At 39.4% G+C, this 72089-nt stretch overlaps 1 protein-coding gene across 3 annotated transcripts; it reads right to left on the reverse strand.

Moving 5' to 3' along the window:
• Positions 1-33480: 33480 nt before the first annotated feature.
• On the reverse strand, positions 33481-39661 carry CTLA4 (cytotoxic T-lymphocyte associated protein 4). Of its 3 annotated transcripts, none has more exons than XM_032859994.1 (4): positions 39404-39661; positions 36535-36882; positions 35955-36064; positions 33481-34673 (listed from the first exon to the last, which is right to left on the reverse strand). In XM_032859994.1, the coding sequence occupies exons 1-4, from the start codon at positions 39510-39512 to the stop codon at positions 34569-34571; spliced, it is 672 nt and encodes a 223-aa protein (XP_032715885.1). In that variant the 5' UTR covers positions 39513-39661; the 3' UTR covers positions 33481-34568. The 3 variants fall into 3 exon arrangements, with proteins under 3 accessions (XP_032715885.1, XP_032715886.1, XP_032715887.1); XM_032859995.1 differs by lacking the exon at positions 39404-39661 and adding an exon at positions 38541-38827; XM_032859996.1 differs by lacking the exon at positions 35955-36064 and having other exon boundaries at positions 34606-34673.
• Positions 39662-72089: the final 32428 nt, after the last annotated feature.

Raw genomic sequence — 72089 nt, forward strand, 5'->3', positions numbered from 1 at the left:
CCTGCTGGGATAGGTGATGAACCACTTGAAGAGTATGGACAGTCGGGACCCAGACATGCTTCACCTCACTGAAAGCATGCACTTTGGTAGCTCATTGGCAGGTCCATGTCTGGAATTGTGAAAACTGTGAAGGGTGGTTAGAGCTGTTGGATAGCCAAAGCCACTCGTAGCCTGGACCATATGCAGCAAGGGCGGCGGGAGGCAGCCTGCACTGAGCACACGGTGCCCATTCTGCCCCCATTGACCATTCCTTACCTTCATTACTCTCAAGCAACACTTGAAGGTGGGTATTAGAATCCCCGTTTTCCACATGAAGATGGGGATTAAACAGCTCATGGTAACCGCCAAAGTCACACAGTGGGTAAATGGCAAAGATAAGCTGAATGGCTTCGAGACCCATATCCTTTCACGTTACTTGCTTGTCCCCATTTCGGTGTGCCTGTCCCTCTTCCAAGTTTGCCACGTGCATCATGCCGTTTACACCCATGACAAGTGTAACAGATAAGTACGGTTGTTTGCATTTTGAAGATGAGGCACGTGGAACACAGAGAAACTAAGCAGTTTGTCCACAGTAATGAACATAACTGCAAAGAGATGGACATGGATTCAAAACCAGACCGTGAGGATCCCAACTGTTGCTCTGAACCCAAGTGCCAGACAGGGCACCCTCATGGCCCCGCAGCAGGTGCTCAGGTAACTCAGGCATTTGCTGAGTTACAAATCCCTGGGCCAAAGGCCATGACTGCCAAAAGGGGGTGGCTCTCCCACTGCTGGACTTGAGATCAAGTAGCCCTGGTTTGGAACCTAGTATTTTCCAGGTTTCATGTTAGTGCTATATGTGTGATACCATTTGGTTCTCACAGTAGTCCTCAGAGAAAGGAGTAATTATCCTCATGTTTAGGTGGGAAAACCTGTGCCAGAAAAGTTACTTAACCTACCCAAGGACATGCAATTAATAAATACCAGAGGCAAGACTAAAATGTAACATCTGTTTAACTTGGAGGCATTTCCATGAAATATTGTTGAATAAGAGAAGTCAAAACCAAAAGAGTGCATGCAATGAACATGTGTAATGAATTATATCATTTTGGGGAAAAAATAGAAGGATACATCTTAAACTGTTCATCTAGGTTATAGGAGAAAGTGTAGTAAGAATGTAAAAAGTACAGACATTACACACGTATGCATCTATGAAAATTATGCATGTATGTAAGCATGTACATATGTATAGTTAAGAAATTTATGCAAAAGTTATAATAAATAAAAATAAAATAGTTTAATATTTGACAAAATTCAAAAGCCATTTCTAAAAAGTTCTTGGTATACTTTACTGTTATGTATGTATTTTTCTAATCTTGGATTATTAACAGAAATCAAAAGCAAACATTATATTTAAGATTAAAATCCTGGGTATATTCAAGTTAAAGTCAGGAACAAGACTCAGGAATTCAGCTATCATACTCTGGTTACTCAACATTATTCCAGAAGTTCTGGTTAATGCAATAAAACTAGAAAAGGAATTAAGGAGTGAAACCCTTGAAAAGGAAAACACAAAATTACACATGCAAATAATTGAGTTATAAAAGAAAAATAAACCTGTGTATATCAATGCAACAATGACTTCATATAACATAGAACCAAACCTAGACAGCATTTTAAGCTGAAAAAAAATGGACACTGGTGCATTTTAATTCCTCTACTACCTACTGATTTCTACCCATCCATGTTATTATCTTTCTCTAAGCCCTTATCATTTTCTTCCTTTCCCTACTCATAATCAAAGCTCACTTTTCCCCTTGATAGAAGAAAAAAGACATCCTCCCTAACTAATGCACACTAAACTATGAATAACCACTAAATTCTCATATTATCCCAAATATATTTCTTCATACATATTTTTATTATTAATATACCTTATGTTTTAGAGAAGTTCTTAAGTTCACAACAGAAATGACTGGAAAGTACAGAAAGTTCTCATAGACCCCATGTCCCCACGAACGTACAACCTCCCCTACCATCAAAATCTCACAACAGAGTACATACAACCTCCCCTACCATCAAAATCTCACAACAGAGTATGTACAACCTCCCCTACCATCAAAATCTCACAACAGAGTGATACATTTGTTACAATCAATGAACCTACATTGATACATCATTATTACCCAAATTTCATAGTTTATAATAGGATTCATTCTTGGTGTTTTACTTTCTATGCATTAAACATTTTGACAGATGTTTAATGACATGTATCCATCATCATAGTATCATAGAATAGTTTCAATACCCTATAAATCCTCTGTGCTATAACCATTCACAACTCCCTCTCTCTTAACCCTGGGAGGGTTTTTCATTGTCTCCACAGTTTTCCGTTTTCATGCATTATGTAGCCCTTTCAGATGGGATTTTTTTACTTTGTAATATTCATTTAAGTTTCCTTCATGTCTTTTTTTTTTTTTGAAGATGTTATTTATTTATTTGACAGAGAGATATCACAAGCTGGCAGAGAGGCAGGCAGAGAGAGAGAGGAGGAAGCAGGCTCCCTGCTGAGCAGAGAGCCCAATGCAGGGCTCAATCCCAGGACCTGAGATCATGACCTGAGCCGAAGGCAGAGACTTTAACCCACTGAGCCACCCAGGCGCCCCATCCTTCATGTCTTTTCATGGCTTGATAATTCATTTCTTTTTAACACTGAATAATATTCCATTATTTGGATGTACTAGTTTATCCATTCATCTACTGAATGACATCTTGGTTGCTTTCATGTTCTGGCAAGCATAAATAAAACTGCTATAAATATCTATGGGAAGGTTTTTGTGTGGACCTAAGTTTTCAGTTCATTTGGGTAAATACCAAGGAGCCCAGTTGCTGGTCTATATGGTAGGAGTATGTTTAGTTTTGTAAGAAAATGTCAAACTATCTTCCAAAGTGGCTGTACCATTCTGCATTCCCATCAGCAATGAGTGAGAGTTGCCTCACATCTTTGCCAGCATTTCGTGTTGTCAGTGTTCCAGTTTGGGCCATTCTAATAGGTGTGTAGGGGGATCTCATTGTTGTCTTAGTCTGCAATTCCCTGATGACCCATGGTGTGGAGTATCTTTTCATATGTTGCCATCTGTGTGTTTTCTTTGGTAAGGTTGCTGTCCAGGTCTTTTCCCACTTTTTAAATCAGGTTGCTTTTCTTATTGTTGAGTTTTAAGAATTATTTGCATATTTTGGATAACAGTTCTTTATCTGATGTGTCTTTTGCAAATATTCTCTCCCAGTTTGTGACTTGTCTTCTCAATTCCTTGATTTTCTCTTTCACAGAGCAGACATTTTACATTTTAATGAAGTCTATATTATTAGTTATTTCTTTCAGGGATCATGCCTTTGATGTATATCTAAAAAGTTATTGTCACACCCAAAATCATGTAGGTTTTTCTCCTATGTTATCTTTTGGGAGTCTTACAGTTTTAAGTTTAACATTTAGGTCTGTTTTCCATTTTGAGTTGATCTGTTTCAAGATTTACTATTTTTCATATGGATGCCCAGTTGTTTCAACATAATTTGTAGAAGAAATTATCTCTGTTCCACTGTATTGCCTTTGCTCCTTTGCCCAAAACCATTTGACTATATTTATGTGGGTCTACTTCTGGGCTCTCTATTTTGTTTCCATGATCTGTTTCTTTATTCTTTTCTTTATTATTATTATTAACATATAATGTATTATTTGCTTCAGGGGTACAGGTCTGTGAATCATCAGTGTTACACAATTCACAGACTTCATCGTAACACATACCCTCCCCAATGTCCATCACCCAGCAACGCTATCCTCCCCAACCCCCCAGCAACCTTCAGTTTGTTTCCTGAGATTAAGAGTCTCTTATAGTTTGTCCCCCACCAAAACCATCTTGCTTCATTCTTTCCCTCCCTATGATCCATTTCTTTATTCTTTCAGCAATCATTATTGTACCTTTATAATAAGTCCTAAAACAGGTATTGTCAGTCCTCCAACTTTATTCTTCTCCTTCAATATTGAGTTGGCTATTTTAGATCTTTTCTCTCCATGTAAACTCTAAAACCAGTTTGTCCATATTCACAAAATAATTTTTTGAGCTATTAATTGGGATATCATTGAATCTATAGATCAAGTTAGGAGGAACTGGTATCTTGACAATATCGTGTCCTCCTAGCAATGAGTATGGAATTAACTCTTCATTTATTTAGTACTTCTTTGACTTTGTTCATCAGAACTCTAGTATTTTTTTCACATAGATCTTAAATGTATTTTATGAGATTTATACCTAAGTATTTCATTTCAGGAGCTGTTAATGTAAATGGTAATGTGTTCTTTTGCACTATGAACTTCTCCAATGCTTTTCACTTCTTTTCTCCTTCTTTCCTTCCTCCCTGTGCCAGCAATAAGAGAAGATTTTTCTCCAGGACTCACTGTGAGACCTGGTAGAATTCCTGGAGGTGAAACTCAAAAAAGTGTACGGGACCCTCCCCACCCATGACTGGATCTCCCTGGAGTTTTTAACTCTCACAGTTGTCCGCACCGAACCGCCAGCAATTCATCAACTGTAGTTCAGGTTTTCCTACCCTAGCACTGGTTCCCACAGAGGTTTCCGGTTGGGTGCTTCTGTTCTGGTTAGTCATGATTATCTGTATCTGCCTGCGTCTCCAACGTTAGGCACAGCAGTTGACCCTCTGACCTCAACTCTTTGAAAGATATAAGAAGGGTTTTTGACTTTTTAGTTTGTTCAGCTTTTTGCTTGCTGTTATAATGCAATGGCAACTTCTATGTTCCTTATTTGCCAGACCAGAAACTGGAACTTTCTTTCTTTACTTTTTAAAGAAAAGTGCTTGATAAACTACATGAGGCACTAATTAATAGAAATCTGGTCAATGAGACAAAATAAATGTTAAAACATACAGATAAGTGTCAATTTGGACATCAGTGTGTTGGCCAGTGTTCTCCAAAAAAACCAGAACCAACAAGGTGTGTGTGTGTGTGTGTGTGTGTGTGTGTGTGTGTGTGTATAATATATGTACATATATATTATGTGAGATTAGCTCATTCAACTATAAAGGTTGACAGGCCCCAAGATATAGAGCCAACAAGCTGGAGACCCAGGAGAGCTGATGGTGCAGCTTTAGCCAAGTCTGAAGACCTGAGAACCTGGAGGGCTGATGATGTAAAGCTCCTCTGCAGGCCAGCAGGTCTTCTTCACTCAGGAAGAGCTGATGCTTCCGTTCAAGTCTGAAGTTAGGAAGAAGCAGATGTCCTAGTTCAAAAGCACTCAGGCAGGAGGAATTCTCTCTTACCCAGGGAAAGGTCAGCCCTTTTGTTCTACTCAAGTCAACTGACTAAATAAGTCTCACGTCAGGGAGGGCAATCTGCTTTACCTAGTTTAATAATTTAAATGTTAACTCACCCCAAACACCTTCACAGACACACTCGGAATAATGTTTGTCCAAATGGCCACACCCTGTGCTCCAGTAGAATTGGCACATAAAATTAATCATCATAACCACATGGGAATACAAAGAATTGTCCTTGGTAAGAATCTAGTTTCAGAATCAGCTCTATATAGTTCCTGTTTTCATAGTATCTGCCCTTCCTATACCTCTGGACATATTGATTATTTAAAACTCCAGGTGGCTTTTTTCTTTAAATTTCTTTTCAGGGTAACAGATTCCATTGTTTATGCATCACACCCAGTGCTCCATGCAATACTGCCCTCCATAATACCCACCACCAGGCTCCCCCAACCTCCCACCCTCCTCCCCTTCAAAACCCCCAGATTGTTTTTCAGAGTCCATAGTCTCTCATGGTTCATCTCCCCCTCGAATTTCCCTCAACTCCCTTCTCCTCTCCATCTCCCCATGCCCTCCATGTTACTTCTTATGCTCCACAAATAAGTGAAACCATATGATAATTGACTCTCTCTGTTTGATTTATATCCATGTGGCTTTTTTTTTAAGATTTTATTTATTTATTTGACAGATAGAGATCACAAGTAGGCAGAGAGGCAGGCAGAGAGAGAGAGGAAGGGAAGCAGGCTCCCTGCCGAGCAGAGAGCCCGACGTGGGGCTCGATCCCAGGACCCCGGGATCACGACCTGAGCCGAAGGCAGCGGCTTTAACCCACTGAGCCACCCAGGCGCCCCTCCATGTGGCTTTTTAAAGTGAGTTCTAGGACAGCAACAGCAGGGATCTCTCATCTCTAGATGTAAGGGAGGGATTAACAACACCGGCTATTATGGAAGTGAATCATTTCTCTGCAGAAACATCTAGGTGAACTAAGATCCAAGAAGTAAGGACTAATGGAACATTAACATGTTAAGGGTGATAAAGAATGCATATATTCTCTCACGTGTGTGTGCTACACATAATACAAATAATTATAAGTATAGTGAAAGAAAATTTAAAAATTAAAATCAGATTCTAATTATTTAGAGAGAGGGAACAAATATATTCCCCACATAAGAAATGAGAAAATCAGAGGGCATCAGACTCCTGTGCCAATGAAGACATACCTTTAAAGTTCTGAAGCAAAATTATTTTCAACTTTCAATATATCCTTAATCAAATGTGAAGGCAAAATAAAAACATTTTCAGACTTGAAAGGGATCAAATTTTTACTTTTCATAACACTTTCTTTAGATTTTACTTGAGGAGGGGCACCTGGATAGCTCAGTTAGTTAAGCATCTACTTTCAGCACATGTCATGATCTCAGGGTCCTGGCGTCCAGCCAGGCTTCCATATTCTCTGCTCAGCAGGGCCTCTTCTCCCTCTCCCTCTGCCTACCCCCCTTCTGCTTGCACACATGCACACTCTTTCTCCCTACTAAATAAAATCTTTCAAAAAAAAAAAAAAAGGAGTTTACTTGAGGATAAAGGCGCCTACGTGGCTCAGTCAGTTAAGCATCCAACTCTTGATTTTGGCTCAGGTCATGATCTCAGGATCATGAGATTGAGCTCTGTGTCAGGCCCCATGTTCAGCAGAGAGTCTGCTTGGGCTTTTTGCCCCTTTCTCTCCTTCTGCCCCTCCCCCACCTCTCTCCTTCAAATAAATAAATAAATCTTTTTTTTAAAAAAAGAATTTACTTGAGGATATAACTTAAGAGAGCAAAGGCAGGTCTTCAAGTTCCTCAGAGGCAACACAAGGGCCCAAAATGGGACTTTGGTCTTGAAACTGCTCGCCACAGACCACATGCTGTAAGGGCTACCAGGAGACAGATTCCAACTCCTGCTCCTACCTCAGTGAGAGGAGATTCAGTTGGAACTGCTTCTTATGGTGTGTTTTTATGGATGGCCTTATTTGAAGAAAGAATTCTACAGCTTTGAATCATTTGGAAGCTCCTACACTGGATAACTTCAGAAGTCCCCCAGGCTCCAACACTCCACAGATCTGTGAACACAGGCAAGTTTGATCAAATAACACCATTTGCTGAAATGTACAGTGCCAGAGCTCCCTTTCTGCAAACTAAATCATAGCATCTGTCAAAAATGAAAAGCCTGTCAGAGGTGGGCCATAATTTCTCTCACCCTGCTCAAATCTTCCTCTTTACAGTCTACTTTTCCAAAATAAAGTCCTGAGGAAGACCATTTGATGTTATAGAAAAAAACAATAAGCTAGGAATCGGGAAATCTGGCTTCTAAACTTAATTTGCCTTACTTTAACAAGATGATTAACCTCTGTGGGCCTTCATTCCTTTCTTTGCGTGAATAGAGAGTTGAAGAACAGGTTTTTAGCTACAAAAAAATGCAAAACAGAGAGGCATTCAGAGCAAGAGAAACAGTGTTGTGATTCTAAGTCCAATGTTGAACATACACATAATTTTTCAGGGGCATCTGGGTGGCTCAAGCAGTTAAGGGTCTGCCTTCTTTGGCTGATCTGCAGGTTCTGGGATCAAGCCTCACATCTTCTGGCTTTCTATTCAGCAGGGAGTCTGCTTCTCTCCTTTCTCCCTCTGTTCCTCCCCACTGTTCATTCTCTCGCTCTCTCTCAAATAAATAAATAAAATCTTTAAAAAAAATTTTTTTAGATAGCAGTAATTACTTCACTACACTGAAGACAAGGAAAAAGAACACTCCAGGCTCTCTAAAAATTTGTTGGCTTGCTTGCTGGTTCATGAACAAGATAATCATGAAATAACGGAAGTCAGTAGAACATTAAAAACGAGGTAGTTCAAACTATGAGTGCTTCTTTGTTTTGGTTTGGTTTTTTGTCACTTCATTGGTCAAAGCATATTTCTTTTTTTTATGATTATGTTCAATTAGCCAAATATAGTACATCATTAGTTTTTGATATTGTGTTCGATAATTGCCCATGGATCAGTCCTGATTTGTAGATCTTTCTTAAAGAACTTGAAAATTCTTTATGATGGAAAGTCATACATTTTATAATGTAAAAATCATACGGAATTCTATGTAGGTCATCAGAATATTTTGTAATCAAATAGCTGGAATGATTCTCTATGGGTTACCAGGCCTGATTTCAGTGTCTGAGACTTGGACAGATCTGAACTCATATGGTCAGTGTTCCAGAGGGACAAAGAAAACTCCAAGCTGAATCTTGGTAGGCTGTTCCAAGGTTAATAATGACCCTATTTCATGAATTCCTTCATATTGCTCAACCATGTGATCAACAATTTTAACCCAATTCTTCCTATTTTGATGCCATAAATATTTAAGGTCCATGCCCTCTGCATTACAACTTTTCTATCTCTGAGGAATGATATTAAGACTCCGAGTTAAGCAATCTCAGATCCTTCAAGCTATTATAGCAGCCAAATTAGTACCCTAACTTAATACAGTCCTTGCCTAAAATTCCAAGTTAAAAAACAAACTTTGAGAATTGTTGGAGCCTAATATTTTTATCTAACAGCTGACCGCTTTCAATTACAGTAATGAGTTTGATATCAGAAAAAAAAAGAATAAAAAGACTAGATAAATAATATCCTTTCTAGAACATTGCTTTTATACGGCTTTCCCCCTACACCCTCACCCTGGCCATTTATTTCTCTTTTCAACTCTTTCTTAAACACACTTCTCCCCACCATTCCACCAAAATTGCTTTTACCAAGATCAACAATGACCTCCATGTAATGAAATGCTATGGTTAATTCTCAACCCTCATTGTACTGAACCTGTCAGCATCTGATGCATCTGTATCTTTTCTCCTCTTTGAAACATTCCACTTTGTTCACATAATAGCTCACTCTCTGGGATTTTCTAAATCCCACAAGCTTCTCTCTCTGGGATTTTCTCTGTCCCACAAACTGCTCTTTCTCAGTGCCTTATTTATCTGTCCTATCATGTGTTCTTAGTGGGCCCCAGTCACTGAAAATCTCTTTTCTGTCTATTTTCACTCCTTAGTGATCATATCCAGTCTCGTGTTTTAAATACCATATAGATACTGGAACTCCCAAATTTTACTTCAAGACTGCTAAAGTATAAACCCTATGAGGATAGGAATCCTTCCGTGTTTCTTTCCTGCTGCATCAACAGAGCCTAGAACTGGATCTGCCATATATCAGTGCCATTGTGGAATGAATGAATAAATAACTGGAAGGTGCTTTGCTTTATAAATAATCCCTTTACAGTGCTTTACTATTTACTTTCCCCTTGAAAGTCTTAGTAGAGGGCAAGGAAAACCATGTCCTTGCTCAGCATACAGAGCATATGCAGAATAAATTTCAGCTATGAATTTCTGGTGGTACAGCCAGGCTGTGTTTCATTCTCACTATTCTTGGCCAGCTATGCAGAGGCTGTGATGACAGTGTCCTCAGTTGGTTTTAAGAATTTATAGAACTGCAGAATATGGAATAATATGCCAAAGTCATAACAGGCTTAAAGAAAATGAATGCTTATTAGTATTCAGCTCTTCATGTCTGTAAATTCTAATCCCCAATACAAGCTCTGTTAGGATCATAAACAATGCTCAAAGACCAGCAATCTCAAAGGGTGTTTACAGGGTCTTCTTTGCTTCTGGGGATATTTAACAACCATTACACTCAGTGCGATACTGGGGCACTCAGAAAAGAGCACATGGGTCTAATTAAAAATATTATCAGTTAGAGGCACCTGTGTGACTCAGTCAGCTGAGCTTCTGACTCTTGGTTTTGGATGGGGACATGAAATCGAGCCCAGTGTCAGTCTTTGAGCTCACTGGAGACTCTGTTTGAGATTCTCTCTCTCCTCTCCTTCAGCTAGCCAACACTGCCCCCCCCCCCCCGCCCTCATCCTCACTCTCTCTAATATATAAATAAATCTCTTAGAAAAAAAGAAAAGAAATAGTATCACTTAATTGCAGGTGCAGTTAGTCCTAATACAACCTGCACTTACCCAAAACCGAGCCAGGAACTGTAGCTAACCTTTCCCTTTAAAAGCCCTGAGAATTCTGCCCAAGTTTAATTTCTTAAATGTTCGTTGAATGTCCTCTGAGTAACTCAGGGTGGGTATCTTTTTGTATATCCATGTGTCAGTGTGTTTATAGGTGTGAGCCAGTGCGTGCCTGAGAGGATGCGTCTGTGTCTATGCTCTGAAAATAATCTGTTCAAGATCTCCACCAGGAAAAGCAAGAGCTGACCATTACATGAAAATCTGTTTAAAAACAGAGAAAGCAGAACATTCAGGACAGAAAATACTTCCCATCTGGGAAGAAAGGGTATCTTCAGACTTTCTGTTTGACAGATCATTGCCAGTGTTTCGGTTTGGCAATGTAGACCAAACTCCCACATCTGAGAGAAGTGGAGAGGCTGAGAAGAGGTAGTGTTTGCAGACCCAGTTGGCTGCCCACACAACCAACATCCATTTCTCCCTTCTTCTAACGGGACTCAATTTTGTTTAGATATCCCACCTCCCTCTCATGCAACTTAGAGAACAGTTGACCCCATTCTCAGCTCTAGAGGTAGATCCTAATTCATCTAAGCTAGGGGTTAGGAAACTTTCACTTTAAAGGGCTGGATAGTAAATATTTTAGGGTTTTTCAGCTATATAAGTCCCTGTCACATGTTCTTCTTTGCTTTTGTCTTTTTTTTTTTTTTTTGTAACCCTTTAAAAATGTACAAAACCTTTTTTAGATCTTGGGCTGTATAAAAATAGGTCACAGGCTGGATGTAACCCACAAGCTATAGTTTGCCAACCTCTTGTCTAGCCTAACATAATAACTTCATTCCCCATGTCAGTAGCTGATTCAGAAGAGGACATGGCAAATTCAAGCCAATGAGATACAAGGGAAAATCTGTTGAGGGCTCTTGAGAGAAGTTGCCTCATGTCTACGGCCCCCAAAAAACTACTGTAGCCATCTTGCCACATAAATCAACACAGAGAAGGAAGAACCAGGACGCCACAAGGAAGTGAAACCAGAGCCTTACCTGCACTGTGTCTGGAGCCCATCCTGCCTCTGAACTTACTGCTGTGAAGGATAATAACTTTTGTAGGTGTTTAAGCCAATCTGTATTAGCATTTCCAGTTACCTGACGCTTCAAGCCCAAATTCTAATTGATCCAGATGGTAATGAATTCAGAGTAGATGAGAGGAGCAATAAAGAGAATACTTGAAAAGATAAGATAGCAGATGTCTCCCCAGATTCCTAGATACCCTGTCCTTCCCTTTACCCTCTTCAAACTCCTCTTAGTTTTCAATTTATAAAGATCATCTGAATTAGTATTAATTACCTTAGTTTCAAAAACCACAGAATTTTAGAGGTGAAAGAGACAGTAGGAATAATATGCTGTAATTCCTTCATACAGGGGTTGAGAAAATGGAACCCAGAGAGATGTCACTTGTCCCTAATCACACAACTCCTTGGTGGCAGAGATGAGACTAGAAACTGGTCTTGAATCCAAGTCTATACATGAAAACACACGATTTAAATTCTACACACTAAGAGACAAGGTCTCCTAACAGTACTTACCATGAAAATCTAGAAATCAAGATTTTCCCTTTGAAAATCAAGAAATTTTGTTATATCCAGGCATAAAATCACTACATCTGTGTACTGGTCAGTGCTCTTCAAACAAATATAACCAACAGGATGAGAGCGAAATGGGGGGCAGGAGATTGAGAGAGAGATTGGGAGAGAAAGAGATTATAAAGAATTGGCTTACCTTATTATGGAGGCTGAGAAGTAGTCAGGTAACTATACACTGGAATGTATAATTCTAGTTTGAATACTGGCAGGCTTGAAACCAAGGGAGTCAGTGTTACAGTTCAAACACCGGCAGAGAAAAACCAATGTCCCAGGTTGAAGGCAATCAGGTAGGAAAAGTTCCTTCTTACTGGAAAGAGGGTCAGCCTTTTTGCTCTATTTAGGTCTTCAACTGATTGAAAAGATCTCACATTAGGGAGGGCAATCATCTTGTCTCAGTTTACCAATTTAAACGTTAGTCTCATCTATAAACCTTCACAGGCACACCTGAATATTTGACCAAATACCTGGGAACCCCACAGCCCAATCAATGTGATACAAAATAAACCATCACGATCTTTCATCACTGGCTTTCTGAGATTTTTGGGTCTGGGTGAAAGGGAGTTAGAGGTACCCAGATAGCCCCAACACATCTATATTTGACATTTGCCCCTGGCCTACAAGCTATGGAGGACTGTGGTAGCAGGGAAAGAAGAGGTACCAAGACCTACTTTCTGAGCCTATTCTTTTGGAGGTGGGTAAGAAGGTAAATAAACTAGAACTAAAATAATAACCTCATTTACAGTAGAATTTGAAATGTAAATCCTGACATTTAAGAATGGAATGGAGAAAAGAAGAAAAAGGTAAGATATGGCTTGGAGAAATTTACTCTTAATCATAAGGAGGATTTGGGAAAGGCAGAGAGTTTTATGAGAATAACACTACGTTTTTCTGGTCTTTCTTGAAAGCAAGAGCCCCCAAGTTTTGAAGCAAAAGAGTCATCTTTCATTCCCCAAAGGCTTGTGCTCCCATCTGTAGTAGAGCAAGAAGGAGAAAAGCCATAATAGAAAATAGAGTGGAAAAGAACCTATTAATTACTGACTGGAATTTTGACAAACCACAGAGCTCTCTGTTCATGGCTGTAAAGATCTTGGAGCCCCCCATGAGAAGACTAAAGGCCTATAGTTGGCATTAATTGGTGTTGACACCTAACACCTTGTAAATGCTCAAAAATCAAAATAACAGGAAGAAAAAATAAGGAGCTCTACAGAAGTCACGTAGAGTAGTAAGTTTGCAAAAGATTAGAAGTAATGTCAGCACTTTCTAATGGGAAGTGAAAGACCGCTGAGGAACTGACTATTTAAAGAAATCAAGAGAGGCCCCATGAAAATGAAGGTTCTATGCACAGCCTTAAATACAATTTCCTCTGAAACTTTTGTGTGATGAACAGGGATTATTTTTAGGAAAAGTACATTTTGCAATTCCATTGCCTGGACTGCATCTTTAGTGAATTTTTAGGCCATCGAATGGCTTACGTAGCCTACAGTCCAACCAGAGACAGGAAGGAGGCTTGACCATTATTTCTATGGCTTGTGCCAATACTGATGTTAGGAAGAACACCCAATAAGACCACAAATGTAACACACCTGAGCAACAATATCCTGTTTTTAAAAAATTAAAGAGAGGTTGGTTAATTACCACACTTTGGAGATGAAATCTGGTTACACCCTTCTAGGCTGACAACCTTCTTCCTACCAAATAATGTACCTGAAAACCTCCACAAAGGGTGCATGTGACCGCCCTCTCCTACCTAAGAATTCATCTCTCTACCTTCTGATTGACCAAAAAAAAAAAAAGAGAGAGACAGGGCATTGGATTCTCAAGGCCCCAGAAATGACATCTTGTCTGCCTGAACTCCTTCAGAATTATGGCAAGGAATGAAAGACTGAAAGCAATATATTTGGAACTGGGCTATAAATTCAGTGAAAGAGACAAGAGGTGGAAATGCCCAGTATCTGCTTACTGTCTAGGCTGTTGTCCAGGAACTGAATTCATCTCAGCTTAGCGAGTTGGCCTCTCTGGATGTACCCTCTGGAGCAGGCTCACTATCCCCATAACTGGCACACAGCTTCAGGGACCAGTAGGAGCAAACTGCAAGGCCCCATATAAAGGAAAGAGAATAGTAAGGGGATGGGCATGAGGTTAGGAATATTAGCTAACAGTGTTTCAGGCAATATTATTACATTAAAATAGATATACTACATATTTTAATCTCAGGGAATAAGCGTTTTGTGGGGTTTTTAAGTAAGAATTAAATGCTCTGGTATTTGGAGACATGATTGCATAAACTATATATGAGAAAAAAAAATCGTTTGTGTTGTGACAAGGCCAAAGACATTACTGCCTTGAATCCTCACAATAACATTGGGTGGTAGGTACAATTATCTTCTCTGTCCTTTATGTAAGAAAGGAAAGTGGGACTCAGAATTAAATCAGAATGTCATTAATTTATAAGCCTGGCTGCAAGGTAAGGCTGTCTTGATTTTAAAGAGTTTGTCCCTTCTAGTTACCATCATACATTTCTTCAAAATTGAGAAAGGGGAGAGGAAAGGAAGAAAAAATACAGGAAACGTAAAAAGGCATTTGTTTCATTTTTTTTCCTGTACTTTTCTAAATCTACTGGACACTAGGAAAGTATCAGACACTAGGAAAGTATTATAAGTATTAACAGTCAATATGCACATATGTAAGTAATCTAGTGCTAATGATATTTTACGTTTTAAAACAAAACTCAATATAGCTACCTGTCAATTTTGTTTTCTTTTTTCCTATGTAAAAGGAACAGAGAAAAATTAAGCTAAAAATTAAGCTATAGTTCTTTTTTTTTGCTTTATTAATAAATGTGCTCCACTGAAGATGACTTTAAAAGAAATGTTTCTCTCAAATCCCATTGGTTTAAAGATAGCCAGGGACAGATACTACCATAAGAAAATATCTGTGGGAAAGACTGAATTAATAACACTTAGCAGGAAGGGATGTTTGTGCTACTTCCACTTTAGGTGGTCTAAGTCCAGTGTGTTTGGTGTCATGAGCCAGCACTAATTGTAAAAAGGACAAGACAAAGTATCTGATTCTTGACCAGCAAGGTTCAGATGATGGGTGAAGGGATGAAGTCCTCTACCAGAAAGACAAGCTAATGATAATTGACAAAGGATGGCCAAGTAGATCTTGGGCTCAATGGGTATTTAGAGGGCTAGGCAATGGCTGTTCAGGAAAAGGAAACTGAATGAAGCATATCTCCATTTATGTACACATGAGACAGGGCATGGCACTCCACATAGCCAATGTCACTATGTCTCGTGTTTCAGAAGACAAAGAAGTTTAGGTGGTAGAGAGCATCTAACCATTATACTCCAGTTCCTCCTTTGTCATACCACCTCCATGTTAAGGAACTGGCTTATACTAAAAAGATAGAGGCTTTCTGGCCACATTCCTTGGGAATAGTGTGAGAGAGGCCAATCACGTCCTCAGCTAACCTAAGCTCTAGTCAGAAAAGAGGTGGTTCCTAGAGTTAAAATACCAGAACCCTGTATGTGTGTCTATGTCCTCAGTTCTATGACCCAGAGCAGAAACAAAAGGCCTCAGAAAGCTTGCCTGGCTCCAAAGTAACTTGGTGTAGCCATCCCAAACAATGCAGGGTAATCTTCAAGCGAGTCTTCTTTCCTGGTTTGTATTCCTCAGCCTTTTCCTGACCACATTTTCTTTTTTGCTGGGCTTCCTCTGGGCCAAGTGCCCATTCCTTAGTTCTCAGCCACCCTCTTTTGACTGGTCTCACTGAGAAAGCCTAATAAACTGGAACTGTGATGCCCCACTTGACCACATCACATCATAGCAGACAAACCAAAGAACCTCTTAACTTTAGCGTTGCTGGTGCTATAAAATGAGATCATTCGCTTCTTTCTCAGTTCTCTAAGTTCACATTTTAAAATTAATTCCTTTAAGAGGGGTTCTGGAAACATGAGGAAGAAATACAGAACTTTTTTCCCTGTCCTGGTTTTATTCCACAGTCGGCCATGACAAGAAATGTTCAATTGCACAGAGCAGCTTGTTCTAATGAGCACTTCATCTGTGGCTCTGAACCCTGGCTACACTTTAGAATCACCTGGAGAGCTTTTAAAATATAATGCCTGCATCCCAGCTCTGGTAGTTCTAACTCAGTTGTTCTGAGTTGGAACCCAAACAACAATAGTTTTTAAAGATCCCCCAGGTGGTTGTAATGAACAGCTTGAGCCCAAGAACCATTGCTAACTTCATAAACAGTGCACTAACTGTATTCATTTTTATGAGTCAGAATTCTATATTCATCTGAAGAACATGGCTCAGAGATGTTTCCTTGATTCATGGGTTGCTCTTGTTGGTCACGTATGTTTTCATCATAATTGACTTAAACGTGCTATGACTCATTTTAAAAGTCAAAAAAGTCCAAATTCCATTTTAGATATATATGAACACGTACAACAGTTTTCATCCTTTTGCATTTGAGAAGTACATTCTACTTTACAGTTCATTTTCTTGTGCAGTATCTCATTTCATCCTTACCACAATCCTTAGGTAAATACATCTTCCATTTTAAAGAAGAGGAAATCAATGCCTAAGTAAAGAAAGTGATTTCCTCTGGGATCACACCGAGGGAAAGTGTCATAATTGAGTCTAGAAACAGATCTCATCTCTCAGTCTGGTTTTCCTTGCATCCCTCAGTGTGTCCACAACAAAGTTTGCTACCCAATCCTATTGGCCCAGTACTACAACCTGACTTTGTTTGCCTCCAATATTTCTCAGTCCTAAGGTGCATGCTCATCTCCAGGAGATCCTGTTGAAAATGCAGAATCTGCATTACTGGTTTGGGGTGGAACATAACATTCTGCATTTCTAACACCAAGTGACACCAATGCTGCTGGTCCATGACCCATACTTTGAGTAGTAAAGTCAACAAAATCACAAAATACATCCCTTTGAATAATACTGAAGAAAATAATTCAACTAAGCTTCACTTGTCTTCTGGATACTCGTGACACAACACATTTACTGAAGCAAATCATCAGATTCTTGGCATTTCTCCTTCTGGCCAGAATATGTGTTATTCTTTTGGCAGCCAGATCATCATTGTGTTCATTTCTGGAATCATATCAACAGCTGGAGTTGTAGCAGCCACTGGCTATAATTTCTCTCCTTCTCTCTCTCTCTCTCTCTCTCTCTGTTCTGCTTCTAGTTCTCAGGCCAACAGTATAGGCCCACTGGGACCAGTGAGCCATCTGGCCATGCAGCTGGCCTGGACTTCTGAGCCTGAGAACATAATGGTGATTCACTGTGTGTAATCCAAGTCCTTAGATGACATCTTCAGTTCCTGGAAATAAACTGCCAGGAACAGTTAGTTATATTGGCAAAGGGTTTTGTCTTGAAACCCACAAAAATAGTGTTGTATTGGCATTGAGGATGATGTGCCTTTTCAGCTTGTTCTTCTCCTTAGAATAAGCTAATTTTTGCAAGAGTGTTCTGGAGAACACAAAAGACAAAGACCCCAAAGGCTTGGGTTTAGTTCCATTCTCAACATGGAACTAAATATGAACTAGATAATTTGGGTCAAATGTCATAAGCTTTCCATCCTTTAGAAAATTAAATGATAAAACCATATGATCTCCAACCATCTTTCCTAGAACCACTGACTCAGAGTATTAGTGCTTTCTTCATGAAGTAGAGGGAGAAATGACTTTAGAGAAATGTTCTCTTCTTTCTAGTTATCTATTTCTCCTCAAAAAGTATCCTGCATTCCAGTTGTCCCACAAGTTATTTGATCACTGCCTACTATGCTATTGGAGCCATCCGATCCTAAAAGATTGGAATGCATCAGAGAAAAAGGCAGAAATACTCCCATTAGTTTTTCTGCCTTTTTCTAACAAAAGCCCTCAGGGGAAAAGTGCCTTAAAAAGGAGCCTAAACAGAGGATTTCCCTTACCCCTAAAGAGACTCCCCTAGGGATCAGGGGGAGAAAGATGAGGTCAAGGGGCAGAGGGTACCTATACTTCTTTCCCTGGTGCCATCACCTGGAAAGCAGCAAGACCTCAGAGAAGGAAGGGAATGGCTGTAGGGTGCACACAGGCCAAAGGAACAAGAGACAGCCTTACCAAAGATACACCTCCCCAAGCTGAGCATGGGGGTAGCTGAAAACCGCTATTCCTAAAGGGTGAAGAAGACAGAAACAATGGAATTGGGCAGGTGTGGGAAGACCTGATGACAGCTTACCCCAGTATCTTAACATTATAAGGTCCAAAAGTGTGACACAATCCTGGGGAGAGATGGGGAAACCCCAGGAAGGACTGAGGTTAATATTTCTTTCCACTAGCCTAGCAGAATGAAGCTTGCAGTCAGAAATCAAAATCTGAAATTGAGTTACTAAAATGAAGAAAATGAAATATACATTATCCCTCCCTAAGATTCATAGAGGCTCTACATCCATAGGTTGTTGTGTTGTATTCCTGTGTATAAACACCTCCAATAGGACTTTACCAAAATACTGGGGAATTCAACGATTATTCATGAAGTATTTCTTGCAAACTAGGCATCCTTGAAGCACCTAGAGCAATGCATGGTATACAGGAACCCCTATGAATATTTCCTGCTGGTTAGCCGGTTGTCTAAATGACCAGCATACTTAATGAAGCACAGACACAACTCCCTTCTTTTATTTTATTGTGCTAGTTTGAATACAGAAAAAGAGAAAACTATTCAAATCAGTAAAGTGTGACCTAAGAGGAGGCCCTTAACAATAGCTTTTTCCAGGTCCATTGCCTCAGATTACTGCCAAAGATCTAGCCTGAGAGAATTCAATCATTTTCACCAGAGAGCTGACCTGGAAGGCAGACAGTTACTATCTGTGGTTTTTACAAGAACTAAAGGCATTGACAGTTCTGAAGCTCTGGAACCACTGCGAAATCTGGGATGCTGTGTTTTGAAGTGAGAAGTTCACCCTTGGCAGCTGTGCTATAACCAGGCATGCCCAGGTGTTAACTGAAATTGAAAATAGCCTTTCAAGAGCCCTAGGTCTTCATTATTCTTAACATTGTAGTTCAAAGTGCTGAAACTATTCCTAAACTTCTCCCTCCTGATAGTTTGTAAGGGGAGGTATGTGTTTTGAACAGTAGTGAATAATAACCACCTCTCTACCGGAAGTTCAGGACAAACCCTAGCAAAGGCATCAGACGCCTTCTGAATAGCAGCCATATTGGATTCAGTCTGTTGCTGCAGAGGACTCTTTCCTCCCTGCGAAGGCACGCTTTCAAACAACAGCTTCTACATATCTTCTGATCTAAAATTAACATGATTTCCCATTTCAAACCTTTAACAGTCACTGCTTAAAAGTACCAGCTGACTACCCACAAATTCTTTCTTGTTGCTTTCTTTGTTTTAAATAAGATGTTTTTAATGGGGCTTGGAATCTGAAGTATAAAGCAAGAATCTGAAGTATAAAGCAAGAGAGTATAAAGCAAGAGATATGATTTTAATAATCACAAATAGCAGGGTTGTGATGCTGAATCTTACTTCAATATCAATCCTGATGATGATGCCTTTCTAACTGAAGTTTTAAATCCTAGCTATACTTAGCTCCCTGCACAGATGATTTTACTGGTTTCTGTATGCATTAAACCCAAAGCAAAAAGAATGAAGGAGTGAGATCGATTTTGACTATCCACTCCACTCCTAGTAGAATGCAAAGAAAGGATTGTGCAGAAACTAAATGATTAACAAGAACCTCCTGTCTCTAAGTCTCAAAGGCAGCAACTAGAAAAGGGGAAGTCACGGACCCAGAGTGTTCTAAGAAGTCAGAAATCCTTTCTGGCTATGGGGCAAAGATAGGAATGCTCTCAGACTACCTAGTTTAGATCCTCTTCCACAAGCTTAGGTCATTCTCAATTAGTTGCCCTGTCTCTGAAATATTCCCTTGTCCCTTAATGCCCACACAATCACACAGATCTTAGGAGTCTCTGTGTTGCCACCTCTCCAATTCTGATCTTATAAGTGAAGGTAATAATAGTTCCTATCTCATCCTATAAAAAACAAGCTAAATAATTCAATATTAAGGATTTAAAACCATTTTGGTACATAGCCAGCACTAAATATTTGTAACTCTTATCCCTGAAAACTCTCATGGGTTTTTCGTAAACACACACAAACATAAAAAATACCACTTGCCAATATCACAGAAATGCCATTTTCAATGGGTATCATCATGATATTCTAGAACCTATAGGTTAATTACGTGTTCTTTGTCCGAGTTTTCTCTTAGTGTTGCGAGTTCACCATCATTTTCCCTGAAGTTTCCTGGACAGGGCAGCCTTTGTGATCATCTACCTCACTCAGAGTCTCTTCATCAGTCAGTGGGAAACTCATAGGCATAACAATGGAATGTAAGCTTACCCCATTGACCCAGAAGCCATCCCTTCATTCTCAGTCTAAAAAAGTCCTATCTGCCAACCTACCAGCAACAGGAGAAAATGCTGACTCTCCAGCTGGACAGAAACAGTTTGGGGCTCTTCAACTAGATGCATAATCAATGAGAAGATGGCTGAAGATTTTTTTAAGTATTGCTACACTGGTAGAAGCTGTTCCAGGGCATCTCAAAACATGCCTAACCTCAGGAAAACTGACCAGTTCTCATCTCCTGTCTTTTCTCTCTGCCCTCTTCTCTTACACTAGAACTTGAAGACAAACAGACTACCAAGGGTCATGACAGCAATAGATTTCTACAGCAAAGAAGTGGTTAATTCCCAGTTAGAAATGATTGTTAGGACAAACAGACTCCCATTCTACTATGCTGTAAGAAAATGACTAGTAAATTCTATATGTGAAGAATGATATTACGGCATAATATGGTGACAATAAGTGGTAAGAAAGAAATTCCTCATTTTCCCAACCCTAGCCTAGCAAAAGCATTAAGTATCCTCAATTGTATGTGGATGTTTGAATGAGAAAAGCCAACAAATAATACAACAAATAATACAATACAAATAATACAATACAATTTGAATCATCAAATGCACGTGTATACACAAATGAATCCATGGCTTTTCTCTGAATCGTGAATCTGAAGTCCTTTTGATAATTCTTGACAAATGGGCCAAGTTCAGGGTATGTATCCCCTAAAAAAAAAACCCAACACCAAAAACTCACATCTGTTTCTTGTAATTCATTAAGTGGCAAAGTGCCACTCTACTGGTTCTATGCACCTATTGTTTAGCTTGGGCTCTGTTTTCAGCAGTCTGAATGGAGTTCTCTTAGATGGACAATGTGTTTATTCATGTAGCTATAGCTGTTCTATTATTAGAAATGTGTCTTTGAAACAGACTTATAATGTCTGGAAGGAAGGAAAACACACAGACAAAAAAACTTAAGCATATAACCTTTTTTTTTTTCTCAATGCTCTTTACTCCCTACACAACTATTAAAAAATATCATATTCCTCAGAACATCTTTATGAAAGGTGTAGTTCCCAAAAGAGTAGAAGACTACCCCAAAACTGAGTCTAAGCGGATGAGCTCCTATTCTTCATTGCTCAAATATCAATAGAACTTTACATAATGCCTCACCTCTATGGGAGACAGAATGTTGCTTCTGTTCATCTCCATAATCCTAATAATGACAAGACAAATCCTGCTCAAAGGAAATGAGTATCTTTGTTATCAAAGTTTCTACTACCTCTTCTCATTCAAGGCATCATTTTGTAGTACAGGAAGCCTAAGATTTTGAACGGCCTTAAGAGAACGTCCTGATAGATTATTTCAACAGAAATGAAGAAGATTGGTGGGTTCACCTGATAAGGGTTCAACATGGGGAAACAGAATGAGAGAAGGGACTTTAGCTAAATGACTTGAGTCTCTTCAGGCACTGGTGTTGAATGATTCCATAATAGTAATGTGACTGTGTTTTTAAAAGTACTGCGGTGACCAGATTTGCTAAGGAGATAACATGAAGGAAAATCTGAGTAATGAGTAAAGCTGCCTGTCAATCATAAAGGAATTCAATAGGGTGAAACAAAAAGAGGTCTCTTGAGAAATGGTTGGCCACAGGGTGCAACACCTCATCAAATTTCTTGCTGGCGAAACCCTCTTGCTTTGCTGAGAAGGGCTCATTTGCTGAGCTTTCACAGATGAAGAAATATGGACTCAGCAGGTTGCAAAGCCAATTGGCAGTTTCAATCGTGTCACTTACAAGAAGAATTTGATAACCAATTCAGAAATGAATTGTGCTCCTTTCCTCTCTTGATGAGCACACCTCACCAAACCCAATCTTACTGTTCCAACTATGCGGTCTAATTGGTTGAGAGTCTAATGTGTTGTGGAGCTTATGTATTGAGTTCTTTCCAGAAAGCAAAACTCTGAGGTTTAGGGGCGGGGAGGAGAGGAGAAAGAAGGGCATTATTTAAAAAATCATGTGACTTTCCTTTCATTCAATAATAAAAATTAACATTCTAGCAAGAAGGTACTAGGTATACAGCCTGTGTTGAACACATTTTACATGTTTTAAATCTTATCAGACCACATATTAGCATTTATGCTCTTTTGCAAATATGTCACAGAAATAGTCCCGTCATAAAATAAAGCTGAAAATAGATTGAACAGTAAAAACATTCTGTAAGGTGGTCTGGGCCTAATAGAACTCTATTACTAAACTAAGTTAATTAACATCCCTAAACCTTCTTGTCTAAGTAAGTTATGACTGGCCTGACACTACCTACTTCTTAGGGCAGTTATGATGGTCAAAGAAACTACCACTTCTTTTCACTACTACACTGCAGCCATGTACATAAAAATACTTTTAGAATTGAAATGTATTCCTCAAATGGATGATATTGAGAAAATTCACACCCAGAGAAGTTAAATGTCTTGCTTGAAACTGGCAGCTAATTAATGTTGGGTCTGGACTCAGAACTAGTCATCTTTATTATCTAGCAGTATTTCCTCCCTAGACCCTGTTACCTTTGCAATTTCTCCTTGTGAACCAATCGTGAAACCAAGATAGCAATTTTAAAAGACATGCTATGGAAATAAGCACTATACTCAGGCCTTTACCACCCAAAAGGAATTGAAAGTCTTTAACATCAAAATGTAGAGCAGGCCTATTCAAAGGATCTTCTTCTTTTTTAAAAAACTATTTTATTTATTTATTTTTGAGAGAAAGAGAGAGAGAGAGCATGTGCACACAAGGGGGCGGGGAGGGGGAGAGGGAAAAGCAGGCTCCCCACTGAGCAAGAAGCCCTATGTGAGGACTTGATCCCAGGACCCTGAGATCATAACTGAAGCCCAAGGCAGACATATAACCCAACTGAGGCACCCAGGCACCCTCAAAGGGTCCTCTTCTAACTAAAACAACTGAATATTCTGCTTTGAAACTACCATTTGGAAAATGCCTAGGCACCACCCCAGATTGTCCCTCTATGAGTGACACATTCCTCCTTCCCAGGTCATCCATCAAGGAAGCATGTAGGTTTCTGCCCACTTCCTTCTTGGTGAAACCCTTCCTCTGGCATGTGCCACAAGACAGGTCTGCTTGCAGTCACTTGAGGAACCTGTTAACGTAATTTTGCACTTGAGGTTTGTTCTTAAAAGATATAGAATTCCAGAATACAGTTTATTCTTATATCGTTTCCTGGGAATTAGGTTGCAGGTTCTTAGCTAGTATATAAATGATGTCCAGCATTTTGAAGGTTTCTCTTTATGTTGATCATAGATTCATTCAATGGCTTAGCCCCCTTTTTATAGTCTGTCAGGTACTCATTCCATTAGAGATATTCACTGAAAACCTACTCTTTGCCAGTGACTATTAGTGTGTCCAGGGTGTTACAGTTGAAAAAAGGGGCACAATGAAAAGAAAATGTTGCAAGACCCTAATACCACCACTGACAAATACATTAATGGCATATAAATCCCTGACTATTATTCTTTGTATAAGCCATTTTCCATTTCCAGTCTAACTTTGGGTCTCTATTCTCTTAAGTTCCTATCTTTTAAGTTACTGAGCCAAATCAAATCACAGCACCCAGGTCTAATTTGTTCAGTGGCAGGCTACTCTGGGGGATTGCCTTGTACTTCCTACAGACCATGCTCTGTGTATATCCCCCAGATTTACTCAATTTGAGCAACATCATGTACTGCTTTCTCATCCCTGAGTCTTTTTTGCTGATATACTTGCACACAGCCAGATATTTATCACCTGGCATTTTTACCATTTATTTTTCCTCCCAGGCGTGCTTCTCTATACTTGTTCTTAATTGAAATTCATCTTGTTTGTATCTGAAAATGTCTGCAGTTTATCAAGGTTACCCTGAATTCTAGTGCGAGCTCTGTAGGCTCTCACACCAAAGTGACCCTGGAGATAGTGAATCCAACCAACTCCCATGTAGATCTACGTGCACAAGGACAATTTCAAGGATACGTGAGGTATCGATAAGGATCTCGGTGTTAAACAAAATTTGCTTCTGATGTTTCACCAAAAGAAACTGGAATAAAGGGATTGCTTACAGAGTTGTGGACAGGGTTAAGGGAAAGTAGCAGATGCTGAGATCCCCAACAACCAGCAATAACAAAAATTCTTTATTTTCCCTGGGGCTTAAGGAAAAAGGGCAAAAATAGTCACCAGAGCTCAGTGAGAGTAGGAAACAAGGAAGAGCTGCCCAACCAGAGCTGTAGTCCAGGAAGGACACACTAATTATTCTAGATGCTCTGTCAAAGCAGGGATCACTGGGAGAAATACCCCAGTCACTCCAATCACCGGCTGATGCCTTCCCTCATTCAAAAACCAGAGAGCAAGGAAGGCAGGTGATGTGGTCCATTCAGGTCAGCTTCTCTCCACATAGATCTGGAGAATAACCAGTGGATATAGTGAATTCAACCACCCAACATCTCCATTAAAGATGAGCATCTCCATTTGAACCAGTATATACCTTATTATGAAGTTCCATTGGCTGAACAAATATTTGTTGAAGGGGAAATGAAGGAAAGGTGAAAGAAGACAAACAGGAAAAATGTAGAACTTTCCAGTGCCAGGTACTGTACCAAGTATTATGAGGTCATGAAGAGATCATAAAAGCAATCTATAGAAATATACTATGTATATCACTACGTAATATAGTGGGAATTCATTCTATATTTGGGGAGATAGGAATACTAATGTATGAAAACTTAATTACAGGAGTTAAGCAACAATTACATCAAAAATTACATCAGTACAAACAGCACAAAAATGAGCACCAGGGATGGGACTGGAACAACCTGGTGACTATCAAACAGTGTCTAACCCAGAAATGGCTTTAGGTGACCTCAAACCTGCTGGGCAGAGCCAAGAGCAGAACCCATGCCTCCCAACCCTCTAAATAAGAACAACTCGTCCCCTTGCCCTTGACAGTTCATTTTTTAGGGCTCCATAGACATTTCCTTGGGAACAGGGTTCCGAAGTACAGATGTGGTTCTTCACCCCACAGGACCCCAGGGGCTCACCTTAGCCAGCCTCCCCGCTTTAGGCCAGGAAATACTGATATTCTCTTTTCTCGAACAAAGTGATTTTTTCTGCACTCATCTTCATGATTCTGTGGAAAAGCCAGAGACCAGTATTTTTAAGGGACACAGACGTATAAATCTAGGCACAGAAATACCTTCAAACAATAGAATATAAGCAAAGTAAGGCTAACCTTACACCTTCCACTTTCGTCTCTCTTATCACTTTTGAATATAAGTTAAGACACACTGTGGGTGATTATATTTAGTTTCTTAACTATCTGCCTCTTAGAAACATGTAGTATTTAATAGAAGTATTAACAGAGAGTTATTTTTGTTCAAGGACAAAGCAAATGATTTTCTTAACGTTGCGCATGCTTTTGACCTTGAAGGGAATAGACATCAAGTTTGGTTTTATGTTGCTGTGTGGTTTTCAATAAGGTTTCTGTTATGTTCTGCAAACAGAAAAACTGTGTGTATCTCATTTAATAACTATAAATTTCCACAGATGTTCACAAAACACTGTATAGTCTAGTGAATAAAAATTTTGCCACATGTTTTCCAACTCATGACTTAAAATTGTGTTTCTATCACATTCTTTTTTATTAAAAATTTCCATTGACTTTTTTTTCCAGAGAGTATGATTATAAAATAATTTTCTCAGTTTCACTAGGCATAAATACATCTAATTTGCAAAAATTTGTAGGTTAGGCAGCCAAGTCAGAGATAGTTCAGCTGTGACTGAATAAAGGTGTTAGGATGGTTGTCAAAAGTCAAAATCATGCAGACTGCTTTGATCCCAGTGTATATAATGCACCAAAGAAGACTCATTTATGAAGGTAGAGCTGGGGACTCCACTTCCAAAGCAGCCATGAAATTCTTCATATGTCTGTCTATGCCCACAAACGCAGGCTTGTTCTCCTACCCAAGTCAGTGCCAAGATGCTGAAAGGCACACCCCGAACTGACTTGAACTCAAATCCATCTCTGCCACTTATTGTGATGAAACCTTGAGCAAGTTATTTAACAAAAGTAGAAATCCTATCTATCTAAAGTTGAGGTAGACAGATATAAGAAGGACTCTCTCCCATTGCCCACAGCAAGCTCAATTTAGAAAAGACACAAGTGTTGATACTGTAGAGGAGTGAGAACTAAAAGGGGAACATCTAGTATGGTGAGGGAAACCAATGTGAGGAAGGCTTTACAGAGGAAGGAACATTGGAGCTGGGTTTTGGAAAAGGGAGAAGAGGCTACAAACCCTGTAGTTACCAGTGACATCTTGAATGCCATGTGTCATGACTGCGATTCCCTGGGGAAATGTGCTGAAAAGGATTCTGCGGTTGTATGTGGGATCAGCAATGTAGGGTTAATCCCAGACCTAGGTTATGGCCATGCCTCTAGGCAAGATATCCACAAGAATGTGGTCCTCCTTGACTTATGAAGTTCAACTGCATTCTGGCCTCAGCTTACTTGCCCAGCATGCCAGTTCTCCCTGACACTCTTCCTAGCCCTCCACCCCCAAGCATGGGATCTTGATTTCTGTACCCTCAAATGTCTGTAGGAGTCTTAATGTAGATCAACTGACCCTCCAGAACAACAATGCCCATCTGGCTTTGAGTATTTCCTACCATATCACTTTGTGCATTGGCACTCATCTGCCAAGTTAGCTTTCATGGCAGTGACACCTACCTGAATGGAGCCTGAACCCATCAGAAGTCTCAGATGTAGTCCATATGTGAGTTGCCTGCCCAGCCAGGAGCTAGTTCCTCAACCAGGTCTATTTCCCCAACCCCATGCCCCACCCAAGCCTCCTAGCCTTTCCTTTCCCCAATAGCTGATGTTGATGAGGACCCAGCCGGCCTGACTGGACCCAATCTGCAATATGACCCAATAAAATGTACTTCTCCTGGCTCTGAACCCAAGTCTACATATAGGAAGAAAAATTATGCTAATCCCCCTTCCTATCATGTGCCCCTGTAGAACACCAGTGCGGATTGCTCTGGGAAGCCCATAAAGCAAATCTAATTCCTTTTTTCATATGATAGCCCTTCACATCTTGAACACATCTCTCATGCCTCCTTGAACCATCTCCTCAGCACAGATTACAAATGCTATAAACACTCAAATTGGCACAAGTATGGTCCATGCTACTTAGCTTTGTATAGGCTTAAAGCATTCAGTAGTTCCTTTGCGAAGTTCCCTGACACTGCTCTCCCATAAGGAGTTTTCACCCCTGTGCAGTGCCTCCTCCCACACTACACACATCTGCCGGCATGACCATCCATCCAGAGTAGAACCATTGCTTTTAATACCCATTCCTGGCAGAGAAAATCTCTTTCTGTTTCTGGGTCCAGGTGTTCCCACACATTGACTTCTGGTAGAAATTATGTAACTACCTCCATCACAACCTTGGCTGGATAGTGCCCTTGTTTTAACATGAGCTTCTTTCTCTCAGTCTTCCACGTGGCTGGTGGCTTTGGGCCCTGCCCTATAATTTTAATCCCACAATATTGGTCCACTTTATTTGCTATCTGGGGTGATGGGGGGTAGATCCTTAGGTCTCTGTCTTCTGTTTCTTTTTTTTTTTTAATTAACATATAATGTATTATTTGTTTCAAGGGTACAGGTATTCTGCTTTTGTTCTCTATTTATTTTCCTCAAGGGATTTGTTGCTATTTTCCAGCATCCCTCAACCTCAATTCAGAAATACTCCCTTTTCTTTACTTCTACTGTGCAACCTCCCCTTCTGCTCCAGACTGCTTATTGTTCTTTCAGAAACCAGCCCCATTCCAAGAGTCCTAGAGATACTGACAAAGTAGGTCCTGCTGACTTATACTGGTCATTACTTTCTATGACCAGCCTGTTTCGAAGGCAGAATGACCCCATTTGCGGGGAGCACACTACAGGTTACATGAGGATCATCTCTTCCCAATGGATATATGAATAGTTTCCACTTTTCCCCATCTCCAAGCGAGAAGCTATAACCCCTGAGACCAGCCAGCAATATGGCTGCACTTAACTTCAGCACGAGTGAATGGGATATCAGCTACTGCTACAACTGTGGATTGAAACCAGAAGTCCACTGAGAAACATCTTCAACTTCCTGTTTTCCTCTTGTTCTGGTTACAACCCAACTGCTACAGCTAATCTCACACTGACCACCTTCAAAAAACCTTTAAAAACATTTGTCCAAAGAGTATTTACTTATTCTGACACATATTTGTAGCCCCCATGATACATGCTTTACTTGTCAAGCACTCCAATCCCCCATTCACTTGTCATATTGCCTTCTTCCTTTTGCAGGTAACCCCCAGAATTAAGGTATGGTCATTTGAAAAGAAAGTGCACTTTGGAATCCAACATCATTTCTAATCCTGACTCTTACTAGATGTGGGGCTTTAGGCAAATAATACAACCTTTTCGAACCTCAGTTTTCTCATCTGTAAAATGAGGATGATGGCAATCCCTCTTCTGCAGGGATATTGTAAGAATTACTTTAGCTAACGTATTCCCATGCAGTGTAAAAGGCTTCACAGGTTGGTTTCTCTTCCCTCTTCACTCAGAATAAGGATCTCATGAACCATATCCACCATGGCAGCTTTCTCCACAGGAGAGCAGTACTAGAGAATGCTGTTCTTCATTCACAAATCCAAACTTCCTGTCTTCGAAGTCCAGTCATAGTTAGTGGTAACTTTGATGTGTCAGGGGAAAAAAAAAATATTTAGAGGAAACTAGAGATCTTGTCTGCGTTGCAAGTTAACTACAAAGAAGGAAAGCAAGGTTCATTTTCAACAAGTTGAAAAAAATATATAAGCTAACAGCGGGATGACTACAGCACAGACAAAGATATGGTCAAGATAAAGCAAGAAGAAAAAGGAAACGTCCTTGGAAAAATGCTGTTCATGAGAAATCATTTGTGATGCTTTCTAAAATTTGAAATGTCTTCCTGAAACACTTCCTACAATCCCTCCCGGAGAGAGGCTCCTCTTTTTGTTTGAATAGATAATATTCTTTTGTGGAATTAGTATCATGTTTTTAAAACACTGTTGGTTGCTATGGCGACCTGATTGTGTGTGATAAAAAGAGCACATATCATTTCAGAGTAGTTACATGACTTCCCGCATAATTTAGAAGCTTTCTCAGCATATTGCTGGCATTGCTGCCTGACTCTTAGCAGTGGTTTATTTTCTGTTTTCCTCTGCAGCATTCTTCTGTAGTTTTGCTGAGGACAGGCTGCCTCACCTGAGAATTTCTTGTTAGTGCCTCAGAAAGTTAAGGGAGAGCTAGAGAAGATACAGCTGACATAGGCCAGGAACAATGGTACTATCACCCAGAGCATCTGGGGTGAAGGTGGGAAGAAAAGCAGGTCTTCTAGGGTAGCCTAGAATGGTGACAGTGACATTCCAGAAGCAACCTGAAAAGGAGCCCCTGGGCAGAAAGCTTCATAGGGTCATCCACTGCACACAATCCTGATGTAAAAATTTAAGGACCTGATTCTCAGCCTAGTTCAAACCCTGTCTTCCTCTGAGAACTTGGACAAGTTTCCTAATGTCACTGAGCCTCATTTTCTTATAAAATGTAAAAATAATTTCCAAGTCCCTTCTTCAGTCTTAATCATTTGATGGTAGGATTGTGAGTTAGATCAGGGCTTCTGTAAGTATGATCCAAAGACTTACAGGACAATTTAAATCCCCAGGTCTTGCCTCCAATCTTATAAATGAGAAGCTGTGGGTCTGAGGCTCCTCAATCTGCATTTTTTCCAAATTCTCCAAATAATGACTGGACATAATAAATGCAAGAATAGCTATAATGGAGTACACCTGGGACAGCAAAGATTTCGCAGAAGGGTCTGAACGTCGGACTTCTGACCATATAGACCAGAGGCAGTTGAATTCTTCAGACAAGTTGTTTAGAAAATTAATGGCTGCCTCCTTTGTGAGACGCATTAGCCCCAGCAACACTGAGTGTCAGCCCCACACACACCCACAAATGCAGACAGGAGAATGAGAGTGTGTGCTAGAATGGAAACAGCAGCCATTCTCTGGCTGTTCCTGCCCAGACACTTCTAGGGAGGGTCTCCAGAACATGTTTTATTCACACCACATTAGATATATTAACTTTCTTGCTGATAGGGTTGTCAGGTCAAATATAAGGCATCCTGTTTTTTGGGTTTTGTGGTTTTTTTGTTTAGGGGGTTGGCAGGCTGAATCTGGCAAACCTACCTACAGATTGCTATCCCAGCCTGCAGGCAACATTACATAAAGGAGAAAGGGGAAAAAAACCTTGCCTCTGTCTATCAAGAGGGTGTGTCATCTTTCTGGTCTGATCAGAAAAATTGACCTAAAATAAGAAAAAAATAAACAAAACAAGGCCCCCTCTCAAGGTGCCCCAGTCACATATCTAACCAGGTGCAAAAGAGAAGTGAGGTGATCGGAATTAACTTTCCAAAAAAAACATTTTCTCTTCTGCTTTGAGATCTCCCAAAACAACAACTTAAGTTTATAAACTCTTAAACTTCTTAGCTGGCTTTGCTCCAATTAACAACCCAGTGACATCAACGTTTTGCAAGTAAATTCAGTATCCACTGTGAAGGTGGAAGAAACCTCAGCCTCTGTATAAAAATATAGTCAGTTCTAGCAACAACCTACAGCTTAAAAAGAGAGAGAAAGGGAGTAACAATGAGAATTCATCTCTTTCCCCTCTCAAAAGAAATTTAAAAAGAAAAAAAGATTGGAAGACTGGATTGAGATAAAAGTAAAATGTGTGAAGCAGGGTAGCCAGCTGGATCTCACATTCCAGAGTCTTGAAGATTTAAGCCAAGTGATACGCTGACCCACACATAGTTCTGCTGGTCACATGGGAAAGACATTTGACTGAGACCAAGAAAACACAGCCAGGTTCTACAGAGAAGACAGTTAGTCCCAGATGTCCTAGCTCCCCAACTTTTCAATATGTTGATTTGAACTTCTTTTGTGTGCCTAAAGCTGTGATGATTCCTATTTTGGAGAAGTTCCCACTGAATCTAGGAAGAAAAGACATGCACATTTGAAATTATTAGGGATGAAACCAAGTTTAGCTGTGAAACAGAAGGGGAGAGATCAACGTGGGCTTGAAGTGTCAGTGAATCTGATGCTGGATACAGAATTTGAGATGAGTCTTGTTGGATGTGAAAATGAGGGCTAAAGATATTTGGGGCTGAGAAATAAGGAAACACAAGTAGCAGAAATGAGAGTGCCATGTTGGAAGAAGGGAGGTGAGCAAAAGTATATGCAGGGAACTGGTAGGAGTAGGTGCTGACCCAGACACCACTGGTAGGTCTACCATGTTCCCTTTGTCATCCACATTCCTACCTGGGACAGGTGGTACCAGGGAGAAGGGTTATGGTTCCCAGCCTTCCTCTCCATGGTGAACTAAGCCCTATTGAGATGAGCGGAGTCTTTGGGCTTCCCCAGAACCCTGATGCCAGAGTTGGAGATAGTGATGAAGGTTGACATGCCAAGAAAAAGTAACTCCTCTGATTTGGGGGCAGTGAATCTCTCTGATTATTCCAAGTAACAGATCTACCCTCATAAAGAGAATGGGGATCAGAAAAGGCTTTCATTTGGTACCCAGAAACCTCCCCAATTGGCTTTCTCCCCTCTGAGCAGAAGGCCCAGGTCACAGTCTTTCTTGCCATTTTCCTCTGCCACAGTAGAAACTTTTTTAAGAAGGATTATATTTTTTCAAAATTGATAATGAGTAGAGAAGTCAGTGCTTAACTCCATAGCTAATGGTAGAGTTTCAGGTAATAGTAAAGGAGATATTAAGCTTACTTAAAGTAGTCCATTGTCTAATGATGTCGGAAAGATATGTGAAAGGTCCTTTATCTAAGGCCCTCTCTGTCATTGAAATTTGCCATCAACTGTGGAAAAGAATTATCTCTCTAAATACATAAAAAATAGAAATAGTAACACACCACCCATTTGGGACTCCTAAATTGTGTGTTTCTTCATGGCTTCCTATCAAAGGCCAAGAGAGCAAGAGGTACAGTCTTCAACATAGTAGGAGCTCATTCTAAGCCTTTGTGATTACTGTATTTTCAAAGACATATTCATTTTTATTTTAAAAATATTTATGGAATGCTCACTTTGTGCTGTCTCATTTGTCTGTTAGCACCTGCAGGAAAAAAGGAAGAGAGAGAGAGAGTACTATAGTGAGCAGGAGAGAGGGGAGGCTGCCTACACAGTGACTGTCAAAATTTGATGGGTATAAGAAGTACTGGGGCACTTGTTGGGAGAGGAAACTCCTGGCCCCATCACCCAAATCTTCTGATTCAGTCCATCTGAGGTTAAGCACCTGAATCAACATTTTTGGTAGGTGACCCAGTTAATTCAGTTATAGGTGGTGCCTGGCCAGCTGAGAAGCATTACACAAGACAATGGCAGGATGTAGAAGTCAAGAATAAAAAAACTTAAAAGGAAATCAAGTAGACTGAGGCCACACATTGGTTAACCAAGAATCACAGAGAGCTCAGTGGGCCAGGCCCAGGTCTGCCAACTGATAGCATCACAGGGACCACAGGTATGTTTTCCCCACATGTGTGAAATAGTCCATTCAGAAGCCACAAAGGAAAGCTCCATTTACTATGGAAGCAGATCAAAATGTCCGCAAGGAACATGACTAACAATACAGGAGTTGCCATAGCAACTGTGTGAGTTGAGCTGAGAAATTTATAGACAAGAAAGAGGAGATGAAGAACTTGTGCTAGAGCTAATGTTGTGTGACTTGTAAAGGCCTTATGCTGTTATTTGCCGTAATCTGCTTTATATTTAAAATAGTTGGGAAGAAACCAAAAGGACAGAGGAGGAGTTCCTTCCAAGAATGGCTTCCAGGTTATAGCTGGTGGACAGCTGACTCATGAAGCGTTATTTGTCTTTTCATCAATCTGTTCCCAGAATTCCTAATAATGAAGACTTCACCAACTGATGAATGAATAAATTAAAAACAAACTCAAGCACAATATTCAAATGCAAGGAAGATAAAGACAACTCTGGAAAATGACCACCACAGATTTTTATTTAATTAAAAATATTATACATGTTGTTGCATTTTCATGGAAAATAGTGAATTAAAAAACACCAACAGTGTTAGTTTTCAGAAACCCTCATCACCCTGTTCTGCCACCTGCTGCTGTTTTCTGTCCATGGCATTAACCATGTGTAAGGAATTGAGGCTCTCATGAAACTAGAGCTTCCTTGAAGTTCATACCTACAAGACTCCCAGAATGAGCCATTTACTTGACGACGGTGTTCTATGGAGTTAAATCTGATACACCAGTCTTGACTCCCTTGCAAACCTTTGAACGGAGCTAACATAAAAGCCCAAAGCACATGTCAATACCAATTCAGCCTAGTGTGGCCACAAGAATCAGCTATGACCTCATCCAGTTCCCAAGCCAGTTACCAAGTGACCTTATATTCTACCTGGTGTATTAGTGTCCTGAGCCCCTCCATAAAACTTCCCCTGAACCTCTGGTAGGAAGACACTGCCATATAGTGTTTATATTAAAACCAGCAAATACACAAAAGCACATGTGGCCCCCATGCACAATACTATCAAATAAAAAATATATATTGGTACAATACAACCTTTGGAATCACTGGCTAACATATAGCCATGTGAGTATTTTTAAAGTCTTCATGTAATTCTACATTTAAGAAAAATAACACAAAAAGTTACCTTGAAAACATCACTTCAGCTATAAACTTCTCACATGTAAATACAAAGTGTGTACAATCTCTCCTCTCCCTAGCTCCCCTTCCTTGTTTTCTTTGGACTGCACCACTCCCGAACCTATATCCCTGACCCCACATCATAATGCTGCATCCCCATGTTGCTCCCAAGTGACACTTTTACTAAAATTGGATCTGATGGGACAGAAACATCCTGGCTCTGTTTTCTTGCACCTTTGCTTTGAATCGTAGCACACTTCATTTGGGTTCTGCATCCAGCTTTATATAAAAGAGAGATGAGTCCCCCCACAAAATATACAAACAAGCAAACATAGCTGGATATTACAAAGTTTGAATTGCCTCAGCTCTGAGAAATTGGAAAATGTTCTTTCTTCTTCATAATGGTCTCTCAATTGATGGGAATAAAATAAGGCTGAAATTGCTTTTCACATTCTGGCTCTGTTGGGGGCATTTTCACATAGACCCCTGTAGTAAGAGGGCTTCTTTTCTTTAGCTGCCAAACACAAAAAGGAACAGTAATTATTATTAAGAAATACAGAAGCCATTTCTAGCCATAATGGGACTCAACAAATAATGGGTCCCTACTCCGTTGAAAAAGTGAATGTAAACATACAGAATTATAAGCCCCAGGAGATTTTCTTGATTCAGTCATTAAAATTCACTTTAAATAAATCACTCAGTGCTACTGATGTAAAATAGCAATCATTTTCCCTGACTGCAAGAGAGGGGGAAGAGACTTTGAGAAAGCGTTAGAAAGGACACCCAAAATACCTATGGTAATTGACTACATTTTATCTGTGAGGGCAAGACTTTCATAAGATACTGAACTTCAGTTATTCTGTACTAGAACTGTATTTCTCATCTCTACTCCTCATCAACTTTTTACTGCTTTTTGTCCGTCTGCCTTAATTCCCAATTTTTATCACCTCCATAATTTGAGATTCTAGTCTACTGGTCTGTGTGGCAGTTTCTAGCAAATGAGGTAGGAAGAATCTACAGCAATAGAACAAGTTGAGTAGAGGATCTTGGAATCGAGTTTGGGGGAATGAGGATGTAGGGGAAGAGAGTAAGAGAGCCCTGGAAGGAGAAGGTTGTTGTGATAAAGCCAGCCATAGGCAGAGGGCGGCTGAATGAGACCATCAGAAAAAAATCCTGACAGGAGGCCTGATTTCATACCTCCATCTCTCCCAACAACTGCAATAAATAAAAACTAGCGTTCTTATTTGCTGGGCTTGAGGGGAAAGCAAGACTTCCCATTTGAGCAGACTGGGTAATGGGCAACCCTGGACAGGACAGTTGTGTGGACAGCTATAGTTGGACAAGGAAGGTACAAGCAGGGTGGTACCAAGAGATAACTTCCGGGTGAAACAGAGGGATGTTAAGGGGGAGAGTAAAACCCATCCAGGTGGTCTTCTGTAGCAGTATTTGGCCCAACCTCATCTTATGTTTTAGGGTTATTAAGTACAATTTTCTTGAAGACAAAGAACAAAACAGCTGCCCCGTGTTGTTCAAATGGTTACTCAAACTGAAACCCTGTTCAGAAGCACACAAACATTCAATGTCAAACACACTCATCTAAAATGTTAGTCATCTCGAAACCTCAAAGGCCAGTGCCAAGGGTTCTAGTGCATTCTTTACCACTGTCCTTCCTTTACCACTGTTCTTCGTTTATTGCTTCATCTCCAGAAAACTGAACTCAACAGCGTCATTTGGTCAGTTGCTATCACTGAAGACATCCTCACCAAAAGTGGTGTGTTGTCAGTACTGCACTCACCATTTTGCTCAAAGAAACAGCTGTGATAAGGAAACTATAAAAAAACAGCCCCGAACTGACTGCTGCAAGGATCCAGAGGAGGAAATCAGAATCTGGGCAAGGTTCAGGATCTACAACAGAAAACAAAGCAGAGTTTCCTTGAGACACTCTTTAAACTTTAAGGCCCTACTCCCTTCACTAGTGAGAAAAGGAAGAGGTTCTGGAAGAGCTTCCAACCTTGGTGTCTACCCCTAAATAGTATTGCTAGTCCATAGGTAAGTCTGGCTGTTGGAGGGCACTTCCCGTAAAATGTCCTATCAGAGGCCCAGCGCCAAACTTCATGTTATCACTCCAGAATGAGTGCCTCAACCTCCAGTAGAAAAAAAAAAAAAAAAAACACTAACCCCAACCCATTTTATTTTTAGTCAGAATGCTGAGTGGCCACCCGTATTAACCAGACTACCCAGTCTTATGCCAAAGAACTCTTAAAGAATTTCCATAATCCTAAAATGAACCACCTAAAGCTAAGGAACAAAACTGTTTTCATGCTAAGAAGACAGCAATCCAAAAGATGTCAGCTTAGTGATAGGGATTTGCTCACCGATGACATAAATCTGGGTTCCATTGCCCATGCCTACATAGTAGGGTGGCGGGTACATGAGCTCCACCTTGCAGATGTAGAGCCCTGTGTCCATGGCCCTCAACCCTTGGATGGTGAGGTTCACTTTGTTTCCACTGGAGGTGCCAGTGCAGGCAGAATCATCTAGGAAGGCCAACTCATCCTCCACTGTGTATGTCGTGGCACAGACTTCAGTCACCTGGCTGCCGGCCTGCCGTAGCACCGTCACCCGGACCTCGGCGGCATTGCCTGAAGACCCATACTCACACACAAAGCTGGCAACACCTCGGCTGCTGGCCAGAACCACTGCAGGCTGGGCCACGTGCATCCCTAATAAGAGAAAATTAGAGGGAACTCAGTGGACCAATGCTCACCTACCACAAGGCTCAAGCAAAATCTCCAGCTAACCGAAGCTGATCTTTGATGGGTGCTCCCCAGCTTCACCTTTCAGCCCTTCTCTTCCTTCAACAAACACTCCCCATCCATTCCCTTCTCCCCCATCCGGTCCCCTCCATCTCTTAGCTGTCTCCATCAGGTGTTTCCCTTTTGAACAAGAGTTTCCTATACAGGAAAAACATTGATGTGACAAACTGAAGGTTTGGTCCTACCATGAAATATGTGATTTGGGGCAAGTCATGCCTTCCCTGTAGCCTTCATTTTCCCTCACATGCAGTTAAGAGGGGATTAGGTCAGAGGATAACAGAGTGCCTTCCACCTCTGGTATTCTAAGGTTAAAATAGAACTGTAGGAACTATAATGAGCAGTAGGAGAAATTTTGGAGGTTGAGGTACAGAATCTTGCCTTATTTCTCAGTACATAACTTAAAAACTTCTGCTTATATTTACGTGGTCATGTACCTCTATCTGACACAGTGGCTGAACCCTGGATCACTGTGCCAGCCAACACATTCCCTAGCTTTATTATCAGAGAGAGAGATGCTGCTAGATGAAGGAAGCCACAGAGTAGAGGGCACCAGGTCGTTTCCTCTGTAGGCTGAGGCAACCCTGCTGTTAACTTCTGTGGGCTTCCCCTGCCACCGCCACCACCTCTTCCGCCAGTCTCTCTCCTTCACTCAAACATGCTCATGCTCCTTTGTTTTTTCTCCTTCTGGCTTTTACAGGATAAGGGAGGCCAGCTCTCCATTGAAAAAGACTTGTGTCATCTACAAAATGGTAGCTTCATGTCAAATTACCTTCCTCTAACTAATTTGTCCCCTTTCTAGTCAACCACACACCTGACACTCCAAACTTGGATGATCCAAGTCACTCATTCTGATAAAATCCTTTGATATCTTACATACCATTGATTGCAAAAACAAATAAACTAAGTGGCATTTACATCCTCCATGATCCGATCCCAACCTATCACTCCAGTCTGAGTTTCTAGGACACCTCCTCCTATGTATAAATCACTCTACAGAAATAACTCTATCACTAGTCCTTTTTCCCAAGTACGTGGACTGAGCAACATCTGTCCTCAGAAGAAAGAATAGAATGATAGCAGCCATTGCTATGGTTAATCCATCAGCCCTGGCTGCCTAGATAACATTCTTCTTCTACAACCCTCATCCCTGTCTATCAGAGCAACTTTGCACTGTTATAACTCCATTGTGGTATTTAATCAAGTTCTACCCAGTATTAAAGTTTTTTGTGTACTAATCATACCTCTTGCAGCTTCTGTCTTTGGCTTATAAACTCCTGGGAGCCACCATTAGACTTTACCCACATGAGCACTCAATAATCTTTATTGTACTGACATTAAGCCCAAAGACAATTTTCCTGCCTTCCCCCAGGCAAATTATCAGTTATCACCAGTAAATCTGGTCACACTCATTTTTCAGTGGAAGAATCTCAGTTACAGGTTGAGATAAATTTTCTACGAAGGAAAGGTTATTATTTCTAAGAGTATTTAATCTTCGTATGTTCAAAATACGTAGAATAGGAAAATGCACATGAGTCGTTCTTATTCGGTAATAATTTATCAAATACCTTTTGAGCACCCAAGTATTTCATATAAACCACATGGTTTCTTAACTGAGACAGTCTAGAGAGAAATAAAGTTGAAATTCAGTGAAAATGTTCACCATTTTATGTTCTATAGCAAACCCGGTATTAACCTCTAAAGAGCTTTATTTCACTGAAAACTGGGGAATCTGCATCCAAAGTCCACAGATAGGTCAGGTGGCAATTAAGTATCTTGTGCCGAACAGACTGATGATTTTCACTGTTTTTTCTTTCTTTCTTTCTCTCCCCACCTTTTTGATTTACAATTTCAAACTGCTATCATTTTTTAAGTAATTAACTAGTTTATAGAATTGACTGAGGACCTTAAAACTTTGAATTGAGTAAAGAAGGCTTAAATTTTAAACAAGCTGATTCGTTTATAAAAGTGAAGATCTTAAAATCTTAAATAAGGTAGGAAAGAAACTTAATATGATTTGCTTAAATCCATCTTTTTAAAAAAGGAAATTCTTGAGTTCACCCTGATTCCAAGCTTAAATACATTAGGAGCTACGGATATTTTTCCTCTCTTAAATTGCTTAACTTTACAGTATTTTATTCCAATCTGACAGAAGTTTCTGAAATTGCTCATCTCCCAAACCAACTCAGATATATTCATTAAGCTCCTAGTCAATGCCTGGCGCTCCACTATGAGCCGTATCTTTGCTTATTTGCTGCTGCCAGATGTCTCCTGCCTGTCTTGGAATACAGAACCATCCAACCCAGTAGACTGGAGTTTTACCTTTAGTTTCTGGCTTTGTTATAAATCACTGTCCTTGACTGCTAAAAGAAATGAAACGCAGGTGTTAGAAACACCTCCTCCACCTTCATCCTGCAAAAGCCTCACTCACCTTTGGAGAAGATGGGGATAAATAGAAGAGAAAACAGAGCAGTGCAGGGCCAGGTCCTAGAAGACCGGTCCGGCTGAACCGCATGCCTCCGGAATCCGAAACAAGCCATGGCTTTATGGGAGCAATGTTCAGGTCTTCAGGAAGCAGAGTGAAACCTTTCAGGATCCTGAAGCTTTGATATGTGTTTGAACCCACACAGAATCAAGGACTTTATATAGCTGGCTTTGATCCCAGGTATGTACAATACATGTGCACACACAGAAGGCACCTGAATAGAAAGCCTTTTTGTTTTGGTTTTACGAGAAAGGAAGCCGTGGGTTTAGCTGTTACGTCGAAAAGATAACCTCAAACACTCAAAATAAAACTGAACAAAACAAGCCAATCCATGGATGGAAAATGCACTCAATTTGAAACTGAAGCTTCTTATTCACTTTGAGGATAAGTGGAGAATTGGAGAATTTCCTGGAGTGCAGGAGTCTCCTTAGGTCCCAATTTGTCCAGGTATCTAGGCATCTTTTACCAGCTAATTTACTCCATTCACATCTCTAAAATTGCTAAGCTGCTGGTCTGAGCCTTGACCCATGACAACATTAGTCTGTGGACATTATTAATAAAAGCTCTGCATTCCCCATCCTGAGCAAGTTTACAAATAAAAGCTTATTTCTCCAAGCTCCATTTAACATTTTGTTAAGAGAAAATACCAAAATCATGAGAAATAAACAAATTTGCCTGATTTGCAGATTAGGAAATAATTCAGGTATTCTTGAAAGCCTTAACAAAGACAAAACAGGGTTGGAGAAGGTCCAGAAAAAGTCAGCCAAATGATCCAAGAGATTCAAACCTTCCATAAGATGATAGACTTGTTTTTCTTTCTAAAGGGAATTTTTCAAGCATAAAATCCAAGACCAAAGGTTAAATATGACTGAAGTTCTTAAATTTATGAAAACTGTAAACAGGCCAAGGTTCATCCTATAAGAGAATACTAAACATCGGGGACTACCTCCCTTAATACTAAGGAGTTTTCATATACTTGAATAATGAAAGAGTCATTTATTGAGAATCTATGATATGCCAGTGATATGGAATGTGCACTTGGATTGAATGATGACCAGACAAAACATAGTTAATGCCTTAAGGGACTTCCAGAAGACTGACAAGTCTCTGTGAAGAGACAGTTATAGCATGGAATATGGTGTTTACCTACCCTAGTTCTTTATGGTTTCCCATTGTTCATATAGCCCAACACAGCAGAGAACACTCTATAGAATATGGACCTAATGCCTCTCTTTTTAGCCTGGCTTCTGGCATTTCTTCACATGCTCCTTTCTTCTGCTTGTCCTTTCTCTAACACACCTCTTTGGGTCTCATCAATTTTACCCATGCTGTTTCAATGCTTGTTTTCTCCCATTACTTTATTTAATCCTCCTTCTGATCCTGCCAGGGTTAACTAACATGACAGCTCCTCCAGGGAGCCTCTCCTAAGGTTGTTTTCTATACTCTCCTAGAACCTTCTATAAGCCTTCAAACCCAGCTGAAATGCCAGCAGCCAAGAGCAACCTAATGGGCTCTTACTAAGGGCCAGATCCTAGACCGGGCACTGAAGATACAAAACTGGAAAATGTATGTTCAGGCCCTTGAGAGGAGCCCACAGAAGTAGCAGGGGAAGATAGGTAAGCCTATGATCATGCTAGAGTGGAGAAAGGTTGGAACTGAAGTATGTCGCACAGCCACAGAGAAGCAGAAGCCATTGGTTCAGCCTGTGAAAGTCAGGAAGGGTTTCTCAGACAAAGAAACACTTGAGCTTATTATTGAGGACAAGGGCAAGGGGTGGGTATTGAGACAAAAAGAATAGCATGTGCCAAGATTGGAAAGAGCATAAAGCATTCATTATGGTCAGAGGACAAGTCTCGTATGGGAACCCACAGTAAGGGTAAGCTTATGTTCTTGGCACTGAGGGCCAATGCACCAAAAGGAGCAAACTAGCAGGGCTGAGTTCACATCCTAGGGAAATTCCCCCTTACACAGGAGCAAAGGTGGGGAGGATGGGAATAAGTTAGAACCAGGAAAAACAGGAAGGAGGCTAACACAGTACCCCAGGCAATCAAGAATTGGCAAACTTGTGTAAAATGACAGACAGTAAATATACTAGGCTTTGCAGGTGGTATGGTCCCTGGTGCCACTACTCAACTCTCCTGTTGTAGGGTGAAAATGGTGACAGAAAATACATATATGAATGGACATGATTGTGTTCCAATAAAACATTATTCACAATATCAATTATATCTCAATAAAAAAAGGAATATTTTTACGAAAGCAGGTAGAGGCTGGATTTGACCTGCACACCGTACTTTGCCAATTCCTGGTCTAAACTAAGGCAATGACAACAGTGGTGACAAAGTCCCTAAGGAGACTAATCCAAAAGCAGTGAATGGATGGAAAACACCAGATTTATGGCTGGGAGTTACTGTGGTACTGCCAAGAATCACTCAAATGTTTGTCAATAGTATCCCACTCAAGTCTCAAAACAACCCAACAAGGCAGGAATAACAGTTTTTCTCAATTTATGACAGAGAAAACCAAGCCACTGAGACTTGAGATTTATCCAAACCCCCATAGTCAGTGGTAGACCCAGGATTTGAAGCCAGTGATGCTATTAATCATTACACTAAAGCAAAGGCTTTGAGGTCAAAGAGAACTAGATTTGAGTACTAGCGTGAAGACTTGCTAGCTGCTGATCTGGGGCACAGAGCCCAAAGTCCTCCAGAAACCTGTAATTATATCTCAAGGCTTGTTGCAAGGATTAAATGAGATAATGCGTGTATCCTGTATAAAAGACCTACTATGGTGTCTGGACATTCAAGGAAAAGGACTCCTTTGTATTTATAGAGTCATTGAGAAAACAGAAGTACAGTTTCTTAGAATAGGAAACATAAGAAGAACAGATCAGGAAGTGAAGATAATGAGTTCCCTTTGGGCACGTTGAGTTTTCTATAGGTGGTAAGGTAGAGAGACAAAAATAATTAAATAATTGCCAATGCGGTCTGGACCACAGGAGAAGGATCTGAGCTAGAGACATTAGTTTAGGCAACCATGAAGCCACTGAGGAAAACTTCACAGGCGAGTCTTCACAGACTTGTAGCACTCTATAAATATTTGTTAAGTGAATAGATAAATGAATGAAAACAGTTTAATACAAGAAGACATGAGGTTTTTAATAGGAACTTTCAAAGACTTTTACCAGGTCCCCTAATTATACTTTCATGAAACGATTTCTGCAACAGCAAGAAAATTCCATCATTTTAAAAACATTGGGTAAAAAGAACATTGGTGAAAAAGATATAGTCACATGTATAATCCCATATATTACTTGATAATTATGAAGAGGAAAAGATAATGGATAAATCAGCAGGTACTGCCTTAAAAAGTGCTCAAACTAAAAATCACCCATGATGAGATATTTTGATATCATGTGACTCCAGATTTAATTATCTGAGAACACAACACCTCTCTAGTATTATTGACAAAATTGGTTAAACTGAATCTATTCATGGGAAAAACAATTAGGCAAATCCATATTGGGATCATTCTGCAAAACAACTGGCCTGTGGAAAGGGCCTTTGGTTCTTCAAAAATGTTAATATCATGAAAGATTAAAAAGGAAAAAAACCTAGAAAACTGTTCTAGATTAAAGGAAATTAAGGAGACATGACAATAAAATCCAATGTATGGTTCTTGGTTAAAAAAAATAAATCACTATAAACCACGTTATTGAGATACCTGGGGAAATTTGAATATGGACTATATTTAACAATAACATATTAACGTTAAATTTGCTGGGTGTGATCATTTAACAGGGGTTATGTAGGGAAACATCTTGTTTTTAGACAATATTTTCCTAAGTATTTAGGGATAAAGTCTCAGGATGTCAGCAAGCGACTCTCAAATGGCTCAGCAAGAATAAGTGTGTATGTTTGTGTGATTACAGAGAGAAAAAGATGAAACAACAGTGACAAAACGTTAACAACTGGTGAATCTAAGTGAAGAGGATATCTGTGTGTTCATGGTACTATTCTTACACATTCTGTATGACTGAACTTTTTCAAAATAAAAAGTTGAAAGTAAAAATTGTAAGGCCACTATTACTATGTTAGGTACCGTACCACAGATAAGCCAACTGAAATTTAGAGAGAGGATGTGACTTGCTCAGACTTATTCTCCATCCTCCTTCCTTATATCCATCTTCCACCTGGGAGACAGAACCCCGTGGACTACTTGGGTTCCCTGGCAGACTGGCTTCTGGGACGGATCAGCAGATGGGAAGCACCCAAAGAAGATACAAAAGCAAGAGGAGGGAGGTCAGGGTATTTCTTCCCTGCTCTCGCCCAGATTCAAGGACCTTAGTTTTGGCAGTGATAGCAGCTCTGCACAGCCACAGCTTTTGTCAGGTACACCTTACCCCTCCTATGAGCCAATTCTTACTGTTTCTTCCCCTGGTTCTTTCAGCCCTGGGAGGGGACTAGTTTCCAGTGTTGCTAGCATCTGTGTAGGCTAGCATCTTCCATTCCTTACCCTCCTTTTACCTCTTAAAATAGTCCTTTTGCTGATTCTTTTATTTGAATAAAAATAAAAAGTTTTTACCTGTCAAGTCCCTGGTTGATCCAGTCCCAAAGCTATAAAAACTGGATTTAAATCCTGGTCTCATTTTCATCCAGTACTTACTTTTTCCCTATTATCTCATGTACAATGAAAACATGTTACATTTATACAGTCAATCCTGCGCAATTCTGTCTGCCCTATTTCAAGTTCTATTTCCATGACACTCACACATTCACCCCACATACAACATCTAACTAGAGTCTCCTTTGTACATAACAGGATATGGAGAATTTCTCCATTTCAATTTAGGTCTCAATCCTTTTTTTTCATCTCCAGCTCTGGGAAAAGGGATAGTAAATAAGGATTCAATCATGGGACAGACAGACACTAATGAGCCCAGCACAGTGGGGAAGAGCATGGCTGGAGTCAGACATGAGTTCAAATCCTGACTCTACCGCTTACTAGATGTGTGGTCTTGGGTACAGTTTTTTAACTTCTTTAATCCCGAGTTCCTCCTAAAATAGACCTAACTATGGTAGCTACCTTACAGAGTTATTGTGATGATTCAATGAGACTGTGCCAATAAAATGTTGAAAACTGCCGAGAATATAGTACATGCTTAGTAAATGTTAACTTACATATTAAATACAGAGAAAACTATGGATTTCAAACTTCAGCTGTTATTATAATGAATGGATGGTACATTAGACTTAAATCAGCGACTGACTATTCTGATACACACTTACTATCTGCTGTTATCAGTGTTCCCATCAGTATCTGAAACAAAATAGTTTATTATAAGCTACTGATTGAGTCTGAAAATTCACAACTCTAGACATAATCTAAGAATTATGTACTGTGAGCTCTCAATTATTCGGTGGTTGAATACTCAAATATCTAGAAGTACTCCATCCTTGGATATTTTCATTTCAGGATAGAAATAGGAAAGTGGATTTTGTTATTTACCTTTACTCTCCAATAAAAAAAAGTTGGGGGGTTGGTGGTAAAGGAAATGAAAATAATTAGCTAAAATTAGGACTTGGGGATTCACTGTGATTTCATTTCCTCACTATCTTCCTATATCCTATCAGTCTGAGTAAACCCTAGACTGGTTTTATAGTACTCTTAGTGGTTACTGGATTTGAAAGCTCTCTCAAGATTTGCATAATTGACAGTGATGCCTACAGTGAAGTGTGCTCAGAATTCCAGATGAGATATAGGGTAGGGTAACCGGATGGTAAGGTAACTGGATATTTTTACCTAATTGTAAAACTCCTCTGAATTTACAAAGCTCATTCTAAGCTTAATTGGACTTTTCAGTTTTTAAAGCTTATTTTTTTTCCTAAACCTCCTCCTATTATCCTTTCCCCAGCTAGTTCACCCAAAAAATCAACCTTTTGTTGAAAGACGTGCACCTGGCATTGACTGTGGTACATACTGCAAAACATCCTTTGCTTGATGGTTTCAGATGTAATGGGAGGAATGAAAAGTCTAATATTTGCATAGCGTGCAGTTTCAGGACATCCCATTACGTTGAGCCTATTATCATGCCTAATTAAGGTTATACACTCTGCTTTTGTGCTAATTAGCTCATCACAGTACAACTCCTTTCAAAATCGACTTCAAAGGAAAAAGAAAATCATCTACCCAAGTGATTGCTAAAGAAGGACCTGTCAATCATCTCACTTCGAAAGAGAGCTAAGAGAAAGGAAATGATATGCAAAGTGACTGGAAAGAAATTTTAGCTCCATTACCATTAAAGGGTGAAAATATGGGCTGGGCAAGAACTCACTTAAACAAATGTAGTAGATTAATTTTCAGTACCTAAGGAACTATCATCCACATCATAAAGTCAGGTAAAACTGAGTGCTTCTGAGCTGTGGGCCTTCCAACAGCCCCTTCCTGGGCAAATAGAATTGATTTCCTGCTGGCCTTTTGGTCTACATTGTCCCCTCACTACAGGGAGTGGAAAGCATTGTTGGGGAATCTAAATTTTATTTGCTGATCTGAATGACAAAATGAAATATCGAAGCTGCTTCAGTTGAAGGTTAATCCTCACCTGTCAGAGCTTTACTTATGTAGAGATGAAAAAAATATTTTTGAATGAATAAATGATAAAATTAACTGTGCTCAAACCAATTTGTTAGGGGGAATCTGTGTCTACTTGTCCAAGCACTTTATGTTATTAAATCTTTTTTAATATCTCATTTAATGTATAACGGTCTCTTACTGTATTTCTGGGTTTAGCCATTATCCCTCAATCTCCTTAGGTTCTCATACCTAAAAGTATAATTAAAGTTGGATTGTGTTTTATTCTTAATCCTTCACCCTTGTTGCAACATAGCCAGCCATGAATAATGTGGGTAAGAGACTTTACCAAAAGCCAAGAATAAATGTTTTCAAAATAGGAGATCCCTTTATTTTATAGGCCAGAAAACTGATGCTGAGAAGTTAATTGACTTGCCCAGGATCATACATTTTACATTTATTTACATACATTTTTACATACAATTATTCCTGTGCCTCTAGAGCTTATTTATTCATCATCAAGAAGAAATAGAAAGGGAAGGATAAATAGTCTGATATTTGACCTATGATGCACCCCAGCTCACCCCACCTGATGGTACAAAGTGTACCTCATTTCCATTTGGAACAAGTTGAGATAGCCCAGTATCCTTTCCATTTTGCAAAATCAGAAATGTCACAAGTCACTAATGTTTTCTTGTCTTAGCACAAGGAGGAGGAAAGCTTAGAGTGTGATTAAAAATTTTCTTTAATGTTGAATAACCTACCCAACCCCAAAGAGTTACAGCCTCTCCCTAAAGAGTAACAGTGGAAGTGCCAAACATTTGACGGGATCCATTCCTCCCATGATATTTGTGGCTGGTATAATCTCTTCCTCAAGCACTTGTTTCAGTTTCTTGGTTACAGAGACAATCACTCTTTTCATGTTTTGAGCTGTGTTATTTCTAGCCCACTGCTACTGCAGCATTTGAATGATTTCAGGCCATGAACTCCTCCATAACCCCAGTTCATAGGAAACTGTTATATTCACACCTTAAGCATAGAAAAGGAGCATCTTTACTCCTTTGCAGTGTGAGCAGTAGTGGCTGTGATGGTAGAGAAATGTGTGTTAGAGAAGAGGGAACAAAATGTGTTTGCACAGCTTGTTGTAGGTGTCAAATCCTAGAAGAAACATTAGTGAGTTTTGCTCTCCCATCTTATAGATGAGGAAACAAAGGTCCAGGGGAGGTGAAGTGATCTACTCAAAATTACATGGACAGCCTATTGGTGGTAGGACCAAAATGAGGTCCCAAAGTCCTTAATTCAAATTCTCTTCTCACTATGCCTTCACCATCATTTACCACCTTCCCAAGACCTCTTAAACTAACATGGCTTCTGGCTCTAATTTCCTTCAAATTTACAACTTGAAACCCAGCTCCACCAGTTTTAGGTACCTGCAAACACAAATCAGCAAATCAGATTTTGAGTAAAATTAAAACTTATGATCTCATAGCAACACCAATCACAATAGCCAAAAGATGGAAACAGGGGTGCCCAGGTGGCTCAGTCAGTTAAGCAACCACCTTCAGTTCAGGTCATGATCCCAGGGTCCTGGGATAGAGTTCTGCATTGGGTTCCCTGCTCAGTGGGAAGCCTGTTTCTCCCTCTTCCTCTGTCATTCCCCTTGTTTGTGCTCCCTCTCTCTCCTCTGTCAAATAAATAAAATCTTAAAAAAAAATGGGAAAAAACTCAAGTGTCCATCAACTGATGAATGGATAAACAGAGTGTGCTATATCCACACAATGGAATATTACACAGCCCTAAAAGGGAATGAGGTACTGATGTGTGTTTCAATATGGGTGAATCTTTATATATATATATATGTGTGTGTGTGTATATACGTACACACACATATATATACTTTAAATATACTGTGCTGCCTGAAAGAAACCAGATGTACAATGTCATATATTATATGATTCCATATATCTGATATATCCAGAATAGGCAAGTCCTTAGAGACAGGAAGCAGATTATTGATTGCCAGGTATTGTTGGGAGGGATGGGAACAGAGAGTGGCTACTTGATGGGAACAGGTGATGAAAATGTTCTTGTATTAGATAGTGGTGATGGTTGTATAACATAGTGATTACTAAATATCTCTGAGTTACATACTTTTAAATGTTTAAAATGGTAACTTTATTTTGTATGTACTTTACCACACAAGCACACACACACACACACAAATATGATCATGCTGATGGATTCAACTGGGATTGCATTCACCATCTTGGAAAGCATCCCATTGGTCTTACAATATGTATTGGCCATACTTTTTGCTCTTCTCTGAATGTAATCCAGACAAAATCTGCAGCCAAGTTGGCTTCTTTCCAAGTATAAAAGGAATGAACTGGTAAATGCATCATTAACTGGCTGAGGCAAGGGAGAAACATTTTGTTTTTCCTCATCATCTACAATTCTGACCACGCATCACACTGAATCATAACCAGCCAGAATCTGAGATATGGATCATTTGGCTTTGCCTTTCCCTGGGCACAATTTTCTAACAGGTTACTCATTTGTGGAATAACTAAATGAGATGGAGAGAGGCCATGGAGGAAATTTTGGCTCAGTGAACCATATTATTCAAGTGTGTTTTAGGAGAATATAATTTAGGAGCAGCTGGTTACATTTAGCCGCTTTCCTTAGCAGGCCCCATATCATGGATTATGCTCTAACAGGAAAATCTCTGGCCCAGAGTTTCATCCATGAGGAGGAAACTAAATAATTGCACTTACATGGGCACAACAGGACCTGCTCAAGGCAATAAGAGTAATGCACTGAAATGAAAACCCAGGGTCTTTTTGTCTGGCACGTATATAGACCCCAGCTTCTATAGTCATCTATGAGAATCATGTTACAGAAATGACATGGACTTTAAAACCCCGAGGAATGCATTCTTTATATTTTTGTTATCTCTCAACATTACTTAAGTTCACTCTGATCACATAAGTTTCTTACCCTACATGCAAACTTTGCAGTTCTGGCCATTTGTGTTATTTGGCTTAAAAATACTGACAAGCAGAAATAGACAACAAACATTTGTTTCCTGTCCTCTCAAAATATAAGTAGGTCAAGAAGCATCAGTCAACTATATCCCCTGCATTTCACCCTTTGGATAAGACAGACAAACGTGTATTAAAGAACATGTGAGGATGCTAGATAATTTTAATTCATGATACAAGAATGCTAAAGGAAGTTAATTTTTAAAAATTAAATCTTTGCTACTGGAATTTTTTATCCTGATTTATAGGACAAATTCAGTAACTAAGTTTATGGTGATAAGTATTGTTGAGCAAATGCATTTTTTTTTCTTATCATTTGGAACCACTATTTTATTTGAGAAAATAAATTACTTCCACATTCTCTGGCTCTCTAGATATCCAGGCCTTCTTTTAATTAGCATCATAAAATGTTTATGTTAGTGAATGTCCTTTGTAAATCTGAATATATTCGTTGACTTTAGTATCTCCCATAGCAAAGAAAAATTAGAGAGAAAATCCTCAAGATTTTTATTTTAAGAGAATAGAAGTAAAGAAGCAAATGAGAAGAAAGAAGAATAAGAGAAAGGAGAAGCAAATGGAGTAGAGAAAGACAAAACAGAAACTTTGAATGAAGCATAATTTGCATATACTCAAAGAAATATCAATTCACCCATCTGACAGAATTAATCAGCCATAAGAGAACACTGGTTTTGATTGTGGGTGGAACTTTCATAAAATTCCAAAAACATCTTGAAATCACAAAACCCCAAAAAAGATGCTCTGCTAGATGTTCTTATACAAACAATGTACAGATAATGTCACTCTAGTACTAAATTTAGCAAATAAAATGATTATGACTGATAAGACTCATAGAACCTTTTTAAAAAGTCTTTAACTTACATTACTGCAGCATAAATTTTTTTTAAAGGTCACCAACTTAAAAGTCAGGAAACTCTTAAATTTAACCATATTTCTATGACACTGGGTTAGATAATAATTTTTTATAGATTTATAACAGTTTGGGATGTCACCAAGATTCAGTGCCTCAGACCCTGTCGTTCCTGCACACAGACTTCAATTTGAAGGTTTAAAGATTGAAAACAAATCTATGAAATTTACAAATCATTTCCTACAAGATATTTTCAATAAATTCTGAGCCAATTGATCTCCACCACTGTGTTTTCCAGCAAACATTCAGCCAAGCCAAAACACATCAGGGTAAGATAAGATTTTCTCACACTCTCTAATTCAGACTTATTGTTTCAGATTTGGTTATAAGCAAATAAGGAGTAAAATACGTAAAAAGGTGACGTGGGATTTTAGAGTTTTGAATTATAGATGTGGCTCTAATGCTACCTAAATGGAAATCACTTTCATCATATAATCACATAATCTCACTAGAGTTTAATTTTCTCATCTGTATATTTTCCCCTTCATGATATGTAAATGGAAAAAGCAGGTTAAAAATTTATATTTAGAATATGATTCATTTTGTAAAAATAAAGTGAAAACACATGCAGAATTATATATGGCGACATGTGAACAGTGATTATTATAGAATTTTTATTTTCTTATTTCATCTACCTCTATTTTCCATCTTTTTGAGTGTATATGTATTATTTGTGATTAGAAAAGTAGATAAGCTCTTACAAGCAATAAAAATTAAAGTTTTTTATTATTTATAGAATCTATGTATCAGTTCATCAGAACTTAAGCATTTCTGTTTTTGGAAAAAGTTTAAAGACAATAAGATATGAATTTAGCTTCTTCTCTTTCATGCAGAAGTTTGAAATCTAAGATGAGTTTATATAAGAACTCTAGTTTCTGAAATATTAACCCAAGAAGCAATTTCATAGAGCAGCATATTATACCATCAGCTTCTCTTCTTTTGTCACCCCATTGGCATCCCAGTATTCTGAAGCTCTTCTTGTGTTAATTTTCCTAGAATGCTATGAAAAATATTGTACACATTAAGAAACACATTCCTCTTCCCAAAGATAAGCAACATTATATGTATGGTTAATTTGACATGCAAATAAATGGATTATGATAAATTTTAGAAGAGGAAGGTAAGTTTATTTAATGTAGTCTGGCTATCCCGGCCCTAATTCATTTAGGTCTGGAATATCGGAATCAGAACTTTAAGGTCTATCTCTTGGACTCTGATTGGTTGTAAAAAGGAGAAACTGATTCTCACAGGCAGGTAGATAAACCAGCTTCCTCAGCTGCAGACTTTGCATGCCCTTGGTACATACCCTTGTTTTCTAACTGACAAAGCATACAAGACACACCAAGTAGCTCATTCAAACAGATTACTCTCAGTTTAAGATGGACTTCAAGGTATCATGGGAAAAACCTGTCAGAATCAGGTATCAGAGATTCCTAGAAATTCCCATATTCAGTAATACAAACTAGACATGTTCTTGAGGGTACAAAGGCAGAAAATCAAAGAACTAATCCTAAGCAGTTTTTTAAATTATCTAGTCAATGTCAGAATTATATTCCTACTTCAAGCCACTTCTCTCTCTGTGCTGTGGGAGTATGGTCAAAGGCTTCCAAACACACCAGCCTCTTCCCTGGCAGAAGGAAACAACAGAAAGAAAAGATTCAGCCTTTCTTTCCCACATGGGTCCCTACATTAAAGGAGATGTCTCTAGGTGTCACGAGAAGAATCCCAAGGAAATGTAAGCCTGACTGGTTCCCCACAACTCATCATAGCCAAAAAACAAAACAAAACAAACTTTCAGCAATGAAATGTTCAATTGCTTTATCTTCATATGGATGTAAACATACACAAAACTGCAAATCCAAATGACTGCAGTCCTTTAAATACGTCATCTTGGAAGACTGTATTTTTCCAGTGATACTGTCATTATTCAGAAAACCCCTGGGATGTCTCTTTTGGAATTATTCTCATTTTTATGGAGAATAAAAAAGATGCAGTATCTTACTACTTGGTGAAAACCAAGGTATGATCATAAAATGTTCCTCAGATAATGAGGAAATTGTTGTTGGGTGGGAGGATATCAGATTTTTAATCAAGCAAGAAATAAGTGCTGCCTTTGAAGATGTTGGAGGGATCATGCTACAGGCCTTTGAATACTGAGAATATTTTCTCAAGAATATTTGAAACCATGGGGCTCCTGGGTGGCTCAGTGGGTTAAAGCCTCTGCCTTCGGCTCAGGTCATGATCCCAGGGTCCTGGGATCGAGCCCCACGTCGGGCTCTCTGCTCGGCGGGGAGCCTGCTTCCTCCTCTCTCTCTGCCTGCTTCTCTGCCTACTTATGATCTCTGTCAAATAAATAAATAAAAATCTTTAAAAAAAAAAAAAGAATATTTGAAACCAAGAATATTTCATCAAGAGGGATGAACATCTTGGATTCAAGCAAGCAGTGTGATCCTACTCCATGGCCACACAAAGCAAATGGAAGTGGAGAAGAAGGCTGACTCTCTCATTATCCGTCACTAGTTCAGAACTACAACTGAGCCTCAGGCCCCTGGGGGATTAGATGGTGAGTTCAGCCAAACCTTCCCATGGCACAACTTAAATAACAGCTCTGAGCTGAGGAAAAGCGACTGTACACAGTGAGTAGAACACAAAAAGTAGGAATCCAGGCAGATAGTAGCCCGATACTTATGTATTCAGAAGGTATGCCCACATACTGATGAGCTCCAGGCTAAGATAAAGACTGATGAGCCCCAGGCTAAGATAAAAAGATGGGGATCAGGTCAGGGCTTCTGGCCTCAGGGGAAGGGCAAGGCTCCAAAGGCTGAAAGCAGAAGCTCAGTCCTCTGAGATGTGAGCAAAGGGACTTTGAGGAATGTGAAGTCTTACCTGAGCATGCCTGGAGCCCAATGGCCATTTTCCAAAGTGAGAGTCCAATGGTCAGAACTACATTGGATCTAAGTCTTGAATAGCGACTAATGCTAAGCTTCATTCAGTGAAGGACTGAGAATTTTAAAACCCTTAAAACCTCACTTAGGACTGAGGTAAAACAGGGCCTGCAGGTGAGGCAAGACATTTGGGAACCCAGATAAAGAAACTGATTAAGATAGAGATACAAGACATAAATAGGGCTGCCTAGATGCCAAGATCATGTTCTGAAGAAGCTAGCACTCATAAATTCTGATACATTTATTTTAGAATATCACTTTACTTCTTTGGCAAACCTAACAAGAAAAATGCCATACTTCCTTTTCCTTCGGGTTCATTGTCCTTAGAAGGGTGTTGTTTATTCCAGGGATTAATGGGATTTTTCTAGTCACTATTTTTTTTAAATTAAACTATCTAAGTTTAGTTGGGTTGAAACCAGACCGTGGTTTTCAAAGAGCAGACAAATTGAGACCAGACTATATTCTAAACTCCCCCACATTCTGGTTTCATTATGCTCTCAAAACCCAGACCAATTTTATGAAAAGAGTTTATAAAAGTGGGCTTGAGTCTTAGCAAACCTGACCCAGTTAAAACCTGAGGTTGGATTAAAATCAGCTCTAATTTGGGGATGCAGTGCTAACTGTAGAAGTGAAACTAAATATGTATAAATGTGTAAGAACTGAAGAGGAGGAAAAAATTATTAAGTGATAAATTTATTAACCCAAATCTCCAAGCAATGAGTGGACAATAACTGGTAAGAAAATATTTCCAGATCTAAAAGGCCAGCAATTACTCTAAAGTCATAATTCTAAAATAACTTTTCTGATTAAGTTCAAACTTTCCAAGAACATTCACGTTTTATCTGAAACTGAACCATGAGAAATTTCAAACTAAAAGTCCTCCTAGACTGCTTGCATGAGAATTATGTTTTCATGATGGAACTACTGAGTAATCATTGCCATTTACTAGCTACACAATACTGAGACAAGAGACAAAAAAGTCACTGGGGTCAGAAAAGAGGAGAGAGAAGAGAGAATGGGGTAGGAGGATGAAGGAATGAAGGAATGAATGAAGAAAGGGAGGAAGGGAGGAAGGAAGCCAGAGTAGACAAGGGTTGTTAAGACCATGTATTTTCAGAGCAAGTCAATTCTGACCAAACCCTCGGAAGTAGAATGCTGTTAATCTTAGTCCAAGTGTTTCTCAGAAACATCATTTCCCTTGGTACAGCAACTGGCATCTGGATCAATCCCCAGGAGCTCTGTCTCCAGGCAGTCACAAAGTAATTGGGTCTATATTGATACTCAACTCCCACTGTTATTATCTCTGTAAGCCAGGTTTCTCAACTTCAGAATAATTGACGTGTGGAATCAAAATGGGATTAAACATGCAAGGGTATTATGAGGAAGAAATATCTGTGAAAGAAATAGGGCAAGCTGGGAGAACCATCAAATCATGATGCAAATCTGACCCTTAAGGGAATGAGAGTAGGAGGGAAGGTTTGGTGGAAGTGTGCTAGAGCCCAGGCAGTCTAGGAAAGGTTTGGCAAGACTGTCAAGGGTCCTTGAGCCAAGGTGGACCATCTGGAACAGGTTTGCTTTAGAATTCCTACCACTTGCAATTATTGGCTAAGAGCAACTCATGGGAAGCAAGACCTCAGCAGAAACAGGGCAATGGATGTCAGAGTGCAGCAGCTTGAGACTTTGGTCCATTACCCTCCTTACAGTGTGGGGCTGAGGCTCCATCTCATGGTCCACCCCTTGTGCCATGTGGATCCATTTCACTTAGGTTCAGGCAGCTTCTCTTCCACATTTCCTGTGGGGCCTTTCTTCCTGAGAGAAAACTCAAAAGAAGGAGGTTAATGGATGAACAATAACCCTCATCACTGTAATTGATCTCAAGACTATAACTAGTTTTCCTCCTCCCCCTCCCCCAGTCTCCATTCTAAATTCCCTCCCCACATCCTCAGCTATCATCTCAGCAGATCTTGGTGACTTGTCTCTTGACATGATCCAAACCTTCACTCCTGATGATCTGAGCCTTGATGATCATATCCTTCACAGTTCTGAGTAACAATACAAGGTTTTTCCTAGTACAATGGGTCAAGAGTACCAGGACACATCCAAGTAGATTATCTGTGTTCCACTTCTGTTCCTCCTTGTCCCATTGTGTAGAAGCAGCCCCACCTCCTTCTCTGATCATTGTCAGTTACCTCCACTAGTGAGATGAGTCTTCTTCCTGCCAGCTGGTCAGGGGACACAGGATTCTAAGACATCTTCATGGCAGCCATAATCTATAGTTCTTTGGGATACTTGCTGTGTCTTCCAGCAAGATGTGTTCCCCTTGAGTAGCAGAGACAGAAAGCACAAAATCTCCCAATGGGTCACTGAGAGTGATGGTAAATGGGCTCACTTCTTCCACCCCTTCATTCCTTGATTCATGTTCCCTTTCTACTGAGTAAACAGCACCACATAGGAGTCTCTGATTTAATAAAAACGTTGTATCTAAAAGGATGGCCCTCTCTCCTTTCAGAGTGTTTTTTCCAACCTGACACTTTCGCTGCTGCTTTCAAAGGACATTGCTTTACTCTATGAGGCTGATGGCCTCTGGGTACAGTATGTGATACAACCAGTGGATGTGAACCCATTCCAACACCTCCCTTAATGTGAAGTGGGGCCCCTGGCCAATTGATGCATGTGGATCAGGACTTCTAGGAATTCCTGGATAGCAGTGTTGTTACAGGCTTTACAGGCAGATAAAACAAGTCTATCCTAAGAATAGGTACCTGCCCCTGTGAGGATGAACCACTAGCCATTCCAGGATGGAAAGGTCTCAATGTAGTCACCCTGCCCCAAGTAGCCAGTTGGTCTTCTAAAGGAAAAGTGTCACATGAGAGGCTCAGTGTTTCTAACAATTTGGACATTCATAGATAGCATTAGTTAGAAGAAGTCCAAACTACTGGACAAATATGTCACCTCCATCTTTTCCACTCTCTTCAAGTGTCCATTATACCAGTGCTGGAGTAACCAATGATCAAGCCTGGTTAATGTCAACTGGCCAAATAATTTTATCCACTTAGTTATTCAGTGCTTCTTTCATGGTGACTATTTTCTTGTGGGCATTAACATATGACCCCAAATCTTTGTGCTTTGTGCCCACTTCCAAATGTTTGGTCTCAAGACTCTATCCCAGACTTCCTTATCTCCAATCTTCCAATCCTTTACTTCCAAGTCCTTTATCAGATGCCCAGGTCATTGGCCACTTCCGAGGATCTATAGTCTCATTTTAGACCATTTCACTTTCCACATAAGTTAGTGACTGGGAGCCTGGCTCACAGACATGCCCACTGGGAAGATTCTTCCTCCTCACTGTCTTTCAAGGCCATCCCTAAATGAAGCTATAATGCAGCCACCATCAACATTCAGCTTGCACCCAAGTACCAGACAGAGTCACCCATAAATGAAACTTTGGCTTTTTCTTCCTTGTTCAGCTGGTCATATTGGAACACCCATTTGGCAATAGGTACAGCTGGAAAATGGTCACATACCATGAGACTCAGTTTACAGTCTACCCTGGGAATGACTCCCCATCTGGTACAGCAACTGTGCTTGGGGCTGTTATTGCTATGGTAGTCTATAGAGCTATTGGAGTCCATCCAGTTTTGAAGGTGCTAGACAGTTGAATTAAATGGAGTCATGGTAGGAATCACCACCATTGCATTCTTTAGATCTTTAATGATGGCACTAATCTCTACCATCCCTTAACCCCAAGATATGATATTTTGGGGGTCTATTATCTTGGATGGGGAAGTAGGGGAGTTGGTAAATTTCAAGTTTCTACTTGGCCTTCCAATAATAACTCTTATTTTATAGACCATAAAGTCTCTGTGGGGGTTACTGCAATTTCCAAATTTATCAACTCCGATTTTGCAATCCTCCAGTATTCTGTTTATCCCTTGGTCCCCACTGGCTCTCACTCTAACAAAGGGTGCTATGGTGAAATTTTGGGGCTCCAAGTATTGATGTCATCTCAGACTCTGCATCCATTAATCCTCAGTATGTCTGGTTATTCCCCTTTCCCTATTCGAGTAAGTGGTCATAGTCTCTTGGGGGAAGAACTGAAGGAATTATCACAATATATTCTTCCCATGGTGCTAAAGGGTCCATCTTCTTAAGCACCTGGACACCTCTTTAGTCAGTGGGCTCCAGATCTGAAAATTGGATCAAGTTGAGGAATTGAGCAAAATATTACAACTTTTTATGGAGGTGATTTTCCTCAGCCTTCTGATCCTCCACTCTTGTCTTTGTATTTCCTGCAATTATATGCTTCTCCAGAGCTCTATCACCCCTAAGGATGTTAACAAACCCAGCACTATGACTCCCTCTCTTATCATAATCTGACATACAGAGGAGGCAACCACTGATGTTGGTACCCCTCTCCCAGCATATTTCTTATGACCTTGGAAAAAAATTGTCCTCTGGTCTCTGTGATCGAACATCAACCTCTGATGGATCTTCTGGTCTCATAGAACATATCCATTCCAATATGACTACCGCTTCAGTTTCTTTATTTTTTCTTTTCCATATGCCAGGGCAACCTCATGAGTGTTGGTCATTGCATTATTCAGCCTTCTAAGAGCCACCTCATGAGTGGATTTGTCCCATCCCCTAACAACTTCACTAAGGTATTAAATCCCATGCCTCAAGAAAGTGCTGTTGAGTTAATTAATTCTTTCTTATCCCATCTTATATTCCAGACCACATCATTAAGCATCTTTAAAATCCAATCCCAGTATTCCCCTAGTGCTTCCAAATACATGGTGACTAATTATTGCAAGTCTTTTCAATATTTGGATATAGAGTCTCTTCCCTTACTAGGCCCAGCATAATCTCGACCGTAGTATACAGGGGCTTAACCCTCGTTAATGGCTTGACTAACAGAATAGGAGGTGGGGAGAGTCCTAAAGGTGGCCCCTGTTATGAGGTGAGGTTTCTACAGCTTATTCCAGTACCATAGAACTACTCTCCCTTACTATGGAAGGTGGGCCACATCTGCAAGTCCAGAGGGTTTGTGAAGATTGTAGTCAAAAACCTCAGGGCACCATCCAGATATCTATATCCCATATCTCAGTATTGTACATTTTTCTGCCAGATCCCTGACCTTTGTACGATAGATCTGCTTTGGCTGAACATTCAAATGACTCTGGAGCTCTTTGACTCTAATGATTAGGTCGCCAGTCTGCCTCTCAGCTATGCCTCTCCTCTTCTGCAGGAGATACAGTCTTCTTTGGAAGCTACAGCAGAAGTTCTCTGACTCTCACACTTAGCAATGCTGCTTCCTAACAGTCCTCAGACTGCCAGTATTTTTCCAGCAGGGCAAGTGCCAACTCTTCCCATGTACAATTTTTCCCTCCAATAGATTTATTTCATTCCCCAATAGATCCCTCAATAGATTTACCTCATCCCCCCAAAAGATTTACTACTCCCTCTGCCCCTGCTATAACCTATAGATATTTCTATCAGCATTCACAATGTTCCATTGGCTTTGTTAATTTTCAGGTCTTCTCCCCTTTTTTTATTCCTTAAAGACAAGGACCGTATCACTTTTGCCTTAATGCCATCAGCATTTTGAAGAGTGAGTGTGCATGTAATAAATAATTAAAATGCTTCAAGATTATCTCTGAGAGGAAAGAGGATAAAAAAGTAGCACAGATTTATATTCTTTATTTTTTAATTTCCTTTTCTGCCCTCTTTGCATTTCTTTTCTTTGGTCAGTCAGCACACTCAGGTGTCCAATCACCCTATCAGACTGCCTTCCATTATGGTGGCTTTTCAAAGGCACAAGTGTAAACGGTCTAAGTTCACATTTTTTGGAGGTTCTGGGCAGGTACCAAAAATCACAAGTATTCCAACAGTTACACACCTAAACTTCTTAAAAATCTGGATGTGGAATATCATTGAAAGAAAAACATATAGATGCCAAATCAGAACTTTCCATTTTGATCTGGACACAGCCCTACTTTTACTAGGAAGCTGGAAGGAATGTCATTAAGGATCACAGCTGCTTTTATGAATTTGCAGCTTCCAAAGTGCATTAGAGTTGACAGCCCTTGCTGAGCCTTGCGTATGGAGAAGATCCTAAATGGGTTCCAGATGTCCATGGAAAGAGACTTTCAATGGCTTTGGACTGAAAAATGAATTAAACAATAACAGAATGCTATTCTTAAGACCCCTGCAACACAACACTTTCATAGGTGAAAGCAACCCTAAAGTGAAGCCATAACTCCCATTAACACACACACACACCGTGGTCACACACACGTTCTCTCTCACTCCCAGAATAGTGAGCATGGAATGTGGGAGAGAGGCTCCAAGAAGAAACACCTTCCACCTTTCCATTTACATTCTCCCACAGTTTTTAAGTCCTTACACGGGTCCAGAAGAAACATAAGACTTATTCTATGCTTGACTTTGGGCCATTACTTAAGATTAGAAATGCTTGAGGAACTAAACTGGGTCTGCTGGAAGGAAAGCAAGCAAAAGCATTTATTTGTGAGCTGAAAATATGTTGAAAACATATTACAACATAGTAACCTAGAATTTCAGTGGTTTTGCTAAGCCAGAAAGAGGGAAAAGGAAAGAAAATGTGTTTCTCATTTCTTGATTTGTATCATCTGGAGTAACTGAGTACTTGTCCAATAGACTTCTTCAGGTCTCAGGCTCCAATAAAGTTGAATTTAAAAGAAATTGCACCTACTCAGTCTTCCTATATCTTTGAAACTGTATCTGTAAAACAAAAGAGGGTCTTTAAACCAAGTCTGATTAGGAGAGAAGGGGAAGGAAGAAAGGCTGCCTGACACAAGTCCTGTTTCTCCCCCTTTTCTCTCTGGCCCCTCCCAGCCAGTACAGTTGAGTTGAAAGTGCTTCTCTGTTCAAGTCACTTGACTACCTATAGTTTCTGTCCAGCCTTATTTGGTCTTAAAAGAGAACTAGTCTGAATTGGACATAAAACTGCAGGGAGTACTCACACACTACACAGACTTATCTGAAATACACTGAGATGTATTGCCCCAACTCCTGCCTTCTTTACCTAGAATTATTACTCATTTGTGTATGAGGGAGTCTGAGCTAAAAAGAAAAAAGTAGAATATAGGAAAGTAGAATATAGGAAAGATTTCATGAATAATACCTATACAACCAGATATTTAAATGCACATACATGTTTTATGGATAATAAATGAAATGAATTTGATTTTTCATCACATAAAGTTGATGGAATATGACTGATGACTTGGATATAGAAAAGAAAGTGTAGACCATGATAAAAAAAAAAATAGTGTGAAAGGAGATGAATGCAGGAAAGTACTCTGTTAAAAACTTATAAACCAGCAAGGAATATGATTTATAAAATCAAGGAACATGATTTATAAAATTATATTTATATATATAATATATATATCATAATATAAATCATATATAATTCTCATATATGTATGTGAGAAGAGCATTTATATTCATTTTTACTATTTTTATTATAAAAACAATGCATGTTAACTACATAAAAACTAGAAAATACATAAATATAATAGAAAGTCCTATATCCACAAATAGTATGCTAACACCATGATAGATGTATACATACTAGGCTGTAGACAAAGTAGTCTATTAGTCTTGTTCACCACTGTTAACTCAATGAATATTCTTAAGAAGAATGGATTTGAGACATTTTTCCATGCATATATACATATTAAATGGAATTATTCCATGCACACTATTTTGCATTTGACAGTATATTACAAATATATTCTCATGTCAATATATATTCATCTACAGAATTTTTTGCTGTATTTTAGGATGGTTATTTATACCGTAATTTACATAATGGATTTCTTTTCTGTCTGAGCCCACTAATAGGAGGCCTTCCTTCCTTCTTTTTTTTTTAAGATTTATTTATTTATTTTAGAGACAATAAGCATGCAAAGCACAAGTAGGGAGAGGGGCAGAAAGATAGGGAGAGAAATCCTCAAGCAGAACCCCCAGTGACCACAGAGCCCTATGCTGATTCCATTCCAGGGCCCTGAGATCTTGACCTGAGCCAAAACCAAGAGTTAGATGCTTAACTGATGGAGCCAGTTAAGGCACTCCTCTTCCCGTCTTCCTCATCAGGCTTATTGCTCATTCCTTTGTCTGGCCTTTTCCTTGAGCTCTCATGGAGGTGTTCTCAAACTTTTATGAGCATTATAGTTTCCTAAAGAACTTGTTAAAAATTCAGACTCCTGAGCCCTGCCCCTAGAAATCTGTATTCACTTGACTGAAATGAGTCATGGGACCCTGTACATTAAAAAATAAAATAAAATGAAATGAAATACCCCAGGTGATGCATCTGCAGCAGGGTGAAGAGACCCCAGTAGGAGAATCACGTCATTTTGGTGAACTACAGACTATTACAAGCATATTTTCACTCTTTCTCAATATTTGGAACCCTCAACCCTCTGGAAGCCCTGCTCTATTTTGAGAGGAATATATAAAGGTCTACTTCCAGGTCCCAGCAATCCAAAGTAAAGAGTTTGATGCTTATGGATTCTTAGCCATAGGATGGGTCAATATATATAGCCCATCAGAAATACCCAGGCTTAACACATCTGCTGGTTCTGAAAACAACCAAGCATCTGAGACAAACCAATGATAGAAGCACCCCTCCCAAGGTCTTCTGATAAAATTTTAACCTCATTCCAATTCTACAGATGCTTTTGAGTGTGTGTGTGTGTGTGTGTGTGTGCGTGCGCACGCATGCATGCATGCATGCACACGTGTTCAGTTATACGATACCTCTGATTAGCCCCACAGAAAGTTCAAAAAAGTCAGAAAACATACTGGGAAGTTCCTATTTTGTTTGTCTCATTGAGCTACCTTTCCTCCATCACTGCTTCTCACCCCTGCCTTTGGTGTGGTGCTGGGAAGGGACTGGCATAGGAAGAGAGATGGAGAAGTGTCACTTATAGAGTCTTTGAGTAAGCCTCTTTTCTATAGTCAAGATTGGAATCCCATGGCTTTTTGAAAGCCAAATGACAGTAGACTGTCGTAACATTCTGTTGCCCTGTCTTAATTCACCTCTTTTGAGGCCAGGTAGGAACCACAATGACAGTGGTAAATGAAGTCTGACACCTGAACAAGAATTGTGTTTGATCTGGAATCACGATAGAAGGAACAGGAACAATTGCTTCTGCTCATGACTCTCAGCTTTTCTCCAGTGGCTGGCACAAATGTGATCATGTGAGATGACTTCTTAAAACACTTCTAGGACCTCCATTACATTTGACATAAAATCCAAAAACTTGAGCAGGGTTTTCAAGGCCCCTCATGATCTACCCAGTGTTTCTATGTCTCCAGACTCCCCTACTACCCCTCCTCTCTCCAGTCTCCAGGTAATTTATTAAAATAGCCTCAAGAAATTAAGACACTTCCAACCTGAAAAAGTTCTTCTTCTTTCTTCTCCATGGCATACCTGGCATAGCACTTATAGCACTCAACTATGATCACTTCTTTACTTGACTTTATACTCCCATGAGATTAGGATAAGGAGGAACACTGTCTGTTCTTCTCCCCGCTGTACCCTCAGTGCCTAGCATAGGGGCTTTCATGAATTTTTTTTTTACATGAACATGTAAGTAGACGTTCAACAAGTATTTGTAAAATCAGTAGGTGAATGAATGGATGGTTGGATGAATGAATGAGTAAATGAAAAAAGAAAGATTTTCTTATAGAGAGAAAACATGGGCACCTAATAATGACTATTTGAAAGACTATTATGTCAAGAAAGGGAGATGAAATTAAAATATATTTAATATATATATGGACCACATCTTCTTTATCCATTCATCTGTTGAAGGGCATCTTGGCTCCTTCCACAGTTTGGCTCCTTCCACAGTTTGGTTATTGTGGACACTGCTGCTATGCAACTAATGAATGGTTGAACACTACATCAAACACTAATGATGTACTATATTTTCGCTAACTGAACTGAAAAAATAAAATACATACACACATACACACACACACACAAAGTATTGAATGTCTACTGTATCAGCAACCATGCTAGATGATTAAAGTATTTACTTCATTAAGCCTTACAAAATCCTTAGAGATATTTCTACCTGGGCTTTATGGAAGTAAGGCTCAAAAAATGAAGTAATTCCCCATGGTCATATAGGATGGAATAGACATCTATGATGGCCCTAGGGGTGTGATGAGTCCCAAAGGGTGAAAGACAGAGCAAAAGAGTTCAATTTAGAAAGCTATTCTTTGTATTAATAACTAGAGCTACCCAACAGTGAGATGTGCTGCCTCAAAAAGCAGACAATAACACTGAGTGTGTTTAAGTTAAGGCAGGATGATCACTCATTAGGATGCAAAACAATGTCTGAATTAAGGGGAAGTCAGGGTAGATGCTGAGATGACCTCTGAGGCTTATCCAAACCAGGTTCTTCGGCTCAAGGGTGGGCAGGGAAGCCATTGAATAAAAGCTTTTGTTGAAAGCTTAATAAGTACGTGAATTTATTCTTATGGGCTGTAAAATCTAGTAGAGAACTAGCAACGTGCAGCCCATGTTTCAAAACGGGGCTGAAGTTGTCATGAGAGCGTAGTTCCTCTTGAAGACCATTCTCTCTCATCTTTGAGCCAGTGATCCACTTTCCATTTCCCTCCCTCTTACAAGGACCAGTCCTCAGCATTAGCCCGGACTCCTCCTTATATCCTGATACACACTGGGATCCAAACGATCGGAAAATTGCTTTTGAAAGTTATCTGAGCCTTATAAAGCATTTCCCAAAGTGTTTTAGGACCACTAGATATTCCATGAAAAACATCGTCTCTGGAGATAGCGTTTAGTTCACATTTACTTGAAGACACTGTATGAATAATTCTTCTCTTTTTCGTAAAATCTCTGAAATGAAATTACTGTTTACTTCTTTCTCCCAAACTTGGACTGCAGAAAATAATATCAGTAAATCAAGAGTTCAGTTGAACTTTGGATCCCCAATCTGATATAACCTTGGCTTCCTTTCAACAGCCAGGGATACTTTGTGCTTTGTGTTTCTCTTAGCGTCCTTATTTAATTGGGCTCCTAAACTTGTTATTTGTCTTCCTGTCACATTCTCCCTATGATATCATGAGCTACTTGGATACCAAGATAAATCTTCTTTGTTTTTTAATCCTTGCAGCACCTTTCTTTAACACTATTTAGCATGTGCTATTTGATTAAACTGCTCAAAGTTTGGCTATATTATAATTTTTAATTTATATGGATCTGATTATATTTCATTAATAAATAAGAATTTCTTAGCTGTAGAGTAAATGATACCTTCTGAATTCACATCAATGTGATGTCCTCTCAGCTTGGAAAGATTAACAACTTGTTATATGTGGAAAGCATTACAACCAAGACTTGGAGATTTTTCTTTGTTTTCTGTCAATTTAAAGATTTGCACTTTTTTTCTCAGACACACCCACATACTTAATGATTGCTGTTTAGGTTTTTATTTTAATTTTATTTTCTAAATTAACACATAACAAAGTCTACTCTTTCCATCTATCCATGTGTACAATTCTATGTACACATCTATCCATGTGTACAATTCTATGAATTTTTACACATGGATAGATTTATATCACCATCACTACCATCAGAATACAGAACAATTCCCTCATCCCAAAAACTGCCTCATACTACTATCCATTAGTAGTCACGCCCTCCGCCCAGCCCTAACCACTAGCAGCCACTCGCTCCAGCACTATAGTTTTGTCTTTCGAAGAATGCCAAATAAATGACATCATACACTATGTAAGTTTTTAAGACTGGCTTCTTTCACTTAACATAAAACATTTTTAGATTCATCCAGGTTGTATGTATCAATATTTGTTCCTTTTTATTGCTAAGTTGTATTCCTTTGGGTGGATGTATCCTCGTTTGCCCATTCATTCCCTCAAGGACATTTAGGTTGTTTCCATTTTGGATGATTATGAACAGAGCTGCTATACACATCTAAGTACAGGTTTCTGTGTGAACATAAGTTGTCATTTCTCTAGGGTAAATACCCAGGAGTGGGATTGGTGGGTCATATGGAAAGTGTATGTTTGTCTTCATAGGACAATGTCAAACTGGATGTACCATTTGGCTTTTCCACCAGTGATGCATGAGAGTTCTGGCTACTTTGCATCTTCACCACCACTTACTAACATTTTTTTTATTTTAATCATTCTTGTAGACATGTAGCTATATCTCATTGTTTTTAGGTTTTTATAACATTTATAAATGGGGTAATTCTATTAAAGGCAGGGGGTGGGCAGAATATGTGGCCCCATAGCTGGTTTTATTAGCTTATTTCCCAATATCCCAAGTGTATAATGTAGTATCTCCCTTATAAAATATTTTAAGGTTGAGCTTAGAACTGAATTGCCATTTTCTAAAAATATATTTGAAGTTTAACCGGTGGTATATAATAATAGAGCTACTGGATACCCCCACTGAACCAAAGCAGAAATCATGACTGGACATAACAGAAAATGCAGTAACCCCAGAAGAGGGAAAATGCAAAGTGGTACAGAGTGTAGAAGAGGTTACCAACTTCTATGCTATAATCTCAGGGTTGGGTTCTCCTTCCCAGACCCCTTGCACCCTACACTGCAGCCATGCCTAGCCAAATTCATTCCCACATGAGGGCTTTAGCACATTTTGTCCCCTCTGCCTGAAGCGCTCTTCCCCCATATCTTAGTAACGGTTGGTTCCTTCTTATCATTCAGATTTCCACTTAAATATCATCTCATCAATGATATCGATGACACCCATCTCAGTGCAGGCCCACAGGTCACTCTACATTTGCATCATGGTGCTTATCATTGCCTTACTTTATCTTGTTTATTTATGATCTGTCTCTCCTCATCAACTCAATAGTTCCAGTGTCCAAAACAATGCTTTATACACAGTAAACACTCAGTAAAGTTGTGTTGAATAAGTGCATGACTGAATGCTTGTAGGAAACTTTCTTCCTAGGAGACTGTGGGGGGATGTGTTACTCATGGTACTTTAAACCTAAGCCCTGACTGTAACTTGGTCTTCACATCTTTGAGGCACTGATGGGAAGGGGTGAACAAACTAGAACCACCATTTCAAGGTCATAAGCTCTTTCTGCCGTGTGAAGTGGAGACTCAAACAAATCTTTGGTACAGACTATAAGATCGTTTGAGTAGGTCTTTCATATCTAGAACAAAGACCCTAATCATAAGTACACACATCTGAAATGACGTCACACCAGAAAAGTAAACCGCTCTTCTGAGAATGTAAAAGGTTGTCTGCAGGGTGAGCAGACCATGTTTCCTTTGAAGAAACGTTTCTTTTCTAAGAACGAACTTGGATGATTCTGGGTCTGCATACTCACTCTGGTTCCCATGGAACAGTGTTTTGTACGAAGAGAGGCATGCAGAAAATCTGTGGCTGGGACCTTGGAAATGAAGAATGTGTAGACCTACTTCATTTCATTTTAAAGTAAGGTGGGCTGGGCCTGGTGGCACACCATCAGAACTCTATCATTACAACCCAGCTTACGTGTTACCAAAGCCTGAACAGCCCAAACTCTGAGAAAGGGTTAAATTAATTGAGTAACCCAGCAAGCAAGGTGTCTGCCCTTTAATTTTGGAATTCAGAAAGGAAACACGAGTACTTGCACACAAATACACACTTATCCACATATGTATACCTCTGTATGTGTGTTGTCTATAACAATACTGGCCTATTGTGTTCTGTTGTGATTGTAATCAACCCCATGAAGAGGGGTGACCTCCTTTAGAAATACGACAATCTATGAAATAAAAAGAGTCCTGGGAAGTTGGATCTTGGAATGAATTACAAAAGAATAATCTCCCATTGTTTGGGACCTACTGCCTGGAAACTGGACCCTGAAAAACTAACATGTTTTCAGAATACTCTTTATCAACAGTTTTTCTTTATAATAAAATGACGGTACTTATGACAATAGCATCCTGGTTTTGAAAATAAATCCTTCATCTTCAGAGAATAACTCAGCCCAGCCACTCAGGCATATGATAAATATTTGTTGAATACCCACTACATGCCACCTTATAGGCACTGAGAAAATAGTGATGAGCAAAACAGACACCATCCCTAACTTGTGTCGCTCACAATATAGTAAGGAAACAGACATTAGTCAAATACAAAAATCCAATTTCAAATCATGAAAAAAGCAAGGAGGCCCTAGAAGCATTTATCAGGGAGACATAGTCTAGGGTAGGGAGCAAAGGAGGTTCTCCCACAGAGAGTAATTATTACTAAACAGCATTATTACCAAGAAGTAATTATTCCCAAGCTGAGATCTCAACATTGAATAGGACAAAACTAAGCAAAGAGGAGAGGAGGAATATCCCAACGTCCAAAAGCCCAGGAGAAGGAGAGAGCATGGCACATTCTAGGACTGGAAGGGAGGCCAACAAAGCAACAAAGAGATCTAGGAGGCAGCTCACGCAGAGTTTATGGGCCATAGCAGGGATCTTTGCCTTTGTTGTGATAGCATAGGAAACTTTGAAGAACTTTGGAAACATCTCCCTGGTGCAGGGTAGAACTCCCACTGGAAAAGTCAAGAGATGATTCAGAAGCATTTAGCAGGCGTGCCAGTCATTGAGATGGTTTCTCAGCTCAAATGGACTTTTCTGTACTACGCAGTGTGGTGCTGAGGCTGGGAGTCTGAAGACATTTCTACATTCGACAACTGGACCCGTTTGGTTCTGTCAATAGAGGCGTTGAAGGACACTGCGAGGCTGAAGCAAGAAGGGTCTTGTTTTTTCCTGTCGGCTCCACTCATGTGAACAGCCTCAGTGCCTCCCATTAACATCAGCTGGATCCACTTTGCAACTTTCTTCCAAGACTTGCAGAGTCAGCGTCCTCGCTCCCACCCCAACTCTCCAGAGCAAACAGTGCTAACCAACTAGAGACCCCTCGTCAGAGGTCAGGGTCCCAGACAAATGAGGGTCCTTCTGTGAGTTCCTAGGCTTTAGTAATCCTAACCTCTTCATCAGCCTCTTCAGGGAGGTTGCAGTTGCCATCTCTCTGATACGTTAGAGTTCTCTCTTGCTTCTCAGCTACCTACTTCCCATCACTAGGCCGGGCGAACTCTTCATGTTAAATTCTTTGTGCTCAAATAGTGTGGTTTCTGTTCCCCATCAGACCCTGGCAGGTACAGGTGGCTACTGGAAGACCACAGCAGACAGTTAGGGGTAGAGGTAACAGAAAAAATAGAGAACTATAGCTTTTTTCCTGAAGTTTCTATTCCAACTTGATTACTCCATAATTGATTTGTCCTTGAAGATTAAGAGGAAAGGGTCTGTCTTCTTTTTAATTTGTAGAAACTAAGTCCATAAAGGGGACCTAATAAATATTTACTGAATAAATTTAAACGGGCTTTATAAAACTGTAAAGGGTCTCAAGGGACAGCTTTATAATTGCTAATTTTATTCTACCATCTTAAAATAGAATATATGCCTATATATGTTCAGTAATAGGTATATTTAGAAATCAATGCCTAAAAAGATATAATGGCCCAGTTTACTCTGCTAAAAAAAATAAGAATAGTATCAAATAAGTTTAATTCAGGATTTTGTAAAACACCCTTTAATCCTACTGGTTGATAGGAGGCACAAGTTACTTTACCCAGCTTGATAACAGACTCATTTCAAAGACTATTTCCTCAGCAGAAATGAAACACACAGCTGTTGTTTGATTTAGGGTACAACTTTAAATGCCTCAGGAGAATAAAATCCATGAGCTTTCATTTATCTGGATTATGAAAAAGCAGACTTATATTCCAAATACTATTAATAAAGTATTTAAATTGTTGATACATCTTTGAAAATTTTAATTATTCTTCAAAGGCTATAACTTTTATTAAATTTTTAATTCAATGTCATTTAAAATTGTAATAATGTCTTTTAATGTTTGTGTCATTGCACTGATCAAGGCTACCAGTTCACAGAATCACTTCTCTGTCAATTTAGCTCATTTTTTTTTTCTTAAATATCTGAATTTTTAAAATTTTTTTGGCATGGAGCCCAACATGGGGCTTGAACTCACAACCCTGAGATCAAGACCTGAGCTAAGATTGAGTCAGACATTTAACCAACTGCGCCACCCAGGCACACCTGAATTTTCTAATATAAAATTAGTGTATTAGATTGTGGCTCACCTTCTCACATTATAGTATTTCAAGTCACATCATTTTCCCTTCTGAGTTGCCAAGTCCTATTAATTTTTCCTTCCCAGTTCTTTCATATCCATACTCTTCTATCAGTTTCCTCTTGCACTGTCCTGGTTGGCCTTTGTTATCTCTCACTTGGACTATTATAGTAGCCTCCTAAGTATGGTTGCCAGATTTAGCAAATAAAAGTACGGAACACCCAATTAAATAGGAATTTCAAATAAGCTACAAATACATTTTTAGTATGTCCCAAATATTTCCCAAATATTGCATGGGACACACTTATACCTTAAAATATTTGTTGCTTATCTGAAATTTAAGTTTAACTAGACATCCTGAGTTTTTTTCTGATAATCCTACTCCTGACTCATGTTTTTATCCTCTCCTTGTCCAAATCCCCCCTTAAATATTCCTACCAATATCTAAAAAATACACATCTGATCATATCACACCATTATTACCTTTCATTTTTCAGGCAAAAAGAATTTATTGATGATTTTAAAACACAGGCACATAAAAAACTAATGGTATACTATATGGTGACTAAAATAACATAACATAACATAATAAAATAAAATAAAATAAATTAAGCAAGCACCCTACCCTCACATTCAAAGCTATAACAATATTCTCTTAAAATCACAATTTGGCATTTTAACTTAATTTTTCTCAGTTATTTTACACTATTCATTGACCCCATAACTCCATGTTTTCCTGTTCCTTTATCTTGTTGGTATAGTCCAACTTCTAGAATACCTTTTTATCCTTAAGGCTTCATGCCAGAGACAAGGAGTAGTAATACCTATACAGAAAGCACTCAATAAGTGTTTATTTTTATATTGTAATTGTATAATATTTTTAAAAAGAAAATGGATGAGATTTTTAAAAAATAGAGCAAAATATTGATCCAATTCTCATTGCACACTTACTACATTGAATCCAGAAGCTCCAACCTGGAGAAAGATTTATTATCCTATAATCAATGTAAAAGTTATTATGGAAACTAACTCACAATGCTAAATCCTTGACACATGAGAAATCAATTAGAGTTGTCTAGAATGGAAAAACTTAAAAACAAACCACCTGGCACCTATAGGTTAGTGAAATGAAAGCTCCCCACCCATACCCATGCTGCTCCAAAAATAAGCTGAAGTTGTTTTTCTATTTTCTATCATCCTTGAATCTTAATTTCTTCTTTCTATTTATATTGTGGAGTCATTCTGAAATTCTGAGATTGTCCTTTATGCCAAAATTCGGGTATTTAGGCTGAACTCATATTAAATACATATTTTAATTTTCCAGGTGTGCTAAAAACAATAAATAAAATCTCAAATATCCCAATTTTGTTGTAAGTTTATACACACACCCAAAAAAGCCATCGAGATCCCAGCTTTTATATTACATTTCAATGGGTTGTAGTATTAAGCAATATATTTTTTAAGTTAATATATTTTTTAAGATTTTATTTATTTACTTAAGAGAGAGAAAGAAAGTACAGAGGAAGAGGGAGAAGTGAACCCCTGCTGAGCAGGGAGCCCAATGTGGGGCTGGATCCCAGGATGCTGGGATCATGACTTGAGCCAAAGGCAGACATTAATCAACTGAGCCACCCAGGCACCCCTATACATTAATATTTTTAATGGCCTTTTTTAAACACTAGTAACAACAGTGTTTGCATTATGGGTTTTTTCCCTCTTAAATATCACCTTACTTGGAAACTTAACCTGAGAAAAGAGATTGTCTTCTGAGAAATGACATAAGGCAACTTATAGTATATGAGTTCAGGGACTCAAGATGGTAAAGTAGAGACAACCTACTTTTCCTTGGTCTCTCATTTTACAAGTTTGCACATACCAGTTTGCACATTTCCAAGTACTCTATATAGACATTTTCCAACCTGTTTCCTTCTACAGTCTTCTGAAAATAGCTTTCCCACTTGGAGAATAAATTGTTTTCTTATTAAGGATACAAGATGCTAATCCTAATGGAACCTCTGGCATCCTTGAAGTGCCCCAGGAGAATGAAGTGTGGACATGACTAGGGTTGTGACCTCAAATAACTGGGAAATGACTCTGGTTCTCACAGGGGCATTCAGTCCCAACAATAATGAATGGATGAGCCAGCACCTTCCCCTCCTTGTGTTGCTGAGTGGGCCTCCAGGAAATGAAATATCTCCACCAACACCAAACCCCAAACCAGTGAGAGGAGCAGTATTTCTGGCCTTAATCATACCCCACTCAGCTCTATGGAAACAAGACTGCTGGCTTGCAAAGAAGCTAGAAATAACACTTCCTCTACTGGTTCAGGCAAGAGCCGAGAGATACCTTGAAAGGTTCCTGGGTTCATGCTTCCCTACCTAGAATCTTATTTACCAAGTATCTTGGAGAACTATACTTTTGGATGGGAAAGGGGAAGAGATTAAAGATGAGAGCTATGAGCTCCATCATTTCCATCACTGTCTCCAGCATGAGCACTGTGCCTGGCTCACAATAAGAGCTCAACCAGTGGGAGCTGGAGCTGGTTCCCACCATACCAGAGACCTGGAAATTAGCATTGGTTCACAGCTTCCTGATGAGTGATACCATGTTGGTAGTTCAAAATTAACTGTCGTGGGCGTATGTACACCATGGAAATTGCAAACGCTTTGAGTCCTCCTCCTCTCCTCCCCCAGAGAGCCGGTGGTTAAACATTTATCAACCTACCACTGGGCTCAGTTAATGTTTATTGTTTAAAGTTATGGAATGCTTATTATATTCCAAGTGTTTTTATAAGTGCCATCTCACTTAATCATCACCATGTTAAAGATGGAAATAATAAGCAGATAAGAGTGTGTAAAGTAGCTATGCCGTCTGTCATTGCTTTGAATGCCAATGTTCGCCTTAATGGCCTTCATCTTGCTAGATAGGTAAAGAG

The sequence above is a fragment of the Lontra canadensis genome, unplaced genomic scaffold (genome assembly GCF_010015895.1).
Source record: "Lontra canadensis isolate GAN:19392208 unplaced genomic scaffold, GSC_riverotter_1.0 scaffold18, whole genome shotgun sequence".
Classification (NCBI taxonomy): domain Eukaryota; kingdom Metazoa; phylum Chordata; class Mammalia; order Carnivora; family Mustelidae; genus Lontra; species Lontra canadensis.

Coding starts and splice junctions, on each gene's coding strand:
- CTLA4 (XM_032859994.1), bottom strand. CDS start 39,512: ATGGCTTGTTTCGGATTCCGGAGGCATGCGGTTCAGCCGGACCGGTCT. Junction 36,883..39,403: donor TATCCCCATCTTCTCCAAAG/GTGAGTGAGGCT, acceptor TTCTCTTATTAG/GGATGCACGTGGCCCAGCCT. Junction 34,674..35,954: donor CTGTTTCTTTGAGCAAAATG/GTGAGTGCAGTA, acceptor TGTGTTTGGCAG/CTAAAGAAAAGAAGCCCTCT.